The sequence below is a fragment of the Haematobia irritans genome, chromosome 2 (assembly GCF_050003625.1).
Source record: "Haematobia irritans isolate KBUSLIRL chromosome 2, ASM5000362v1, whole genome shotgun sequence".
Classification (NCBI taxonomy): Eukaryota; Metazoa; Arthropoda; class Insecta; order Diptera; family Muscidae; genus Haematobia; species Haematobia irritans.
Genome location: NC_134398.1, coordinates 143,699,837 through 143,760,784, shown reverse-complemented (window position 1 = coordinate 143,760,784; position 60,948 = coordinate 143,699,837). Strand labels below are relative to the sequence as shown.

The following is a 60,948-nucleotide window of genomic DNA, read 5'->3' as shown; positions in this document are numbered from 1 at the left end:
TTACTTTTTCGCGAAGTAATGGACAAATTATAAATCGTTCCGCTAAATTTCCAAAAATGATGGAATACACAACTATAAAAATCGTAGATAGATTCGAAAACTTCCATCAATAACAAATTCATTTATATAGATAAAATTCGTGTACAAAAAAAAAATTAGAGTAATCACTTAAATACAATTTTATTTTATTGCATAAATTATGAATTTATTTTTAGGATGTATACACTTTCTTCTGTGTAGGTTCAATTCTAACTAAAACAGAATAAGTTTTTCGTACAATTCTCAAAAATAGTAAGAATGAAGTACAGCGTGGTTAAAATAGGAATGATCTGGCACCTATGATTTTTTTCTTTATTTTTAGTTCATTTTTGCTTTTCAAGAAAGATGTATTTCGTTAATGGTAGTTAAAAATCCTAAAAATGTCGAAAAATTTTCGTTAATTTATTGAATCTCATAATTTGGAATACAATTTAGTTCAATTTTCGCACGAGATAGTTCATTTTTCCCCATAATGTAGTTTACTTTTACTTTAGTTTTCTGTGTAAAACAGTTCAATATAAAGCAGATAAATTATCTCAATTGATGTGCAGTTTCTTTTTCCTCTAGATTTTGACAAGACTGTCAGGAAATAAATAAATAAATTTAAGAAATAGTAACGGTGAAAATAAAGTGGTTTTTAACTCAAAAATCGAACAAAGTATCCACATTTAGGTGAGAGGGATATATCGTACTCATCCTCCAAACCTCGTGCTGAGCAAATCTCTGGCACCAGCTTCGACAAACATTTATATTATTTTTAGTAATATCAACCCACGCATAGTTTAAATAGGAAACTGCATTCCACAATTTAAAGGATTTTTTCACTTTTGCAATGTTTGCATCATTTTCTTTGAGAATGTAGCTATTTATGTTCTGAATTAAATTCTGATCAATTGGTTGTAGTAATGCTGGGCAATTCGGAGGCATAAATAAGACTCTTTATTTAGGGTATTGACTTCCCTTTCTTTTGGTTCGTTATCCATGACACTGCAATTGTTTTGTCTCTTAAGAGAAAAATTGGAGTCAACATTGTTAAAACGTCTTTGTCACCACTAGAGGGCTGCATCGAATAACTTTTCACTGTATGTATGAAATTCGCTTTCGAGTATAGTATACACTTTGTATACACGAGTATATATGTACACTTTCTCTCAGAGCGCAAATAAGGAAGCCCTGCAAACATTTTCGATCGCAAATGAGTCTTCTTTGAATCATTTTGATGTTCAAAACGATTGCGGAAGAGCGAATCTGAGAGTCATTTATGCGTCCCCAGTAAAAAGTAGTTGTGTCTCAAAATGATTCTTTTCCTTGAGTTATAAATGAGTCTTTCAGATTAGTAAAAAAAAAAAATTTGAAAGAAGTATAATATGATAAATCTACTTACTCATATATGAATCAATCGAATGCTTCATAAATAACCCCTACAAAAGATTAAGAAATAACTCCCCACGTCAGATTAAATATTGAGTCTTTTCAAGAGTTAGAAATTACTCCTTCTAACTAGTATTATATTGTTCCCACGAAATACACTTCTGATTAAAATTTGCATATTTAATTTATGGCTTTATTGTTGATATACAAATTCAGGTACTTAAAGAACTAATTATACTTATCCTTAAATATATAATAAAAAAAACATAAAAACAACAAACCAATTCTAGTTTAATTTACTTATTTTATAAAAATTTTATAAAAATGTATGAAACAAAAACCTAAAAATTAATTCATTAAATCTGCAATAAAGATATAGCAATAGTAATAAAAACACTAAATTAGAATAAAGACAGAAAATCAAAATTGTCACTTTAATTCAATAAAAACCATGTTGCTAGTATTTTATATTTAATAGTAATTAATAACAATATAAGGAACTAAAAATGAATTCATTTCGACTTAATAACGACTAGTTAAATTATTATATAAAAAGGAATCAAAAATATGGGAATAAAATTAGCATATTAAACAAATCAGATTAATTCGACTTTTGGGGTTTTTCTACACGATCTTTAGCGTGTACGATGTACTGCTGCAAAATGGAACTTATTTTACCATCGTCTGAATTTGGGAATTTGCGATGAGTTAAATCTGAAAGGAAATTGTCACTGTATATTTCACTTTCTTCATCATCATCACAATTTTTATTTTGCACTATTTCATATTCAATGTTTTCAAAATTTTGCAAAATATTTGGTACCGTTATCCTCAACGGTTCATATTTTGTCCACTAATATTTTGTTGTTATCTTTGTCTTGTTTACTTATAAAAGCGAAAAGCAAAAAGAGTTATAAATGACTCCCCACATTCGTAATTTAATAGTTATGCCTAGTACTAAGTTCGTTTTTGCGAAAAACGAATATCTTCATTTATCTCCGTAAATAAGGTCTCAAGCCCAGGGATGTTAACTTATTTATGCGAAATAATATACCTGCCTATTTTTTCGTGCGAAAAATCCAGGGTTGTATAAATATGTGTTTGAAAATGTTCAAAACAAAGATTTCGCATTTATTCAGCGCTAACGTTTTTTATATGGAGTATAACAGCTTTTCGTGCAAAAACGTTATCTTAGTACTAGGCTTTAAGTAAAAGAGTTTTATATTACCCCGTAAAATAGTTTAATATTAACAACATAAGAATAGAGTTGTTGAAGCCACTTCAACAACAGATTGATTTTGTTTTATTGTTTACTATTATTAAAAATGAATTTTTCCCTTGAATTGATTACTTGAATTATTATTGAATTAAAGTCTATTTTAGATATAAGATAAATAGTAGTAGTTAAAAGCGGCAACCCTAGATTTACGAAGAGAAAGCTTTCACTCAAATTACATCCTAGAGATATTTGTGTCCCTTTCTATTTATTAAATGAATTGCTGAATTTATAATTGAATTTATTAATATGTCTGACTGTTGTCCGCTGTATTTTGTAAACTTACTTGTGCTGCGACATCGAGCTTGGTAAGCTGCAACCCTCCCAATAAACTCGTCTCACAAACTGTTTAAATCTTGCGTTTTTGTTCTTGTTTTTCTCTTTACTGACTTACATTTCCTGGAGCCTTTTAACTGAAATACAACTACAGTCCATTGCAGAAAAGCCTGCTAGGAAATTGTACAAGAGTAATAAATGGATAATAATCGAATCTTTCTGATGATTTAAATTAAACGGTTATAAATAACCATTGTTTAGACTAATATATGACTAAAATTTGAATCTTCCCCGCGACTAAACATTTTTGAATCTTCCAAAATAGTAAGTTAACACTCTTTTTTGCAAACACTCATTTGGGATGTTTGAAAATGTTTGCAGGGAGTGAAGAAAACACTAGTTTATCAAATACCAACGAGTACTTATACGCAATAATATGTGTTTCGAATAAAAAGAACATCTAAAAAGATAGATACTAAAGAAAGAGTACAACATGCATTTTGTTCATTTCACCTGGTACCTCGAGTATTTCACCATTATATGTAAAGGTAGGTAAAATGTTCGGTTTTCGCGTTGACATTTTCGCGGTTATTTATTAAAACAGTTAAATATGAAGCAGATAAATTAACTCAATTGATGCTCAGTTTCTTTTTCCTCAAGATTTCGACGAGACTTTACAGGAATATGTTTTAATTTATAATTTTGATTATTTAAGGAAAAGTAATCGCGAAAATAAAATGGTGTTCAACTCTAAAACAGAACATAGTACTCACCTTAAAGCAAAACTTTACATGGTTACTAATCAAATATACAGTGCCACACATAAGTATTGGCACAGCACCCTAAACCACATAGTGCTCAAGGTATCTACGAAAAAATGTGCCTACCAGAAATATCGATTTTAAACTCCATAAAATATATACCGATCGACTCAGAATCACCTCCTTAGTCGTCCGCCCGCCTGACCACGTATTTGTTGTTCGCAGTATTCAGGCCACTATTATTAACCGATTTTGATTAAATTTGGTACAGTGTTGATGGAAGAATGGGGGAATATAGGTACAAATAAAACAAAAAATTAGTCCATTCATTATCTAGATTGCTTGACGCTGTTATCAAACAAAAAGGAATGCCCAAAAAGTACTAAATGTACCAATACTTTTGTGCCTCAACAATGTGCCTCTTTTTAATTGTTTATAATTTAAATATTGAAAGAATAAAACTTTTTCTCAAAGAAAAGAGGATCTAGATTCTTAATGCAGTTACAATCCAAATTGAAATATTTTTTAATGTAAAATAGCTTCATATCACTTTTAAAATATGTTTTTTAAACAAATATGTCACTATATGTACAGTATACCAAGAATGACTTTCACATCTTAAATAAATTAATATTTTTAACATCGTCGCCAATAAAAACACATTTGTATTTTTTTAGTTTATTTTTCGTATTTATTATCTACATAAAATTATTAGCTACATAATAACTATAATATGAACAAATAAACTACAAAATATAAATGTCATCATACAAATTTAACATCGCCGTTTTTATTGACGTCAATTATTGTTCTTGAAGAGAAACTGCGATTTTTTACTAACATTCTTATATGCATATTTTTGCTCTTAAATGAAAAGTGCTTATACCCGTTACAGTGGGTAACGGATATAAGAAAGTCAAGAAAACCCGCATTTTTTCTTATATGCGTTTCTTTTCTTATAGCCAATTGTTGCATATAAAAAAAAAGATTCTTATAAATATCTTTGTTATGGTAATATAATTCACAAAAATCTCTTTTAGAAAGAAGAAACATAGGTTAGATTTATAGTTTTAAAATATTTGTATTAAAACAATGAAAAGGAAAATTAAATTATTCCACTCTTTTGGAGTTGCTTAATGTATCTTCATTGGTAATGTATTCTTTTTCAGATTTGCATGCATATTTAATACGTACAATAGTTTCTTATAGGAATTGTTTTTTAATGGGATTTTGTTCGGGGATGATTGCCAAAATGTTCCTTAATCAGTTTTCTTCTTATACACCTTTTTCTTATATAAAATATTTTTCGTACCAAATCACAGTAAAAAGACATAGTGTTTTTGCTACATTTTCTTATATGCTTTTTTTCTTATATGAAATGTTCTGATATCCGTTACCTACTGTACATATAGTAGTTACATACACGTATATGAAAGGCCCACAGCACACATTGAGGGTTAATATACAAATATGTCTAGTTTACAAAATGCTTAGGAATCTTCGAACATACATTGATCGAGTTTGTGATATTGTTTTGGTAATTTTCCGACAATTGCCTAACTGGAATAAACATGAAACATGTGCTTTAACTTTTTGACAATTTCCAGAAACTTCCGTGTTTTGAAATGACCAGAACTTTTACATGGACAGTTAAGAGATATCACACCTAACATTTATTGAAAGGCTAATCAAGTAGGTTATCATAGAAAATAAATTGATTTCTTTTTAATAAAGAACAATATTTTACATATAGGTTATCTTTAGAGTTAAATAAACAAAATAAAAATGCCGAAAACATAACAGAGATAATTTCAATGCAAGCAAAGATAAAGAGACAGGGAGCGAGAGAGAAAGAACGAGTGAGTGCAAAGTAGCAAAATGTTTTGGTTTTGTTATAACAACAAATATAGAAATTTCCAATACCACTTTGGTGATGCATTTGTGTTTGTAGGTAACCTCTCTTGCTCTCTCAGTCATTTAACGTTAACCGTTTGTATATAAAAGAAGGCAACAGCAAAACAAGCTACTTTAATAGTGAGTTAAACACTGTGCTGTAAAGGTCTTGCTTTTGGAAAGACTGCGTTCCATTTACAAAAAAACGTTTTTGGAAGAAAAAAGAAGTGATAAACCCAATTTTGTTTACTTGAAACAACAAAAATAAATAAAAGTGATTAAACAATTGTGTTTTTAAACTTCACGCAAAGAAGCAACAAACCCCTTCATCATGTCTGAGGCATATTTCGATGAATACGACCATTATAACTACGACCAGGATAAATATGTTTTCTCTGGCCATAGTGGCAAAAATCGTTCAAAGCGTGAGGTGCACGAAAACACCAATCACTTTGATCCCAGTGGACATTCGAGAAAGTTGTTAACAAAATTCATGAACACCAACAATAATAAGAAAGTAGTAACGGCAGGAGGCAAAAACTGAGACGCAACAAAGCACCCAATAAGCAGCAATAATACAACAAAGAAGAAAAAGGAAATAAGTAATTGAATATACAACCGTCTTAAAAGAATCATCGAAGCAAAAGCGGAATAAACAAAGGAAAAAAATACACAAAAAAGGGCTAAAAAAAGAAATCGAATATAAGAATAGAGTGTATAAAAAAAGTATATATAAAGAAGAAATATCATTTTAAAGCTATAAATTGTTCTAAAGCAAAAATCCACCCACTCTAATTTCTAGTTGTGCAAGTGTAGAATAGAAATCATAGATATTCTGGTTACTTTTAAGGTTTGACACTGCTTAATGCAGTGTTAAACTTTAACTGTAACCTTTCGTATCTCCAATTTTTTGCTGAGCAAACAAAAAAAATATATATACATATAAAATCTTTACCTAGATTCTCTAAATTCTTGTAACTTTTAAAAGTAGCTTTAGGCATATTATATATTGTTACTATTACTAATTTATAAATAATCTTTGTTTTTTTTCTTACGGGATAAAATTCTTGTGATTTATAATAATTTTTTATTCAATAATTTATCAAATCTCAAGAGTTTTATTCGTTTCTCTTATTCCTAATTATTTTTTTCTTATTACTATTACTATCCCTAACCGTTGAATAAGTTTTTATTATTTTTTATAATTATGCTTAATAAACATATAAATAAATATGAAATTTATTATAAAAATCTTGAATTTCAAAACAAAAAGACTTGTTTGTTTTTTTTCTCTATTTCTGGTATTTTATGACTATCAGGTTTTATTAAAGTTTTCTTTTGCGCCGATGTTTTTATTTTTTTTTTATAGAAATGCATAGGGTATACACAAATAAAATATTTACATATGAACATCTGAGGAATTGCATTAGCACTTTTCGCCCGGGTTTTTGTGTGTATGAGTATGTTAGTACAACTTGGCCTTTGCATTCTCATATCGCTTGCTCTGGGTTTAACAGTTATTGCACTTTTGTTGCATTCAATATCACGAACATACCTACGACGAACGAATGAAGACCATTCGATGTCGTTGTTCAACTTTAGTGTTCATTGTTCGCACTTCAAATCGAGGACTTGTTTTTCTTTCTCTCTTTTGTGTATTATTCCATATGTACATATAAATATATATGAGTTGACATGTATGCACTATGCCATCGATATATTTGCATATAAGCAAAACAACAATGCTATTTATGCCTTGAAAATATTATAATGCACCCAAAGAAATTTTGGTTCAAAATAAAAAGGAAAGAAATTCGGAAATTGAGATATTTTAAGGCCGGCAAAATGTTTGGTTCCATGAATAGGATTCTCGTAACGTTCGCCTTTAATGGATGAAGATATATCGGACCATTACAATAGCATATACAGATGTATCTATGGAATCAAACGTTTCGATAGCTGTTCTAAATTAAAAGTAACTTATATGGCGTTGACTTTTCACAACTCTTAAAAATACGAATCTTAGTATTCGCGTACAAAATAGTTTACACAAAAGAGCCTATATATTTGCACAGCAAATTACGATTCGGAAGAACATACAGAAGGATTTTGATTATACCACAGCAGTACCAGCATTTAGTGCCCGAATGGCATTTCTTCCATACTGCTACCTGTCTTTGGAACTCATTACCTCCATCAATTCATTTCATTGGCGACACTAATATCTTCAAGAAAACCATTTTAAGTATTTTTCAAACTCGTCGTAGCTTTTTATTATCTTCACTGAGTTTTTAAATTTAACTTTTATAAAATTTGTTTTTGCCATTAAATTTTTGTTTTTATTATTATTTAATTTTATTTGTATTTGTTGTTTTAATTAATTATTTATTATTATTTTTTTAATTCAATATTTCCCATCATTTTGTAAGCTAGCAATCAACACGATTCATATACTGTAATTGTATGCACGCAGAGAAGGAATATGATCACCTCAAACATGTTTCAAGAGCAAAATGTTATTTTTGTATGGTGACCATGTAACATGTTTGTCACTAAAATGTTATTTTCTCGTCAAATATAACCTGCTTGCCGAGATCAGATACATGATTTCCGAGAAAATAACATGGTTGCGAAAACCATGTTACATGGTCACCACCCAAAAATAACATTTTGCTCTTAAAACATGTTTGAGGTGATCATATTCCTTCTCTGGGTGTGTGAAACTAAAAAAGTCTATGAATTAAATTTTTGGTTTTTTTTATAAAAAAAATCCATACAATTTTCACACCTATTATTTTATTTTATCGAGATTTTTTGTTTTAATTAATTATTTATTATTATTTTTTTTAATTCATTCTTTATCATCATCTTATTATTATATATATACTGTAATTGTATATGAAACTGGATGAATTAAATTCTTTGTTTTTTATAACATTTTCAACTAAAGTGTTGTTAAGAATATCTAATGTGGACGAACAACACTTAGGTGTTGCCATAGGTGCTAAGCCTAAAAAAACGAATTTTTTGACAGACCATTTTCTGGTAAAAAAGAAAAGTAATATCTCTATGTTTTCTTTGAGTGTACCCGGATTAAATAAGTAATACTATTTAAAATGAATATTACAAATACATATTCATCTAAAAAAAAAACAAATTTCCATTTTCTCTGCGGCTTTTGATATTCGCTCGGAATGAATGTAGTGTACATATACGTAGGTATCAACTTGTGTGCATATAGGAAATGTAACAATTAAAATAAACGATATATAAAATAGGAAAAATTATTATGTAGTGCAGCGTGAATTTCCTTCCGCTGCGCTATGGGCTCTGCAATAAATATATAGAAAAAATCAATTGATCATATGATTGGTAAAAAATGTTTCCCTATACGACGTTTATATGGATGTTATGAACCAAAGATGAGTGTAAAATTCAATGGGCCTAAAACATGAAATTCAATGGGCCTAAAACTGAAAAAAACAAAACTTTGCACTAGAGGCGACCATACGCAGAAAAAAAAAATATTTCCAATTAAAAAGTTTATTGAAGTTGAATTTTTTTTTTCAATTAATAAATTAATTGATTCAATTAACTTTTATTCAAGATAGTAACATTAAGTTAATTAAGTCAATGATTTTTAATTAAAAACTTAATTGATATAATTAACTTCTTAGTCAAACTTGGAAGAATAAGTAGTAAAAAGTGATGGAAACTTTTTTAATTAAAAATTTATTTGAAACGAATAATTTGTAATCAATCTAAATCAATCAAAATCAAATAATAGAACTAAAAAGCCAGTTACGAAAGTAATTGAAAATGTTTACGTTTTTAATTAAAAAATCATTTTTTTTTTTGATTTTAATTAAATTTTGCCTAATATGAGAATTTGTTCAGTATATTAATTATTTTTTGCTTACTTTAGTAACATAAACTAAAATAAAAAATTACACATTTTACTAATGTGAAAATAGTTCAGTTTTCTAAAATGAGCCCATTTTACATAAATTGTGTTCACACTTAACTGTGCCTATCTTAAATTTCGATAGTTCTTAAGACATTTCACCAATTTTTTCCTTCAAAATATGAAATTTTTTAAATAAAAGAAAAAATTTAATTATTTAGTAAATCTTAATTTTTTAATTTAGATTTTTTTTACCATGTTGCAATTTTACTAATTTATTAAAGTAAGCCAAAAATTTTCTAAAATAACCCGGCAAAGTTTATTGAAGTTGAATTTTTTTTTTCAATTAATAAATTAATTGATTCAATTAACTTTTATTCAAGATAGTAACATTAAGTTAATTAAGTCAATGATTTTTAATTAAAAACTTAATTGATATAATTAACTTCTTAGTCAAACTTGGAAGAATAAGTAGTAAAAAGTGATGGAAACTTTTTTAATTAAAAATTTATTTGAAACGAATAATTTGTAATCAATCTAAATCAATCAAAATCAAATAATAGAACTAAAAAGCCAGTTACGAAAGTAATTGAAAATGTTTACGTTTTTAATTAAAAAATCATTTTTTTTTTGATTTTAATTAAATTTTGCCTAATATGAGAATTTGTTCAGTATATTAATTATTTTTTGCTTACTTTAGTAACATAAACTAAAATAAAAAATTACACATTTTACTAATGTGAAAATAGTTCAGTTTTCTAAAATGAGCCCATTTTACATAAATTGTGTTCACACTTAACTGTGCCTATCTTAAATTTCGATAGTTCTTAAGACATTTCACCAATTTTTTCCTTCAAAATATGAAATTTTTTAAATAAAAGAAAAAATTTAATTATTTAGTAAATCTTAATTTTTTAATTTAGATTTTTTTTACCATGTTGCAATTTTACTAATTTATTAAAGTAAGCCAAAAATTTTCTAAAATAACCCGGCAATTTCTTTCATGATGGGTTCACTTTTTGGGCAAGGTTAAATGTATTCTTTTTAGAAAATTAAGAACTATATAAGGAAAATTTTACTGCACCCAACAATTTCTTTGAACTAAAGGCTTTGAATTGCTTTAATAAATGGAAATGAAATAAATAAGCAAAATTATTTTTAATTGAAGGTAGAATTTTTCAAGGCTCAACTGCAGTTTATGGGCCCCTCAACGAATTGCTTAAAATTAATATATGTTGTGTCATTCGGTGAGCTGATTCCAACAAAGTGACCTATACCCGGGGGAAGTACCCGGGTCTTGAGATATAGCCTTCCAAAGGGTCAATAAAAACTTGATATATCTCTTTTGTTTTTTGTCCAATCTAGTATCATATGAAAGCTTATTCAATGCACTTTTATACGCAAAAAATATTTTTTTTAATATTTAATTTAATTTGAGAGATATAAATAAAAAAGAAAAATTTTACCCAAATTTTTTGTTATTTTCGTTATATCTCAAAAAGTCTTATACCCAACATTTTTTACATAGATTGAAAGCCTATATTCTGGCCTTTCGATTGATGTACAACATGTGTTTATAAGTCCACTTTTAGCAAAGTTATGGAGTTTTTATTCTGAGTAGAAAAAAAATGTATTACTAATGTATTATATATCTTCCAAACTAAATTAAATATTAAAAAATATTTTTTACGTATAAAAGTGCATTGAATAAGCTTTCATATGATACCAAACTTGTCTAGATTAGACAAAAAAACAAAAGAGACATATCAAGTTTTTATTGACCCTTTGAAGGGCTATATCTCAAGACCTGGGTATGGGTCACTTTGTTGGAATCAGCTCACCGAATGACACAACATTTATTAAATTTAAGTAATTCGGTGAGGGGCCCATAAACTGCAGGTGCTCCTTTTTCAATTGCCATTTAATTCAAATTAAATTTATTGGTTATAAAATGCCATTTTCATGTTGACCTTTTTTTATTTAAATACTTTTTATTGTGTGTAATTTAAAATATTTTGAAATTATTAAATTGTTAATAATATTCTCTGCGGTAGATTATTTGTGTTAATTTTGGCTCCAAGTGTTTGACCTCCAATAGCTAAATATGTATGTACATACTTAAGAAATTGAAACGACGCACTTTCTTTTAACACGATCAACAATTCTCTATTTATAATTGCGACACAAAAGTGCTCTTATTGTGCTGAGAAACACTAACACTAACATGTGACTCGCACATAACACTTTCCTCAAGAGGTGAGACTATGACAAAGATTTCATGCTTCCCTACATAAGAAAATGCAGTACAATCACTAATATATAGTTCGCTATCATTGGACCGAATGCATATGAAAACAACTTTCATCGGATACGTTGTACTCGAATGACCTATCTCACAATTCTTTCTTTCTTTTTGTATTTTCCACACATCGCCCAAGCACTCAAAATGCCGGTCGAGAACCAAAACATTGCGTAAGTGTCGTATGTAAAAGGGGAAAATTTATATTTTTCTGAATGTAAACAAAATGCAGAAAATTTCTACTACTTAGCATTTAAGGGTTTTCATATTGCCGTACTCGGAAAAAAAACTTAACTGTTTTATGTGCGTAAATTGAATTAAATTATAATCCACGTTTTCAAAAAAAAAAAAAAACAATGAACTAAAAGTAAAAAAAAATCATTGGCGCCAAATCATGGCTATATTTACCGTTTAGTAGTTCATTCTTAATATTATTGGGAATCGTACGAAAATTGTTTTCTGCTTTACTTTATATTGAATTTATTTGTACGGCCATTGAATAATACGGCCAGCCTCACTTAGACTATTCAGTCCATTGTGATAATACAGTGGTGAACTTCTCTCTTATCATTTAGTGCTGCCCGATTCTATGTTTAGCTCAATGACAAGGGACCTCCTTTTTATAGCCGAATCCGAACGGCGTTCCACATTGCAGGGAAACCACATAGAGAAGCTTTGAAACACTCAGAAATGTCACCAGCATTACTGAGGTGGGATAATCCACTGCTGAAAAATTTTTTAGTGTTTGGTGGAAACTGGGTTTGAACCCAAGACCCTGTGTATGCAAGGCGGGCATGCTTACCACTGCACCACGGTGGCTCCCATTGTATACCTACATTTAATTCATAAAATTTTTGAGTCATAGCACTTGGGATAAGGAAAATTACATTGGACTGTGGAAAATTTCAAGAAAATATAATAAAATTTAATACCAAATAATTTTTGTAATAAAAATGTATGGATTTTTTTCTGTGTACATACATCAACTGTAACAACAATAGCCCTGACATGCCATCAAACACAATAGATTAAAGAAATTGTGAAATTGGCTTGCGTCCTATCAATTTTTAATAATTTTTTGTTTGTATTTTTTATGAAAAACTAAATTTTTTAATTAAACAATGTAAACTTATGAGCAATAAGTAAATTGGCTCGTTGTAATTCCCCTAATCCGCCTCTGAAAGGCTTTGAATGGCTTATATAAATGGAAATAGATAAAATATATTATATTTTCTTGTTTTTTTCCAAGTTATTTCCTGACCTTAATTTCTTATTATTTGTTTTTTAATGTTTCGGAATTTTTGTTGTTTATATGCTTTTTCCCTTAGTAAAATAAACGTATGTCTGTTTTATTTTATATGAGATGTTCTTATATTCGTTACCTATTGCAGCGCCGTCAATGGTATCAAGATCCCAGCTGCACATTTCATATTTTCTTCATACTATTTTTGTCATTGGGAATGATAAATAGCAAAATTTAAATAAAAACATCGAAAGTATAGTTATTTGCTTTTAATTTTTGGAACTGAATAGGCTACACTCATAGAAAAAAGTCCGCTAAAAACAGCAGTCGATGTCTGCTGTTATATTTTAGTACTTCAGGGCCTAATGAACAACAATTTATAAAATTTTTAGGTTATAAAATTTTCCCCAAAGCATATTTAAGAACCAAAAGTAGTTTTTGGTATATTTTTGCTCTGTAATATAGTTACAAGCTCCTAAATACGATCAGCAAACATTTTGTTTGCTGTTATGCCTCAATTCGATAAATATTCATATTTTTGGTCAAATACTACAGATGTTTTAGCCAAAATAAAACATGTTTTAGTGTAATCGAGCTTAAAAAATAGCAGGAAATGTTTGCTATTTCAGCAAACAGTGACTGCTGTCCCTTTTTCAGCAGACTTTCTGCTGTTTTAGCAGACTTTTCTGCTGTCCCTACTAACAAATTTCTTTGGGTGTATTAATTTCGATATTAACATATAATTAGAGAGCCAGAATTGAAATATAAGGGTCGCCTTATATAGGGCCTTATATAGCTATATATAATTATGAACCGATATGGACCAATTTTTGTGTGATTGGGTTTATCTGGGGGCTATATATACTATTGCTTCTCCAGAGGCTCCGGAAATCAAATCTGGGGACCGGTTTATATGGGGGCTACATATAATTATGAACCGATATAAACTAATTTTTGCACGGTTATTAGTGTCCATATATTTACACAAAATACAAACTTTCAACTGTATCGGATAAAATTTGCTCCTCAAAGAGGCTACGAAGGTCAAATCTGGGGATCGGTTTATATGGGGGCTATATATAATTATGAACCGATATGGACCAATTTTGGCATGATTGTTAGAAACCATATACTAAAACCACGTGCCAAATTTCAACCGGATCGGATGAATTTTGCTCCTCCAAGAGGCTCCGGACGTCAAATCGGGATCGGTTTATATGGGGGCTATATAAAATTTTGAACAGATATGATCCAATTTTTGCATGGTTGTTAGAGACCATATACTAACACCACATACCAAATTTCAATCGGATCGGATAAATTTTGCTCCTCCAAGGGGCTAGGAGGTCAAATCTGGGGATCGGTTTATATGGGGGCTATACGAAAAAATGGTCCGATATGACCCATTTGCTATACTATACGACCTCCATCCTTATTTCGTTCGGACGGTCGGACGGACGGGGCTAGATCGACTCAGAATTTCACCATGACTCAGAATATATATATCCTTTATGGGGTCTTAGAACAATATTTCGATGTGTTACAAACAGAATGACAAAGTTATATACCCCCATCCTATGGTGAAGGGTACAAAAAGTAAAATCGGTAAAAGATGTTTTTTTTTTTAATTTCTTTATTTAAATGAACTTCCAAGGCACAACTTCTAAAGCAATGCAAAAGATCCAAAGAAGAAGTACTTCCGTCCTATGAGAAACTCATGTAAAATTCATTGGAGATTATCCAAGTTTGCCTTACTTCCGGATCACAATTTGGGATCCAAACATCTTTTTTTTGAAGGCTGGTTTTAATAATTGATGCATTACATTGCTTGGAAATCCTTTTCGTCTTCCAAGAAATAAAATTGCGCAATAATTTTAGGCTAGGTATAGAGGCAGCCCATTATTTTAGGCTCATTTAAAATAATGGGCCATGGTGATACCAAAGGTGATGACCTTGTCACTTATCAATGAGGGCTCTCCGATTCTATTTTTAGCTGAATGACAAGGGACGTAGTTTTTTCACATCGATTACAATACGGCTACGAATATTTCCCATATTTGTTCCAGGCCTTTATTTGTTGTGAAATTGTTGGGTATGTGTATCGAGTTGAAAGTTGAGGATTTTGATATCGACAGTAAAATTTACTTTTCCATTACAAATATCTAAATAATGAAGATTGTTTTTGTAATTTATAATATGTATATTGTTATTCTTGTTTGTTTCTTGCATTTATGATGTACCTGATATAAGAAATCTACCTGATATAAAAAATTATTAAATTGCTTATTGATTACTATAGATAACCTGCATTCTACTAATTTTACTATTTAATAATGCGTCGTAGACATGATTCAAAAGACGAAGAAGAAAGACATATAGTCAGTAGTAGCCCACTATATGCCACCAGGATTAATAAATTATTTACTTTTTTACAATTAAATTAAATTAATTATTACTAATATTAATTGCAAACAAAAGCTGATGAAATAACTAACTTTTTGTTGTTTTTTTTTTGCTGATGTGGGACAAACAAATATTAAAATTAACACTTATTTGTCTTTTGAGAATTAAAAGCAGTCGGCATTTCCTATTATAAGCAGACATTCTATGTGCATACATAAAGGTCATATATTAGATTCCAATTTCGGACGAACGTCAAACTCTCAGCGTTTTTTTATTTCCTCAAAGTAATGCTGCACCCAAAGAAATTTGTTAGTAGGGACAGCTGAAAAGTCTGCTAAAGCAGCAGAAAGTCTGCTGAAAAAGGGACAGCAGTCACTGTTTGCTGAAATAGCAAACATTTCCTGCTATTTTTTAAGCTCGATTACATTAAAACATGTTTTATTTTAGCTAAAACAAATAAAAATGTCAACTTTGGAGCTATTCCAACATTAACACAATATTTTATGAATATTTATAGTATTTGGCCAAAAATATGAAAATTTATCGAATTGAGGCATAACAGCAAGCAAAATGTTTGCTGATCGTATTTAGGAGGTTGTAAGTATATTACAGTGCAAAACATACCAAAAACTACTTTTGGTTTTTAAATATGCTTTGGGGAAAAGTTTATAACCTAAAAATTTTATAAATTGTTGTTCATTTGGCCTTGAAATACGAAAATATAACAGCAGACATCGACTGCTGTTTTAGCAGACTTTTTTCTATGAGTGTGGTGACATTTCTGAGTGGTTCAAAGCTTCTCCAAGTGGTCTCAAATTCAATCAAACTCGACTGCCAAAAAAGAGGTCCCTTCATTGAGCAAAATCAAAATCCGGGCAGAACTCAACCTATTGTCATATGCCTGTACCTGTATATTGCAAACAATGAATAGATGGGAAGGCGGAGGGTCAGCTAGGTATAGCTCATTCTATTGTGTCCTAAGTCTATTGGCAAATAATGGTGGGGTATATTTCCAATATTTCTGGTGGGAATATTTTCAATAAGATCGAATGAATATACTCGCCGTATTACGTTGTAGGGTACACCGATTGCGTCAGAAAGGTGAAGTATTTTTCGAGCACCATATTCTTCAAGGTTTACATATGAATCATATAAAATGGTCGTGGTTTTTAATAATGTGTCACATATTTTCCAAGACTTTTGTATAGGAGTTTTTACTGCGCATTAGATAGAATTCTACTTATTTTCTCTATTTGCCACATTATTGATATTAAAACTTTACTATCTCTCAAATTCCAATAAATTTGCGTTTCGTTCTAAGCGGACGTGTTTTGTTTACAGTTCTGAGAAATAATATTAAATACATTTTTTCGGAGACACGAAGATGACATTGTTAGAATACTTGTCTATTTTTTATAGTTCGATTTTCTACAGAATTATATTCTTATTATGAAAGTTTGAATAAGCAAATCGCAAAGTGGTTCCAAATGTAGAGGTCGCAATGTGTTAAATTACTTGGTGGACAATCGAGACCATATCTTCCAACATAATTTTGTCTTTGTGTGAAAGCTGAGGTGTTTTCCTCTATGTTTGCAAGTTTGTGAGTCTCTAGTGAGTCCACGAGCTGACCTGTAGTCGTCGAAAGTTGGTCATCTCGGGGGTATCAAATTTTGTTTTAGCTGTCATATCCGCAATTATGAACCGAATATATTTTATAGTTTGCGAGATATAGACCCCACAATTTATTTTTTTTTGCAAAATTTTAACAAAGTGGGTTCAGTATTTTGAACCTACAGGGTCTGTTTTTGGGTCGATGTTTTCTTTTATTAACTGCAATCCCTACAAAATTCTAGGAATTTAGGAAGAAAAAATTGCGTACCTATGTGCTTTAGATTAAACTCCACAATTTAGAATTAAAAAAAATACAGAATTTTGACCAATTTTTCCGAAAAGAAACACCTACATACACTCTTTCTGTCGTAACCCAGCTAGCATTTTTGTCGTTTTTTAAGCACATTCGAGTCTTTTTCGAGTCTACTTGGTGATTAAAAAGGCAGAATATGAGCTCATTTTATGAACATAAAATACTCTTTTGTCGGGAGAAAAACGTGACTACCCGCGACTCTTCTTTATAAATCATTTATGGGTCTTCTTCTGTAGTATTTTAGAGACTTTTTCGAATCGGAGATGACTCCGCTAAGCGGATTTTGTAAGATTTTTGTTATTTTTTGAACTCATTTTACGCCCATTAGCGCCAGTCATTTTCGTATCGTATTATAATCACGTAACTGACATAGCAGTTTTTGATCTCCTAAAGTACTCGAATATGACTCATTTAGATGATTTTCGTCAAAACAATCACCCAAATGCTAGCTGGGTTATCGGTTAGATTGGATTGTTTTTCTCCACTATATAGCCGCCACATTTGGCCAATCTGCCAATATTATTTCCTTGGCGCATAAAAGTCACGTTGGTGTTTTATTTGTGATATTGTGCTCATGTATGTGATTGGTTCCATAGTAATAAATTATTAATAATTGACTTTGCAATTTAGTTATAGCCTTAGACGAGAAATTTAAAAAGACTTTTAGAAACCAAACAAAAACGATTTTTATAAATCCAAAATCTGGCATAACCACCAAGTCAATCTCTTGGCCGAGCATGATTTATCAAATCCGCCAGAATTAATTTATATGACTTCTACGTTATTGAGGTGTAATAGCTCTTAACACCCTCCCACAAAGTAATCAAGAGTACCAAACTGCAATGTCTGAGTACGAAACTATCGACGATACTGGTAGAGGGTAAAAACCAAGTCTCAATGGAAAAATAATTTCGAAGCGTATCCCTTAGTGATAGGGAAAATGCAAAAGGGTTAGTAAAGCTGGTTTTTAACAGAAGAGTTGTAAGAGCAGATTGTCTGCATATAGCCACCCAAATTTTGTAAATATGTATAATGGATTCTTTTATATACAAAGGTAATTAGTGTAATAAAATATCGCTTGAATACACTTTACCCAAATAAATCTATATTTGAAGAAATATGTGTGAACAACGTTCCATTAAAACATTTTTATTTCGATTAATGTGCATTTTATATAAAAATATTAATAAATTATTACAGACTGATGATAACTTATCTGCTAAGCCAAATTAAATTTAAATCAAAACAAAATTGTGTGGTTTCAATAAACAAAGAAAAAAATGGTAATACAGTTTCATCGCAGCTATGCTTATATTTTAATTATATTAATATGAATTGTGGCGTGATTTTTCAATTATATTTTTGCTTCATTTAGCTTTGTAGTGAGCTAAATTACGATTTATGTTCTTCGCGGAGAAACAAACAATCCAATAGAGGTGATGGCAATGCACCTTTGCTGATATTCAGATTTCATCATCCAAATTGAAATCTTCCTCTGGAAAATCACCTACTTCAACAGTTAGAGGGGGAACAAAGCCACCATAATTAGGTGGACAAGTAAAGTAACGTTTCCCTTGGACGGATCCATCATTTTTGCCCAATGGTTCATCGTATTTAACACCAATAAATGTACCAGTCTTTCCCTCTAACGGTCCATTATACATTATCGTTCCACGGCGTGTTGGACAACCTTTCACGGTTACTTGACAGCGTGAACCAACTGTACACAATTCAGCCTTTTGCTTCTCCAATGCCTCCTTCTCCAATCGTTTTTCTTCTTCTCTCTTCTGTTCCTCTTCATTGTATTTGCCCATACGATTTCTTTTCAAGAAACTCCGCACTGTATTGTCCCTTTGATCGTATTGATCCTCGGGTAATTCGAATTTTTGAACCTGCTCATCTTGGGCCTCATATAGGAATTCATCGACTACATGGAAACGCATACTGGACTCAATAGGTAATGCACCCAGCATCACAGAATCATCGGATAATGACGTCACCAGCTCATCGCCTTTGTAAAGAGCCACTTGCATGGTGCCGGCATTGCCACCGGTGATAACCTGCAGCTTTTGTTTTAATTCACCAACTGTTATTGATTTAGCAAATTTGATATCGAAGGCAACATGATCTGTTTTTGAGTTTGTAACATTTATTTTTATGAAATCGGAACTGCCAAGGGAGATCATTATATCTAATATATATTAATTCCTTTCAAAATTGTTATTAAATTTAAAACTTCGCCTTGAACCAAGGCTTTTTGTCTATGGACAGAGAAAACTTCAAATTCTAATTGTAATGTTGCCAATGTTCGAAAAAGACAAAACCAAATGACTCAGAAAATCGATGGGGTGCCCATATAATACATTTTTGGCTTCATTGGTGTGGTACTTATTGTGAATGACTCGTACAATTTGAAAAGCTTTCTTTCAACAAAATCACTTTCAAAATCCCCTATACTGCATTTTACAACTGTGCTTTTAGCACTAAAAACGCGATTTTTGCAACCCTGCCCCAACTTTCCTTGTTTACGGGTTGGTGTTTGTATTGATATATCATAGTATTGATAAATCATAGACCAATTAAATTATAGACCAAGGAAATATAAGACATCTCAAGTGAATTCACAGCGCTGTAGTTTGTCTGCACACCATAGAGGGCTCTTAGGTCTGAAATTGAGTGATTTTTTAATTTGGCTTTATTTTTGTTTTCTTTCCTTTGTTATCTTGACGAAACACCAAATATTGTAAAAGCTTATAAAATCCTATTCATCCACACCTTTTTTGTAATGCAAATTGACTGATAATTCTCGTTTTTCAAAAAGAAATTGAGTCACTTGACTGCGCAATTGAGCATAGACCAAGGAAGATATAAACATCTCAAGTGAATTCACAGCGCTGTAGTTTGTCTGCACACCGTAGAGGGCTCTTTTACGTCTGCAATTGAGTGATTTTTAAATTTGGCTTTAATTTGTTTTCTTTCCTTTGTTTTCTTGATGAAACACCAAATATTGTAACAGCATATAAAATTCTATACATCTACACCTTTTTTGTAATGCAAATTGACTGATTTGTACGGTAATTCTCGTTTTCCAAAAAGAAATTGAGTCACTTGACTGCGCAATTGAGTGGAATGACTGCGCACTGCAAATAAACAAAACCATGGTGATTTGTCAAGGTATTTCTCTATTCTAATTGGTCTATGAATTGAGTGGAATGACTGCGCTCTGCAAATAAACAAAACCATGGTGAATTATCAAGGTATGTCTCTATTTTAATTGGTCTATGGTATTGCTCTTAACGTGTGATGAGCCCATTATAAAATACTAGCAGCTGACTTCAATCACAATAGATATCTAGGGGAATTGTCAAAAACAACACGTAGCCCAAAATAACATTTTGAGAAATAAAATACAAAGAAATTGTTTAATTTCTTTGGCATTATGACTGCGCTACGAACATTTCATTTATTAAGACTTTGTTTGTTCCTTTTGGCCACAGTGGCAAATGCTCACGAGGCCAAAGATTTCGATGATACAATTTTATATAAAATTGACTTTGAAATGCCAGATTTCGATGAAAATCCAGTAAGTTTTGGAACTATTTGCATTGAAAAGTGTTTAAAAATCTATCCATTTTAGGATTTGAGAAATCAAGTGCGTTCATTTTATACTCACGAAAAGGAGAAATATGATTGTGTTATACCATCTGTGACGGAAGCAAGAGAAGAAGCCAAATCTGATGAACCGGAACTATGTAAGTAAATTTCGAAGGGAAGGTCAAGAGATAATTGCTTTCGGAAAGACTTGATAGGTTTCTTATAGCATGATTACTACAACATCGTTCCAATAGTCTTATGGATATAGAAATTGAAAATAGACAAACCTTAATGAAGTACAATCTTCATAATGAATATCATTTATTTCCCTTTATATGTACTTAACTAAATTACTTTTAGAAAACACCACAAGTTTTTTTATTTGCTTGTTCTTGAAATAAAATGTTATAAGTAGGGTTTTTCGCGGGATCCCGTTCCCGGAATATTGCCGTATTTTCGCTCCCACTTTCCCGGGAATTATGTGCGGTAATTCCCGGGAATTTTTTTCACAGTATTTTATACGAAGCAGTACCAACTATACTCCAAAAAATTATTTTTATTACCGTTGGGTAAGTAAGTAAGTAAATACTTGCAATTTCTTTCGAAATTATATTTTAATATTTCAATATGTCACTATGCAATAATTTGTCCGACATACCTAGAGTGAGGTCCTAGTCCAAATGCTTTTAAATGAAGATTTATCCTCCTGAGTTATTATAGTGTTATCTCAGTGAATCCGCATTTCGATGGACTTTTGTACTAAGCAAGCCCTTTTAAACAGCACTTGCTTAACAAAATTTCAAAATATTTGAATAATTATTTCAAGGAAGTATTTATGATATATGCAAGGTATATTTAGGAAGGTAGTTTCAAGCTATCAGCGTGTTACCGAAATACCTTTTTTAATATCCAAACAATTTTTTTAATTGTACAAAAAAATGAAACTGACAATGAAACCTCTTCTGAGACTTTCCCAACCATTGTAAAACTTTCTTTTATTACAAAATATTTCTGTTTGGATGATTCATTGACATGTTGTTTTTTTGGTGAGATTTCCTTGCGGATTTAAGATTTTCAAATGAAATAGAATAGAATATACTCCTTCGGCTATTCTTAATTTTTTAAATGTCTAAAATTAATACCATATCAAAAGAAGTTTTTCTTTTAACAGGATACCGGGAAATTTGAAACAAATTTTTGCTTTCCCGGGAATGAAAAAAGTCCGGAAAAAAGAAAACCTTAGTTATAATTTTAATAATTCTATACCGTTCGCAAGTACTGTGACTCATTTGAAAAGTAGGAAACGAAACGAAGACATCTCCATGATTCCATTTGTATGTGACCGTTCATTGTCTATCAATAGTGACTATTAAATGACACAATTTTTAATAACAAAAATCAATTATCTTTTAAGGATGATTTGTACTTACCATTGACGAATGCATAAAATTCTAAAATTCAATTTTAAATAACAAAAATTTATTATTCATTGCATTCGTCAATTAATCATTGACGAATGCATTAAATTCTAAGGCATCAATATCTGCAATTAATAAAAGGCTAAAATTAAAATTATGCTTTTCTTAATTAAATACGTTAATATATTTTTCATTTCATTTTCAGCCCCCTTCACTCTTCTTAAATCCATCTTCAATACTCCCAGTTGTTCATATCGTATTGAAGCATATTGGTCCTATGAAATCTGTCATGGTTTACATGTACGCCAATATCATGAAGAACGTGAGGGTAAAGCAATCAAATTCCAGGAATACTATTTGGGCAAATGGAATGGAGATAAATCGGAAAAATTACAAAAAGAATGGGAAGAAAGTCGCAAGGCTGGCATGAAATATAAAACTACTAAAATCGATAACATTAAATATCCCTATTTTGAAATGGAATTCACTGATGGCACTAAATGTGATATTATCAATGCACCTCGTACAACCACGGTACGTTACGTCTGTTATCCCCATGGCAAAAATGAAATCTATTCCTTCAAAGAAACATCTTCATGTAATTACGAGGCCATAATTCTTACTTCGGCTTTGTGTGTTATACCAGCCTTTCATCCAGAAGAATATAAAGAAACTTCAATTAAATGCTTCAATTCACCCGATGATACCCATAAGCCTTTGAGTATGCTTCGCCAGGAGTTGAATGAAATGCAGTTGTCAATGGATGAATTTCCAGTTTCAAAAGAGGCTAGTGATGCTGCTTCAGAAGGTCGTTTCTCTTATCTCAATCGCATTGGAGATGATGTGGACAGGCTTGTGTTAAGTCTTACCAAAGATGGTGGCCTTACAGCTCATACTCCTGATGCTAGTTCTGAAGAATCGAGTGCATTAAGAACACCTCCAACTACACCAGCTCTACAAGATCTTACTCCGCTAGTGGAATTCGTGAAAGGAAAGAAGTGTTTGACTGGAGTAAGATGAAAAACAAAGAAATAAAATAATCTTCATTATAAAACGCATATTTACTTCTAATTCCAGGGTACAGGCTGGTGGAAATATGAATTTTGTTATGGCAACTATGTCCGTCAATTTCATAAGGATAAAAAGTCCGAAACTGAATTATATTTAGGTCATTTCAGTGCCACCGCCCATCGTCAATGGCTTTTGGCAAATCCCGACAAAAGACCCCAAGCTCAGTCCTCTTCCATATGGCATCATTATGAAATGGGTTCGAAATGTGATAAAACAGGATTACCACGCGAAGTTGATGTTAAGTTAACATGCAGTGGAGGTGGTTTGGGTTCTCTAAATCCCAATGCAGTGTCTATGTATCTATTAGAGCCTAAAACTTGTCAATATATTTTGGTATTTGAGGCACCCATTGTTTGTGCTCTTACCGGTTACACAGATGAATATGGTTTAATAGATGAAGAGAAATTAGCAAAATTAGTACAAGAGAAAGAAAAAGCGGGTACTTCGAAAGCCGACGCTTCCAGTGCTAACTCAATGGACACAACTTCAAAAGAAGAAACACCTATCATTATATTTTAATTAATTTAATTTTTATTGTGATTTTGTAAACTAGTTTTTGTTTATAAGCAAATACATTTTTTAAGACTTAAATATATGTGAAGTGAAACAACTTTAAATAAATTATTATTTCCAAAAAGAGATCATTTAAGACTTCAAAATCCTATACTTTTAATCAGATTCGATAGGCGGTGGCATTTCATCTGGCTTCAGTTCTAATTTTTGCATTTTATTTACCAAAGGTTTATCCGAGTTTATTTCAGCCACAACATCTGTGAATAACTTTTGCCATTCCCAGACTTCATCTGCTTCATCCAACACCTCCTGGGGTTGTAGACACTTGGTCAAAATAGATAAATTTACATCGTCTATCGCAGTAAATGCAGTTTGAGACAATAAATCCGAGTTAAGTTCTTTCAAGGTAACAACACGATTAACTGCAACGCTAACATGTAAAGCAAATTGTTTAGTTCTTCTATTGGGGAAAGTTTGAAGCAGAAAATTTAAAACTTACGATGCAGGTTCAGCGATTTCATTCATTAATATATCATCTTTGATATCATCTATATCGGGTATTATAGGTATGTTATCAATAGGTGAACTGGCAGTAGGTGATTTTAAACCAAAGCGTTCGCTAAAATATTATTTGTATGTATAATTTTAAAACATTTAACATAATTAAAATGCGGAGAAACTTACTCATCAAATGAACCCTTTTTGGACCTGATTTTGGGGAGACAAGATTAAAATGTTTGTAAAGAAAGAAAGAAAAATAAAAAAGGAATTACTAAAAAAATTTAATTTAATGAGAAGACAAATAGTTCGATTTTCATTCACTCATATTCCATCTTGTCGTTGAAGAATTCTAATTTTTTGAAATTAGTCTCTTAAGAAATCAAAGAGTTTGGTTAGAAGAAAAATTCTACAAAATTTACCCTATGCGGGTATGTTAGAATAATAAATTTTCAATTGTTAACAAAAGCGGTAAAAATTAAGGATTGAGTTTTTGTAAAAACTCTGGAAATTCGTGATCTTCTCTATCGACTAATCGATACTCCAACATTGAATAAACATTTAAATTGCCTGAAAGATATCCATAGGGATCCAACGTGGTGCAATGGTTAGCATGCCCACTTTGCATACACAAGGTCGTGGGTTCAAACCTAGTTTCGACCAAACACCATAAAGTTCTTCAGCGGTGGATTATACCGCCTCAGTAATGCTGGTTACATTGATGAGTGTTTCAAAGCTTCTCTAAGTGGTTTCACTGCAATGTGGAACGCCGTTCGGACTCGGCTATAAAAAGGAGGTCCCTTGTCATTGAGCTTAACATATAATCGGGCAACACTCAGTGATAAGCGAGAAGTTCATCACTATGGTATCACAATGGACTGAATAGCCTAAGTGAGCCTGAAATATCAGGCTGCCACTATACCTAACCTAACCTAAGATATCTACATGATCTTTAATATATGGTATAGGTAAACCTTATAGCCCATACACATTAGGCTCACAATCTATTAAAAGTAGATTTGAAATCCCTTTTGTGTAAGTCAAATGACATTTGAAATCTGGGTAAATTGGATTTTTGAAGTATAATGTGAATGAGGTATTAAATGCTTTTCAAAATCCTATTAATCGTGATATTTAAATCGACTAATCAATGTTGTTTTTTTATAAATAAAACGAATTTTTATTGGCCACGTGGGTAATACCCTCCATAATATGTAAAAAATCTCCGTGAAATAGAATTTTGAATGTCGAATCAAATCGATGTTATTGATTTTTAAAACCGAATTAAATCCAATTTAGATGAACTTTCAAATCGACTCTATTTGTTGGCCCAAATCTTTGAAATTTTTGTGGTTTTTGTTAAGGAACACAAAATTAAAACTGATGATCCTTAAATCGAGCAATCGATTTTTTTATAAATAAGCAGGATTTTTTTGAGTCCACTTGACTTTTCGTAAAAAATAATTTCCGTGAAATAGAATTTTTAATATCGAGTCGAATCGATGTTAGTGATGAACTTTCAAAACGACTTTTATTGTTGGTCCTTGAAATTTTTTCTCGATTATATTAAGGAACACAAAATTGGACATCGATAGAGACATCCTTGACTAGAATATGCTAAGATGGGTTTATCCTCAAGAACATATAAATCGACTATAAATGACGTCACAACACATACTTAAGTTTTCCACCACTTGACGAATCAGCCCACCCTCCTGATATACGCCTTAACATGGGTGGACGTTTTGACTCGGCAGTTGATATTAAACTTGAAATATCGGCACCAACACCACCCACAGAAGAGCCAGCCGTAAAGGGAGTGGAGACATTATTACTTGTGGAACTCTGTTGAAGATCCAAATTTAAATCCAAGGATAATTCGGCAGGATTTGCAGAGGTTGTGGAATTTGATGCAACCGTAGATGTTGTTGGCGGTGGTTGGGCATCCTTTAGTACATCACGGCTTTTAGAACGGCGACCTTTACGTGCTGTGGTCTAATTGAATATTATTAATATATAAAATTCTTTTATTTTGGTCAATGAAAGTGCTAACCTTGCGTATAGACATTTTCAATTCTTCTGCCCAATCCATATTTGAAATGTAATGTCTCCTCTCTAATTGCAGATAATTGTAATTGTTTATTTGTTTTTATTGTTCGAAGCTTGTTATTGTACTGTATACATGGTAAACTTGTTTTAGCCCTTTCGATTTGGCTAAAATATCAAACATCTGTTTTATGTTGCCATGGAGAGATTTTACCTGTTGTCATGGTGAGATCAGTACGACCTATGCGGTAATAAAAGGAATGATAGATAAATAGTATAGAGCATGATACAATGATTATAAGGTAGCCTTATTCCGTCAGGTGACTTTGAACGGCTCATCATAATGTCAAAAATATTGTTGACATTTTTAAATTATGTTGTAATTAACGTCTTAAATTTAAATTGTATTTGAAATTCGGAGAAACAAAATTCAACGGAAAATGCGAAAGTGTTGTCTGGATACAGAAATTCCAAAATTATTGCACGCGTTTGAATATTTTCACTCACAATGTATTTCCATACCAAACAAAAAACATTTCTCATGAGCAACACAAAATCAAAACAAACATTTTTGTATTTGTTTATTTACTTTTTACCGACATTCAGTTTGACGTTATGATGAGCTGCTTTTATGGTTTTGTTGTTATTTTTGTTCTACAGAGTCTACCTTACAATCATTGTATCATGGTATAAAGGAGATAACATGACATTGAAAACGATTTGAGTGTAGACATAGTACAAAAATCTACTAAAATGTAAAAAAAATTGCTGAAAAATAAACACAGCGGTGAATTATCCGTGTTCAGGAATGTTGGTGACATATCTGAGTGTTTCCAAGCTTCTTTCAAAACTAAACAATCTTAAATTTTGGAACAGCAGGCATACTGCCTGCAGTAGTTTGCTGAAATTTTCTGCTGACCTGAATAAAATTATAAACATATTTTTTTTTAAATAAGAGGACCATGCGTTTTTTATATACATACTAAATCTCTCTTTAATAGAGGTTTTTGTGATTTTATTATAAATGAAAAATGTAGAAAAAGGAAGAAATAAACAGGTATATTGAAATTTTAGTTTGTTCATAAAAATATCGAATGGAGTCTTCGGTAGTCGCAAATATTGCCGATCTACAAAAGCCTGATTCAATTTCACGTTCGGGAGCCACCGTGGTGCAATGGTTAGCATGCCAGCCGTGCATACACAAGGTCGTGGGTTCGATTCCTGCTACGACCGAACACCAAAAAGTTTTTCAGCGGTGGATTATCCCATCTCAGTAATGCTGGTGACATTTCTGAGGGTTTCAAAGCTTCTCTAAGTGGTTTCACTGCAATGTGGAACGCCGTTCGGACTCGGCTATAAAAAGGAGGTCCCTTGTCATTGAGCTTAACATGGAATCGGGCAGCACTCAGTGTTAAGAGAGAAGTTCACCACTGAGGTATCACAATGGACTGAATAGTCTAAGTGAGCCTGATACATCGGGCTGCCACATAACCTAACCTAACCTAATTTCACGTTCATTCACATGATGACAATGACGGCCACACCTTTGGGCTTTGTTTTTCTAAAGAGTATTTTCGTATTCAAAGAAAAATGTTATTTTTTCGAGATAAATGATCGAATGTTTATTTCATAATAAAGCAGAGGGTATGGCGTTATTAATGAAAACCAATATCAGCCAAATATATTTCATGAAATTTTGCATAACCAAATCGCAATGTAGGACAGCCACTTTTGCTTTTAAATATGATTTGGGGAAAAAGGCATAACCTAAAAATTTTAAAATTTGTTGTTCGTTAGACCCTGAAGTACAAAAATATAACAGCAGACATCGACTGCTGTTTTTAGCAGACTTTTTTTTTCTATGAGTGTGCTTGTGGAAACCTTTTTAGAAGACACGCTTGGTAATTCAGCTGTATTTGGTTGCTACTTCACCAAAGAAAAATCTTTGCCGTTTCAAAAAATGGACGTTTGTTAAACAGCTTTGGTGACTGGTGTAGGGTGAATCTAATTGATTTGAAATTGAGGTCCAGGTCTATTGATATTCGGTATAGTATACGGGGCTCGTTATTGGAAGAGGTTGACTCTTTTGTTGATCTTGGTATTGTTATGGAACGTAAGCTTAATTTTAATGAAGGTATTAATTCGATGGTGAATAAGGCATCTGGGGTTCTGGGATTCATAAAGAGTTCAGCGAAGGAGTTTTCGGACCCTTATGTTACCAAGATGCTTTTTACTTCCCTTGTTGGATCCATCCTGGAGTATGGCTCTATCTCTCCAATAAACACAAACCCTAGGGAACTTATTGAATACGATTCCATTTCATTTCAAATTTTCCAAAGTTGGGAAATTGTTGAGAAATAAGTGATTTTATATGGAAAACGCTAATTTTTGTCTTATTGGGTCTATTCTGTAAATATTTTACAATTGTCATAATTATTCGTCGTATAAAGACACCATAATATTTATGGAGTACTAATAGCTGATGACAAACACAACCCTGTGTCTCTATTGTGAATATTCCATACTGTCAATGCTCTCTCTCTCTATCGTTCATAGTTTTTTCTTATCAGTAGCAGCTAAAAGTATACTTCAAAATTTGTGCAAAGAATATTTCTATTAAATAATATACAACGGTCCTATCGGTTATAAATATTTAAAAAATATTTTAAAATATTCATTGAAAATAATTGCACAAAATGTTAACAGATACAGATGATGATTTCTTTTTTGAAGAGGATAAAATGTAAGTTTAAATTAGTGTTAATTATCTATGCAAAAAAAAGAACCAGAAGGCGGACAACATATGTTGAATGTTCGTATTATTGTATTGTTGTGATTGTTTCTACATTCTTTTGGGGGTTGTTGGTTGGCATCAGCAGTTGTATTATGGTGGGGTCAGGACAGTGTGAGTGGTTTTCTTCGTAACAGTTCTCTTTGTAGGCCACCAACCATCCTTTACACATTCGCTCATTTTCATTCGTTTAATACATGGGTTGCTGTTACTAATCGATAATATCCAAATTCTTTTACCGAAACCGACCAAGTACTAACGCATCCATTTTTGGAAGTTGTATAAAATTTTAAATTTTCTTTTATAAAACAAACATTTTTGGATAAATTTATACACACGCGTAAAATTAAAACAAAGTTCAAACTCTGAAATGGAAGACAATAATACACCTTTATTACCAATAGAGGCCTTATCGTAAGTATTTGTTTTTTTGTTGTATTTTCCTTGAGGCTTTCCTCATTCCGATGTACGGTGCACAATTAAGAAATGTGTGATGAGGAAAAACAACAACAACAACCATAACAACTTAACCTACATTTATGTGTGTTCTTTATCTAAAGCTTTGATATAACACCAATTTCCATGGATCCAAAGGAATCGGTGGTAGCCGAAAAAATACCTACTGGTGAATTAATAGCATTATCATCAGATGAATTGGGTTATGTGGAACCCACAAATACAACCACAACGAATGAATTAATCACACTACCATCAGATGATACAATACCGGTGCCAAAGGATGAACAGCCAGAAACAAATCCTGAAACGGAGGCATCTTGTAATTTGGTTGATGACAATTTACAGTCCACCGATGTAACAGCTACAATTGTATACACTGCAACCTCCTTTGAATCGGATAAGTTTAGCGACACTTTATATAAACAGAAATTCGAATTAGAAAGATTGTAAGTTTTGTAGAATTATGACTGAAAGTGGAATAGCTGTGGAAAAATAGGCTAGATCTAATTATCCACAAAATGTTCACATTAAATACCCTATAGCGATTAGAGAGCTAGTAGTAGGTAGAAAAAATTATTGCTATATTACTCCATATTATTAATTATACTTATTAATTAATTATACTTTGTATAAACAAACAAAAATGTGGGCCACGATTTTATAATCCCAGTAGTAATAAAACGCTTCCTTAAATGTGGCTTAGAGTTAAAATTCCTCTGAATTTTAAAATTTGCGATATTGGTTTTATACCCTAATAAGGGTATAATGACTTTGATCTACCAAAAAAATGTGCCTACCAGAAATGTTGATTTTAGACCCCATAAAATATATACCGATCGACTCAGAATTAGAGGTGTGCACGTGACACGAAATTGTCGTGATGGCAACGTCGTGAGTGTGCGTGATTAACAAACCAAATGTCGTGCGTGAGCGTGCGTCACGAAAATAAATTCTTCGTGAGTGTGCGTTAGTAACGAATTTCGGAAAATACGCTTACGAAAATAATCCCGTCCACGGAAATAAAACGCTTACGAGTTGAATTCATTTACAATTTTAGTGACACCTGGCATGTTAACGAGTTTAATAACGCTTTCGATTTTAATCATGCTCATGTTTTCAGACACATCCCTAATGCGCTTTACAGACTATCAGTTATTCCGGACGACAGTGCTCGTGTCGAACATATCCCATATATTGTGCACATTATAAGTTAAGTCCGAAGGCATAATCGATACTGCTGCATGTTTATGGGATCGATAACACATTTACCGATTATTTAGTCATCGCTGACAAGTCGTATCGATCCGACACACTGTAAGATTCTTTACAAACACCGACATTCCGTCCGGAATAACTGATAGTCTGTAAAGCGCATAAGGTAGATTACTCATAAAAAATATTCGTGAGCCACGATATTTATCGTGAGTCACGATATTTTTCGTCAGTCACGGTATTTTTCGTGAGTCACGAAATATTCGTGCGTGAATACAAATTTTCTTTTCGTGGGTGTGCGTGAATTAGAGGTGTGCACGTGAGTAATAGTTTACTCACGCACACTCACGACTGAAAAATCATAATCACGCACCTTCACGCACGCTCACGCACACTCACGAAAAGAAAATTTGTACTAACGCACGAAAACGTCATGACTCACGAAAAATATTGTGACTCACGAAAAATATCGTGACGTACGAATAATGTATGATTAATTTACCTTACCGAAGTGTCTGAAAACATGAGCATTATTAAAATCGAGAGTAACATTGGCTGATAATTCCCCGGTCTGACACATAGATGGCGTCGCTAGTATTAAATGCTTATTATTTTTATATAGTACCAACCTTCAAATGATTCGTGTCAAAATTTGACGTTTGTAAGTCAATTAGATTGTGAGCTCTGTGAGCGTCTTTTGTGAAGCATCTTTTGTTATTGTGAAAAAAAATGAAAAAAGGAATTTTGTGTTTTGATAAAATACTGTTTTCTGAAGGGAAAAAATACGGTGGAAGCAAAAACTTGGCTTGATAATGAGTTTCCGGACTTTGTCCCAGGGAAATCAACAATAATTGATTGGTATGCAAAATTCAAGCGTGGTGAAATGAGCACGGAGGACGGTGAACGCAGTGGACGCCCGAAAAAAATCCACAAAATGATTTTGAATGGCCGTAAAATTAAGTTGATCGAGATAGCAGATGCCTTAAAGATATCAAAGGAACGTGTTGGTCATATCATTCATCAATATTTGGATATGCGGAAGCTCTGTGCAAAATGGGTGCCGCGCGAGCTCACATTTGACCATAAACAAAAACGTGTTGATGATTCTGAGTGGTGTTTGCAGCTGTTAACTCGTAATACACCCGAGTTCTTCCGTCGATATGTGACAATGGATGAAACATGGCTCCATCACTACACTCCTGAGTCCAATCGACAGTCGGCTGAGTGGACAGCGACCGGTGAAACGTCTCCGAAGCGTGGAAAGACTCAAAAGTCCGCTGGCAAAGTAATGGCCTCTGTTTTTTGGGATGCGCATGGAAAATTTTTTATCGATTATCTTGAGAAGGGAAAAACATCAACAGTGACTATTATATGGCGTCACTGTCGCGACAAAACGGCCCCATATGAAGAAGAAAAAAGTGTTGTTCCACCAAGACAACGCACCGTGCCACAAGTCATTGAGAACGATGGCAAAAATTCATGAATTGGGCTTTGAATTGCTTCCCCACCCACCGTATTCTCCAGATCTGGCCCCCAGCGACTTTTTCTTGTTCTCAGACCTCAAAAGGATGCTCGCAGGGAAAAAATTTGGCTGCAATGAAGTGGTGATCGCCCGAAACTGAGGCCTATTCTGAGGCAAAACCGAAGGAATACTACCAAAATGGTATCAAAAAATTGGAAGGTCGTTATAATCGTTGTATCGCTCTTGAAGGGAACTATGTTGAATAATAAAAACGAATTTTGACAAAAAATGTGTTTTTCTTTGTTAGACCGGGGACTTATCAGCTAACCTGTTATTAAACTCTTAACATCCCAGGTGTCACTAAAATTGTAATTGAATTTAACTCTTAAGCGTTTTATGTTGGTGAGCAGGAATATTTTCGTGAGTGTAATTCGTTACTCACGCACACTTGCGAAGATATTATTTTCGTGACTCACGCTCACGCACGACATTTTGGTTTGGTAATCACGCACACTCACGCTGTTGTCATGAGCGTGACTCACGACTCACGCACGAATCACGAAAATTTTCGTGAGTCACGACAATTTCGTGTCACGTGCACACCTCTAGCGTGAATCCTACTAAATAATATCGTGCATGAGTGTGCGTGAATAAGATTTTTCCGTCGTGAGTAAAATATTACACACGTGCACACCTCGATTTTGGATATCGTATATAACAGTTTTCGAAGTGGTGGGGATTCTGAGAAGTGTCGTCAAATTCAAAAAATATTGGCAGGGGTGTTTCACAATATGTATGTATATATCAAAATGGCTCTTATAACAATAGTGATGGAAAATACTTTTATGTGCACTTTTTGGTACATTTCCTCCATCACAGTTGGCGATTGTTGTAGTGCCACTTAAAGGGGATACGGTCAAAATTTGGTCAAGGAAAACGCGTGTAAATCGGTGAAATCAATTTTTTTTAAAAAATCAAATTAAATTTCTTTTTCAAGTTCAATTAGTATAAAATTCAGGAAAAATATTCAGTTAGGCTTTCGCTTTTCCAAATCCGAATTGGCGGGCCTCACGCTTGACACCTGCCATCAGATTTTGTACAGCCACCTTGTCCACCTTCTTCGCCGCAGAAAGCCATTTTGCCTTGAACTGCTGCTTGTCCTTAGCAGTTTTTTGGTCTTCTTTGGGCGGAGCTCTGGCGTGTTGGGAGGGTTCTTGTCCTTGGGAACCACCTGCACGTTGTTGGCGGCGTACCACTCCATGGCCTTTTTACCGTAATGGCAAGATGCCAAATCCGGCCAAACAGTACGGAACAACTGTTTCTTCAGGAAAGGAAGCAGACGTTTATTCAAACACTCTTTCACGTAAATTTCTTGGTTGACAGTCCCGGAAGCTATGAAAATGCTGCTTTTCAAGCCACAGGTACAGATGGCTTGCCAAACCAGATATTTCTTTGCGAACTTTGACAGTTTTATGTGCTTGAAAATATCTGCTACCTTTCCCCTTCCTTTTGCCGTATAAAACTCCTGTCCCGGAAGCTGCTTGTAGTCGGCTTTGACGTAGGTTTCGTCGTCCATTACCACGCAGTCAAACTTCGTTAGCATCGTCGTGTACAGCCTCCGGGATCGCGCTTTGGCCGTCGTATTTTGTTTATCATCGCGATTTGGAGTCACTACCTTCTTGTAAGTCGATAGTCCGGCTCGTTTTTTGGCTCGATGCACGGTTGTAGACGATACACCCAGCTTATTTGCGGCATCTCGGAGAGAGAGGTTAGGGTTTCGCTTGAAACTACCGGCAACTCTCTTTGTCGTCTCAGCGGCTTCCGGTTTTCGATTTCCCCCCGATCCAGACTTCCTGGCTGTCGACAAACCTTCCCCAAACACTTTAATTTTATTTGTAACGGTTGATTTGGCAACTTTTAGCGATTTTGCCAGCTTTGCGTGCGAGTAGCTCGGATTTTCGCGATGCGCGAGCAAAATTTTGATACGCTGCTCTTCTTGCTTGGACGGCATTTTGACAACTGAAGAGTGAATTCCAAAATCAAAATAGGAGCAACATTCTACACACACACACCTTCAAAATGAGGGGTGTTCAGGTTTTTAAATGCAAAATTGAAAGAAATCCGTCAAGGTTATATTGACCAAATTTTGACCGTATCACCCTTTACGAGTCTATGGTAGCGATGGGGTTAACATGGAACTTTGAGATGCTGACAGGGTATTGTGGTTGCTTTTCAATTTCTTCACCACAGCTGATTAATTTACCAACGAGATGCATTTCAATTGCTTAGTGCCGCGACAACAAATTCGATATTAAATATTTATAAAATAAAAGAAAAATGCAAAAAGCAAAGTTTTTTCTTTTTAGTTTACAAACCACTATTATTATTAACTTTGTCATTCTGTTTGTAAGGCATCGAAATATTGCTCTAAGACCCCATACCCGTGGTGACCCGTGGTGAAATTCTGAGATGATCTAGCCACGTCCGGCCGTCGGTTGAAATCACACTAACTTCCAAACGATACAAGCTATCGACTTGAAACTTGGAACAAGTAGCTGTTATTGATGTAGGTCGGATGGTATTACAAATGGGCCATATCGGACCACCCCCATATAAACCGAACCCAAGATTTGGCTTACGGAGCCTCATAGAGAAGAAAATTTCATCCAGTCCGGTTGAAATTGCATACGCGGTGTTAGTATATGGTGGTGCTACGGTGGCGCAGTGGTAAGCAAGTCCGCCTTGCATACACAGTCCGTGGATTCAAACCCATTTTCGACCAAACACCAAAAAATTTTCAACGGTGGATTATCCCACATCAGTAATGTTGGTGACATTTTTGAGTATTTCAAAGCTCCTCTAAGTGGTTTCAATGCAATGTGGAACGCCGTTCGGACTTGGCTACAAAAAGGAGGTCCCTTGTCATTGAGCTTGCCATCGGGCAGCATTCAGCGATAAAAGAGAATTTTACCACTGTGGTATCATAATGGACTGAATAGTCTAAGTGACGCTGAAATATCGGGCTGCCACTACACTTAACCTAGTAACAACCATGCAAACGTTGGCCTATATCGGTCCATAATTATATATAGCCCCCATACAAACCGATCCCCAGATTTGACCTCCGGAGCCTCTTGCACTCTAATATTCTAGAAATCTAGTAAAACAATATATTTGCCCATTGCCTTAGGCAAATATATTGTTTTACTATTATGCCTTAACTTGTACTATCTGCTGATTTAATATATAAAGGGTGCGTATTTCATATGTATCTTGATCTTTAGTAGTAGGACTCCATTTTTGACTGCGAATCCACACTGCTAATACAATTATTTCCAACAAAGTTAATTTAGTTTACTTTTAATTTGATATTTTTCATATTTATTATGATTATCCGTGCTAGTGTCTAGTTTCTAGAACATATACTTATAAATGTATTCCAGTTGCTCGTCATATTGATGTACTTATGACAATAATTATTCTACTTTTCACATAGGGGCATGACTGTCAGCACAAAATCGGTGGTGGTAATCAAAGATGATACAAATTTAATAGGGATTAGTATTGGTGGCGGAGCGCCTTTATGTCCTTGTCTGTATATTGTCCAGGTAAATTAATATTCTTAAAATACTTTTTTTTAAATTGTAATACTTTTAATCGCCTCGTTCCTCAGGTATTCGATGGTACACCGGCTGCCCGTGAGGGATCCCTGGAGAGTGGCGACGAATTATTGGCCATAAACAGTACCAGTGTTAAGGGAAAAACCAAAGTACAAGTTGCAAAGATGATACAAGCTGCAAGTCAACAGGTCACAATTCATTATAACAAACTCCATGCTGATCCGGAAAGAGGAAAATCATTGGATATTATTTTGAAGAAACTAAAACATCGCATAGTTGATAATATGTCAAGCAATACCGCCGATACCTTAGGATTATCCCGAGCCATTTTATGTAACGACTCATTAGTGAAACGTCTGGAAGAACTGGAGGGTACGGAAATGATGTACAAAGGCTTAGTTGAACATGCCCGACGTATGCTGAAGGCCTACTATGATCTGTTACAAAGCTATCGCTTATTTGGTGATTGCTTTATGCGCATTAGCACAAGAGAACCTCAAATGAGAGCCTCTGAGGCATTTAGAATGTTTGGAGAATTCCATCGTAATTTGGAGAAAGATGGTTTGGTTGTAATCAAACAAATTAAACCAATTCTCGATGATTTGGGAACATATCTGCACAAGGCTATACCCGACACAAAACTGACTGTTAAACGCTACATGGATGCCAAATTTACCTATCTATCGTATTGTCTGAAAGTTAAGGAAATGGATGATGAGGAACATGGTTTCGCCTCCATACAAGAACCCCTCTACCGTGTGGAAACTGGAAATTATGAATATCGTTTGATATTACGATGCCGTCAGGATGCTCGTACGAAATTTGCCAAACTGAGGACGGATGTTTTGGAGAAAATGGAATTGCTGGAATGTAAACATGCCAATGATCTAACCAAGCAATTGCGCAGTCTTCTGGATTGTATGGCTCAATTAAATCAATCCATAGTGGATAGAATGGAAGCATTACCCAATCTATTTCCAATTGAAGTGGATTTCAAAGAAACCGATTTTCAATACAAATCAAAAATTCTGGAACCTCAAAAATTAGATGATGATGAGGAAGAAGAACTTCAACAGCAGCAGCAATACCAAAGACAAGGCATCAGTAAAACATCCAAAAATATGGGAGATGTTGTATGTGGCTTAGAGGCTGTGGAAAAACCAGCTACCATTATAAATGTTCCCGCAGTCAAAGCACAAGAACAGGTTATACTCTCCCTCTTAGACAATCCAAGTGATAATCTTCTAGATGTACCTACCACATCCTCCACCACGACTTCTCTAGTGACCAATGAAAGTGATCAACTTCTAAAAGATCTAGGACTATTGGGTATAGATTTAAATGCATCACCTCTTAATGCAACTGCAACCAATACACAAAATATTGCCGCTTCTTCCAATGGTGCTTACGACTTTGATTTATTCCTTAATCAAAAGACCTCCTCTGCTACTGCTACAAGTCAATTGGAAAAGGATTTAATGGCTTGTAATGCTTTGGAAACTGATTTACTGCTGCAATAAATTAAATGAATACCCGAAGTTGTTACCTTTTGTCATCTATGATGATGCTATAAAAATTCGTCCTAATCTACGGAATATCTATGTAGCTAGCAAAAAACAAAACACCCTAAATTGTACCAGAAAAATTTCCTTCTTTACTTGTTTCCTAAGTGAATTGATTTCGTTTTTTTTTCAGCTTCAAAATCTTTCAGGATTTCTGAATTGTACATATATATATAAATACATCCTTATATAATCAAATATATATTGATACAATTTATAACCAAAATATAATAATTTATGGGTTAATAAAGATACATCATATACATGCATTTTTATTAAGAATCTGTATTTTTTAAAGAAACCTCAAAAAATCAAAAACCAACTTTTCGTGACCATTCCACCAAAAAATTGAAAAATCCACCCAAAACCTAAAAAAACTGAAATTTTTATATGAAAAACTTCTTTTGCCCATATCTCCTAAACTAAGCGTTCTAGAGCGAAAAGGACTTTAATTCGTGACCACCCCAAAAAATTGAAAAATCCACCCAAAACCTAAAAAAATTGAAATTTTTATATGAAAAACTTCTTTTGCCCATATCTCCTAAACTAAGCGTCCTAAAGCGAAAAGGACTTTAATACGTGACCACCCCAAAAAAAATTGAAAAATTCGCCCAAATCCTAAAAAATTGAAATTTTTGTATGAAAAACTTCTTTTGGCCATATCTCCTAAACTAAGCGTCATAGAGCGAAGAGGACTTTAATTCGTGATCACCCCCCAAAAATCAAAATTTTAATGAAAATCCTCAAAAAATCAAATTTTTCATATGAAAAACTTAAATTGGCCATATCTCCTTAAATATACGTCCTAGAGCGAAAAGAAGGTTAATTCGTGATCACCCCCCAAAATTCAAAATTTTGATGAAAATCCTCAAAAAATCAAATTTTTCATATGAAAAACTTAAATGGCCATATCTCCTTAAATATGCGTCCTAGAGCGAAAAGAAGGTTAATTCGTGACCACCCCCAAAAAATCAAAATTTTGATGAAAATCCTCAAAAAATCAAATTTTTTATATGAAAAACTTAAATTGGCCATATCTCCTTAAATATGCGTCCTAGAGCGAAAAGAAGGTTAATTCGTGACCACCCCCCAAAAACCAAAATTTTAATGAAAATCCTCGAAAAATCTAATTTTTCATATGGAAAACTTAAATTGGCCATATCTTCTTAAATATGCGTCTTAGAGCGAAAATAAGGTTAATTCGTGACCATCCCCCAAAAATCAAAATTTCAATGAAAATCCTCGAAAAATCAAATTTTTCATATGAAAAACTTAAATTGGCCATATCTCCTTAAATATGCGTCCTAGAGCGAAAAGAAGGTTAATTCGTGACCACCCCACAAAAATCAAAATTTCAATGAAAATCCTCAAAAAATCAAATTTTTCATATGAAAAACTTAAATTGGCCATATCTCCTTAAATATGCGTCCTAAAGCGAAAAGAAGGTTAACTCGTGACCACCACCCAAAAATCAAAATTTGAATGAAAATCCTCAAAAAAAAATGAAATTTTTCATATGAAAAACTTAAATTGGCCATATCTCCTTAAATATGCGTCCTAGAGCGAAAAGAAGGTTAATTCGTGACCACCCCCAAAATTCAAAATTTTGATTAAAATCCTCGAAAAATCAAATTTTTCATATGAAAAACTTAAATTGGCCATATCTCCTTAAATATGCGTCCTAGAGCGAAAAGAAGGTTAATTCGTGACCGCCCCCCAAAAATCAAAATTTTAATGAAAATCCTCAAAAAAATTAAATTTTTCATATGAAAAACTTAAATTGGCCATATCTCCTTAAATATGCGTCCTAGAGCGAAAAGAAGGTTAATTCGTGACCACCCCCAAAAAATCAAAATTTTGATGAAAATCCTCGAAAAATCAAATTTTTCATATGAAAAACTTAAATTGGCCATATCTCCTTAAATATGCGTCCTAGAGCGAAAAGAAGGTTAATTCGTGACCACCCCCCAAAATTCAAAATTTTGATGAAAATCCTCGAAAAATCAAATTTTTCATATGAAAAACTTAAATTGGCCATATCTCCCTAAATATGCGTCCTAGAGCGAAAAGAAGGTTAATTCGTGACCACCCCCAAAAAATCAAAATTTTGATGAAAATCCTCAAAAAATCTAATTTTTCATATGAAAAACTTAAATTGGCCATATCTCCTTAAATTTGCGTCCTAGAGCGAAAAGAAGGTTAATTCGTGACCACCCCCCAAATTCAAAATTTTGATGAAAATCCTCAAAAAATCTAATTTTTCATATGAAAAACTTAAATTGGCCATATCTCCTTAAATATGCGTCCTAGAGCGAAAAGAAGGTTAATTCGTGACCACCCCCAAAAATTCAAAATTTTGATGAAAATCCTCAAAAAATCAAATTTTTTATATGAAAAACTTAATTTGGCCATATCTCCTTAAATATGCGTCCTAGAGCAAAAAGAAGGTTAATTCGTGACCACCCCCCAAAATTCAAAATTTTGATGAAAATCCTCGAAAAATCAAATTTTTCATATGAAAAACTTCAATTGTTCATATCTCCTTAAATATGCGTCCTAGAGCGAAAAGAAGGTTAATTAGTGACCACCCCCCAAAAATCAAAATTTTAATGAAAATCCTCAAAAAATCAAATTTTTCATATGAAAAACTTGAATTGGCCATATCTCCTTAAATATGCGTCCTAGAGCGAAAAGAATGTTAATTCGTGACCACCCCCAAAAAATCAAAATTTTGGCCATATCTCCTTAAATATGCGTCCTAGAGCGAAAAGAAGGTTAATTCGTGGCCACCCCCCAAAATGCAAAATTTTGATGAAAATCCTCGAAAAATCAAATTTTTCATATGAAAAATTTAAATTGGCCATATCTCCTTAAATATGCGTCCTAGAGCGAAAAGAAGGTTAATTCGTGGCCACCCCCCAAAATGCAAAATTTTGATGAAAATCCTCGAAAAATCAAATTTTTCATATGAAAAATTTAAATTGGCCATATCTCCTTAAATATGCGTCCTAGAGCGAAAAGAAGGTTAATTCGTGACCACCCCCCAAAATTCAAAATTTTGATGAAAATCCTCAAAAAATCAAATTTTTCATATGAAAAACTTAAATTGGCCATATCTCCTTAAATATGCGTCCTAGAGCGAAAAGAAGGTTAACTCGTGACCACCCCTAAAAAATCAAAATTTTGGCCATATCTCCTTAAATATGAATCCTAGAGCGAAAAGAAGGTTAATTCGTGACCACTCCCCAAAATGCAAAATTTTGATGAAAATCCTCGAAAAATCAAATTTTTCATATGAAAAACTTAAATTGGCCATATCTCCTTAAATATGCGTCCTAGAGCGAAAAGAAGGTTAATTCGTGACCACCCCCAAAAAATCAAAATTTTAATGCAAATCCTCGAAAAATCAAATTTTTCATATGAAAACCTTAAATTGTCCATATCTCCTTAAATATGCGTCCTAGAGCGAAAAGGACTTTAATTCGTGACCACCCCCAAAAAATCAAAATTTTGGCCATATCTCCTTAAATATGCGTCCTAGAGCGAAAAGAAGGTTAATTCGTGACCACCCCCCAAAATTCAAAATCTAGATGAAAATCCTCAAAAAATCAAATTTTTCATATGAAAAACTTAAATTGGCCATATCTCCTTAAATATGCGCCCTAGAGCGAAAAGAAGGTTAATTCGTGACCACCCCCAAAATTCAAAATTTTGATTAAAATCCTCGAAAAATCAAATTTTTCATATGAAAAACTTAAATTGGCCATATCTCCTTAAATATGCGTCCTAGAGCGAAAAGAAGGTTAATTCGTGACCGCCCCCCAAAAATCAAAATTTTAATGAAAATCCTCAAAAAAATTAAATTTTTCATATGAAAAACTTAAATTGGCCATATCTCCTTAAATATGCGTCCTAGAGCGAAAAGAAGGTTAATTCGTGACCACCCCCAAAAAATCAAAATTTTGATGAAAATCCTCGAAAAATCAAATTTTTCATATGAAAAACCTAAATTGTTCATATCTCCTTAAATATGCGTCCTAGAGCGAAGAGAAGGTTAATTAGTGACCACCCCCCAAAAATCAAAATTTTAATGAAAATCCTCAAAAAATCAAATTTTTTATATGAAAAACTTAAATTGGCCATATCTCCTTAAATATGCGTCCTAGAGCGAAAAGAAGGTTAATTCGTGGCCACCCCCCAAAATGCAAAATTTTGATGAAAATCCTCAAAAAATCAAATTTTTCATATGAAAAACTTAAATTGGCCATATCTCCTTAAATATGCGTCCTAGAGCGAAAAGAAGGTTAATTCGTGACCACCCCCCAAAAATCAAAATTTCAATGAAAATCCTCGAAAAATCTAATTTTTCATATGAAAAACTTAAATTGGCCATATCTCCTTATATATGCGTCTTAGAGCGAAAAGAAGGTTAATTCGTGACCACCCCCCAAAAATCAAAATTTCAATGAAAATCCTCGAAAAATCAAATTTTTCATATGAAAAACTTAAATTGGCCATATCTCCTTAAATATGCGTCCTAGAGCGAAAAGAAGGTTAATTCGTGACCACCCCCCAAAATTCAAAATCTAGATGAAAATCCTCAAAAAATCAAATTTTTCATATGAAAAACTTAAATTGGCCATATCTCCTTAAATATGCGCCCTAGAGCGAAAAGAAGGTTAATTCGTGACCACCCCCAAAATTCAAAATTTTGATTAAAATCCTCGAAAAATCAAATTTTTCATATGAAAAACTTAAATTGGCCATATCTCCTTAAATATGCGTCCTAGAGCGAAAAGAAGGTTAATTCGTGACCGCCCCCCAAAAATCAAAATTTTAATGAAAATCCTCAAAAAAATTAAATTTTTCATATGAAAAACTTAAATTGGCCATATCTCCTTAAATATGCGTCCTAGAGCGAAAAGAAGGTTAATTCGTGACCACCCCCAAAAAATCAAAATTTTGATGAAAATCCTCGAAAAATCAAATTTTTCATATGAAAAACTTAAATTGGCCATATCTCCTTAAATATGCGTCCTAGAGCGAAAAGAAGGTTAATTCGTGACCACCCCCCAAAATTCAAAATTTTGATGAAAATCCTCGAAAAATCAAATTTTTCATATGAAAAACCTAAATTGTTCATATCTCCTTAAATATGCGTCCTAGAGCGAAGAGAAGGTTAATTAGTGACCACCCCCCAAAAATCAAAATTTTAATGAAAATCCTCAAAAAATCAAATTTTTTATATGAAAAACTTAAATTGGCCATATCTCCTTAAATATGCGTCCTAGAGCGAAAAGAAGGTTAATTCGTGGCCACCCCCCAAAATGCAAAATTTTGATGAAAATCCTCGAAAAATCAAATTTTTCATATGAAAAATTTAAATTGGCCATATCTCCTTAAATATGCATCCTAGAGCGAAAAGAAGGTTAATTCGTGACCACCCCCAAAAAATCAAAATTTTGATGAAAATCCTCAAAAAATCAAATTTTTCATATGAAAAACTTAAATTGGCCATATCTCCTTAAATATGCGTCCTAGAGCGAAAAGAAGGTTAATTCGTGACCACCCCCCAAAAATCAAAATTTCAATGAAAATCCTCGAAAAATCTAATTTTTCATATGAAAACCTTAAATTGGCCATATCTCCTTATATATGCGTCTTAGAGCGAAAAGAAGGTTAATTCGTGACCACCCCCCAAAAATCAAAATTTCAATGAAAATCCTCGAAAAATCAAATTTTTCATATGAAAAACTTAAATTGGCCATATCTCCTTAAATATGCGTCCTAGAGCGAAAAGAAGGTTAATTCGTGACCACCACCCAAAAATCAAAATTTGAATGAAAATCCTCAAAAAAATGAAATTTTTCATATGAAAAACTTAAATTGGCTATATCTCCTTAAATATGCGTCCTAGAGCGAAAAGAAGGTTAATTTGTGACCACCCCCAAAAAATCAAAATATTGATGAAAATCCTCCAAAAATCAAATTTTTTATATGAAAAACTTAAATTGGCCATATCTCCTTAAATATGCGTCCTAGAGCGAAAAGAAGGTTAATTCGTGACCACCCCCCAAAATTCAAAATCTAGATGAAAATCCTCAAAAAATCAAATTTTTCATATGAAAAACTTAAATTGGCCATATCTCCTTAAATATGCGCCCTAGAGCGAAAAGAAGGTTAATTCGTGACCACCCCCAAAATTCAAAATTTTGATTAAAATCCTCGAAAAATCAAATTTTTCATATGAAAAACTTAAATTGGCCATATCTCCTTAAATATGCGTCCTAGAGCGAAAAGAAGGTTAATTCGTGACCGCCCCCCAAAAATCAAAATTTTAATGAAAATCCTCAAAAAAATTAAATTTTTCATATGAAAAACTTAAATTGGCCATATCTCCTTAAATATGCGTCCTAGAGCGAAAAGAAGGTTAATTCGTGACCACCCCCAAAAAATCAAAATTTTGATGAAAATCCTCGAAAAATCAAATTTTTCATATGAAAAACTTAAATTGGCCATATCTCCTTAAATATGCGTCCTAGAGCGAAAAGAAGGTTAATTCGTGACCACCCCCCAAATTCAAAATTTTGATGAAAATCCTCGAAAAATCAAATTTTTCATATGAAAAACTTAAATTGGCCATATCTCCCTAAATATGCGTCCTAGAGCGAAAAGAAGGTTAATTCGTGACCACCCCCCAAATTCAAAATTTTGATGAAAATCCTCAAAAAATCTAATTTTTCATATGAAAAACTTAAATTGGCCATATCTCCTTAAATATGCGTCCTAGAGCGAAAAGAAGGTTAATTCGTGACCACCCCCAAAAATTCAAAATTTTGATGAAAATCCTCAAAAAATCAAATTTTTTATATGAAAAACTTAATTTGGCCATATCTCCTTAAATATGCGTCCTAGAGCGAAAAGAAGGTTAATTCGTGACCACCCCCCAAAATTCAAAATTTTGATGAAAATCCTCGAAAAATCAAATTTTTCATATGAAAAACTTCAATTGTTCATATCTCCTTAAATATGCGTCCTAGAGCGAAAAGAAGGTTAATTAGTGACCACCCCCCAAAAATCAAAATTTTAATGAAAATCCTCAAAAAATCAAATTTTTCATATGAAAAACTTGAATTGGCCATATCTCCTTAAATATGCGTCCTAGAGCGAAAAGAATGTTAATTCGTGACCACCCCCAAAAAATCAAAATTTTGGCCATATCTCCTTAAATATGCGTCCTAGAGCGAAAAGAAGGTTAATTCGTGGCCACCCCCCAAAATGCAAAATTTTGATGAAAATCCTCGAAAAATCAAATTTTTCATATGAAAAATTTAAATTGGCCATATCTCCTTAAATATGCGTCCTAGAGCGAAAAGAAGGTTAATTCGTGGCCACCCCCCAAAATGCAAAATTTTGATGAAAATCCTCGAAAAATCAAATTTTTCATATGAAAAATTTAAATTGGCCATATCTCCTTAAATATGCGTCCTAGAGCGAAAAGAAGGTTAATTCGTGACCACCCCCCAAAATTCAAAATTTTGATGAAAATCCTCAAAAAATCAAATTTTTCATATGAAAAACCCAAAAAATCAAAATTTTGGCCATATCTCCTTAAATATGCGTCCTAGAGCGAAAAGAAGGTTAATTCGTGACCACCACCCAAAAATCAAAATTTGAATGAAAATCCTCAAAAAAATGAAATTTTTCATATGAAAAACTTAAATTGGCTATATCTCCTTAAATATGCGTCCTAGAGCGAAAAGAAGGTTAATTTGTGACCACCCCCAAAAAATCAAAATATTGATGAAAATCCTCCAAAAATCAAATTTTTTATATGAAAAACTTAAATTGGCCATATCTCCTTAAATATGCGTCCTAGAGCGAAAAGAAGGTTAATTCGTGACCACCCCCCAAAAATCAAAACTTTGATGAAAATCCTCAAAAAATCAAATTTTTCATATGAAAAACTTAAATTGGCCATATCTCCTAAATATGCGCCCTAGAGCGAAAAGAAGGTTAATTCGTGACCACCCCCAAAAATCAAAATTTTGATGAAAATCCTCAAAAAATCAAATTTTTTATATGAAAAACTTAAATTGGCCATATCTCCTTAAATATGCGTCCTAGAGCGAAAAGAAGGTTAATTCGTGACCACCCCCCAAAAATCAAAATTTTGATGAAAATCCTCAAAAAATTAAATTTTTTATATGAAAAACTTAAATGGGCCATATCTCCTTAAATATGCGTCCTAGAGCGAAAAGAAGGTTAATTCGTGACCACCCCCAAAATTGAAAATTTTGATGAAAATCCTCAAAAAATCAAATTTGTTATATGAAAAACTTAAATTGGCCATATCTCCTTAAATATGCGTCCTAGAGCGAAAAGAAGGTTAATTCGTGACCACCACCCAAAACTCACAATTTTGATGAAAATCCTCGAAAAATCAAATTTTTCATATGAAAACCTTAAATTGTCCATATCTCCTTAAATATGCGTCCTAGAGCGAAAAGGACTTTAATTCGTGACCACCCCCAAAAAATCAAAATTTTGGCCATATCTCCTTAAATATGCGTCCTAGAGCGAAAAGAATGCTAATTCGTGACCACCCCCCAAAAATTAAAATTTTGATGAAAATCCTCGAAAAATCAAATTTTTCATATGAAAAACCTAAATTGTTCATATCTCCTTAAATATGCGTCCTAGAGCGCAGAGAAGGTTAATTAGTGACCACCCCCCAAAAATCAAAATTTTAATGAAAATCCTCAAAAAATCAAATTTTTTATATGAAAAACTTAAATGGGCCATATCTCCTTAAATATGCGTCCTAGAGCGAAAAGAAGGTTAATTCGTGACCACCCCCAAAAAATCAAAATTTTGATGAAAATCCTCAAAAAAATCAAATTTTTTATATGAAAAACTTAAATTGGCCATATCTCCTTAAATATGCGTCCTAGAGCGAAGAGAAGGTTAATTAGTGACCACCCCCCAAAAATCAAAATTTTAATGAAAATCCTCAAAAAATCAAATTTTTCATATGAAAAATTTAAATTGGCCATATCTCCTTAAATATGCGTCCTAGAGCGAAAAGAAGGTTAATTCGTGACCACCCCCAAAATTGAAAATTTTGATGAAAATCCTCGAAAAATCAAATTTTTCATATGAAAAACTTAAATTGGCCATATCTCCTTAAATATGCGTCCTAGAGCGAAAAGAATGTCAATTTGTGACCACCCCCCAAAAATCAAAATTTCAATGAAAATCCTCGAAAAATCAAATTTTTCATATGAAAAACTTAAATTGGCCATATCTCCTTAAATTTGCGTCTTAGAGCGAAAAGAATGTTAATTCGTGACCACCCCCCAAAAATCAAAATTTTGATGAAAATCCTCAAAAAATCAAATTTTTTATATGAAAAACTTAAATTGGCCATATCTCCTTAAATATGCGTCCTAGAGCGAAAAGAAGGTTAATTCGTGACCACCCCCCAAAAATCAAAATTTTAATGAAAATCCTCGAAAAATCTAATTTTTCATATGAAAAACTTAAATTGGCCATATCTTCTTAAATATGCGTCCTAGAGCGAAAAGAAGGTTAATTCGTGACCACCCCCAAAATTGAAAATTTTGATGAAAATCCTCAAAAAATCAAATTTTTTATATGAAAAACTTAAATTGGCCATATCTCCTTAAATATGCGTCCTAGAGCGAAAAGAAGGTTAATTCGTGACCACCCCCAAAAAATCAAAATTTTGATGAAAATCTTCAAAAAATCAAATTTTTTATATGAAAAACTTAAATTGGCCATATCTCCTTAAATATGCGTCCTAGAGCGAAAAGAAGGTTAATTCGTGACCACCCCCCAAAAATCAAAATTTTGATGAAATCCTCGAAAAATCAAATTTTTCATATGAAAAACTTAAATTGGCCATATCTCCTAAATATGCGTCCTAGAGCGAAAAGAAGGTTAATTCGTGACCACCCCCCCAAAAATCAAAATTTTAATGCAAATCCTCGAAAAATCAAAATTTTCATATGAAAACCTTAAATTGTCCATATCTCCTTAAATATGCGTCCTAGAGCGAAAAGGACTTTAATTCGTGACCACCCCCAAAAAATCAAAATTTTGGCCATATCTCCTTAAATATGCGTCCTAGAGCGAAAAGAATGCTAATTCGTGACCACCCCCCAAAAATCAAAATTTTGATGAAAATCCTCGAAAAATCAAATTTTTCATATGAAAAACCTAAATTGTTCATATCTCCTTAAATATGCGTCCTAGAGCGAAGAGAAGGTTAATTAGTGACCACCCCCCAAAAATCAAAATTTTAATGAAAATCCTCAAAAAATCAAATTTTTCATATGAAAAACCCAAAAAATCAAAATTTTGGCCATATCTCCTTAAATATGCGTCCTAGAGCGAAAAGAATGTTAATTCGTGACCACCCCCCAAAAATCAAAATTTTGATGAAAATCCTCGAAAAATCAAATTTTTCATATGAAAAACCTAAATTGTTCATATCTCCTTAAATATGCGTCCTAGAGCGAAAAGAAGGTTAATTAGTGACCACCCCCCAAAAATCAAAATTTTAATGAAAATCCTCGAAAAATCAAATTTTTCATATGAAAAACCCAAAAAATCAAAATTTTGGCCATATCTCCTTAAATATGCGTCCTAGAGCGAAAAGAATGTTAATTCGTGACCACCCCCCAAAAATCAAAATTTTGATGAAAATCCTCGAAAAATCAAATTTTTCATATGAAAAACTTAAATTGGCCATATCTCCTTAAATATGCGTCCTAGAGCGAAAAGAAGGTTAATTCGTGACCACCCCACAAAAATAAAAATTTTAATGAAAATCCTCAAAAAATCAAATTTTTCATATGAAAAACTTAAATTGGCCATATCTCTTTAAATATGCGTCCTAGAGCGAAAAGAAGGTTAATTCGTGACCACCCCCCAAAAATCAAAATTTTGATGAAAATCCTCAAAAAAATCTAATTTTTCATATGAAAAACTTAAATTTGCCATATCTCCTTAAATATTCGTCCTAGAGCGAAAAGAAGGTTAAGTCGTGACCACCCCCCAAAAATCAAAATTTTGATGAAAATCCTCGAAAAATCTAATTTTTCATATGAAAAACTTAAATTGGCCATATCTCCTTAAATATGCGTCCTAGAGCGAAAAGAAGGTTAATTCGTGACCACCCCCAAAAAATCAAAATTTTGATGAAAATCTTCAAAAAATCAAATTTTTTATATGAAAAACTTAAATTGGCCATATCTCCTTAAATATGCGTCCTAGAGCGAAAAGAAGGTTAATTCGTGACCACCCCCCAAAAATCAAAATTTTGATGAAAATCCTCGAAAAATCAAATTTTTCATATGAAAAACTTAAATTGGCCATATCTCCTAAATATGCGTCCTAGAGCGAAAAGAAGGTTAATTCGTGACCACCCCCCCAAAAATCAAAATTTTAATGCAAATCCTCGAAAAATCAAAATTTTCATATGAAAACCTTAAATTGTCCATATCTCCTTAAATATGCGTCCTAGAGCGAAAAGGACTTTAATTCGTGACCACCCCCAAAAAATCAAAATTTTGGCCATATCTCCTTAAATATGCGTCCTAGAGCGAAAAGAATGCTAATTCCCCCCAAAAATCAAAATTTTGATGAAAATCCTCGAAAAATCAAATTTTTCATATGAAAAACCTAAATTGTTCATATCTCCTTAAATATGCGTCCTAGAGCGAAGAGAAGGTTAATTAGTGACCACCCCCCAAAAATCAAAATTTTAATGAAAATCCTCAAAAAATCAAATTTTTCATATGAAAAACCCAAAAAATCAAAATTTTGGCCATATCTCCTTAAATATGCGTCCTAGAGCGAAAAGAATGTTAATTCGTGACCACCCCCCAAAAATCAAAATTTTGATGAAAATCCTCGAAAAATCAAATTTTTCATATGAAAAACCTAAATTGTTCATATCTCCTTAAATATGCGTCCTAGAGCGAAAAGAAGGTTAATTAGTGACCACCCCCCAAAAATCAAAATTTTAATGAAAATCCTCGAAAAATCAAATTTTTCATATGAAAAACCCAAAAAATCAAAATTTTGGCCATATCTCCTTAAATATGCGTCCTAGAGCGAAAAGAATGTTAATTCGTGACCACCCCCCAAAAATCAAAATTTTGATGAAAATCCTCGAAAAATCAAATTTTTCATATGAAAAACTTAAATTGGCCATATCTCCTTAAATATGCGTCCTAGAGCGAAAAGAAGGTTAATTCGTGACCACCCCACAAAAATAAAAATTTTAATGAAAATCCTCAAAAAATCAAATTTTTTATATGAAAAACTTAAATTGGCCATATCTCTTTAAATATGCGTCCTAGAGCGAAAAGAAGGTTAATTCGTGACCACCCCCCAAAAATCAAAATTTTGATGAAAATCCTCAAAAAAATCTAATTTTTCATATGAAAAACTTAAATTGGCCATATCTCCTTAAATATTCGTCCTAGAGCGAAAAGAAGGTTAAGTCGTGACCACCCCCCAAAAATCAAAATTTTGATGAAAATCCTCGAAAAATCTAATTTTTCATATGAAAAACTTAAATTGGCCATATCTCCTTAAATATGCGTCCTAGAGCGAAAAGAAGGTTAATTCGTGACCACCCCCCAAAAATCAAAATTTTGATGAAAATCCTCAAAAAAATCTAATTTTTCATATGAAAAACTTAAATTGGCCATATCTCCTTAAATATTCGTCCTAGAGCGAAAAGAAGGTTAAGTCGTGACCACCCCCCAAAAATCAAAATTTTGATGAAAATCCTCGAAAAATCTAATTTTTCATATGAAAAACTTAAATTGGCCATATCTCCTTAAATATGCGTCCTAGAGCGAAAAGAAGGTTAAGTCGTGACCACCCCCAAAAAATCAAAATTTTGATGAAAATCCTCGAAAAATCAAATTTTTCATATGAAAAACTTAAATTGGCCATATCTCCTTAAATATGCGTCCTAGAGCGAAAAGAAGGTTAATTCGTGACCACCCCCAAAAAATCAAAATTTTGATGAAAATCCTCAAAAAAATCAAATTTTTTATATGAAAAACTTAAATTGGCCATATCTCCTTAAATATGCGTCCTAGAGCGAAAAGAAGGTTAATTCGTGACCACCCCCCAAAATTCAAAATTTTGATGAAAATCCTCGAAAAATCAAATTTTTCATATGAAAAACTTAAATTGGCCATATCTCCTTAAATATGCGTCCTAGAGCGAAAAGAAGGTTAATTCGTGACCACCCCCCAAAATTCAAAATTTTGATGAAAATCCTCGAAAAATCAAATTTTTCATATGAAAAACTTAAATTGGCCATATCTCCTTAAATATGCGTCCTAGAGCGAAAAGAAGGTTAATTCGTGACCACCCCCCAAAATTCAAAATTTTGATGAAAATCCTCGAAAAATCAAATTTTTCATATGAAAAACTTAAATTGGCCATATCTATTAAAATATGCGTCCTAGAGCGAAAAGAAGGTTAATTCGTGACCACCCCCCAAAATTCAAAATTTTGATGAAAATCCTCGAAAAATCAAATTTTTCATATGAAAAACTTAAATTGGCCATATCTCCTTAAATATGCGTCCTAGAGCGAAAAGAAGGTTAATTCGTGACCACCCCCCAAAATTCAAAATTTTGATGAAAATCCTCGAAAAATCAAATTTTTCATATGAAAAACTTAAATTGGCCATATCTCCTTAAATATGCGTCCTAGATCGAAAAGAAGGTTAATTCGTGACCACCCCCCAAAATTCAAAATTTTGATGAAAATCCTCGAAAAATCAAATTTTTCATATGAAAAACTTAAATTGGCCATATCTCCTTAAATATGCGTCCTAGAGCGAAAAGAAGGTTAATTCGTGACCACCCCCAAAAAATCAAAATTTTGATGAAAATCCTCAAAAAATCAAATTTTTTATATGAAAAACTTAAATTGGCCATATCTCCTTAAATATGCGTCCTAGAGCGAAAAGAAGGTTAATTCGTGACCACCCCCCAAAATTCAAAATTTTAATGAAAATCCTCGAAAAATCAAATTTTTCATATGAAAAACTTAAATTGGCCATATCTCCTTAAATATGCGTCAAAATTTTAACGAAAATCCTCAAAAAAATCTAATTTTTCATATGAAAAACTTAAATTGGCCATATCTCCTTAAATATTCGTCCTAGAGCGAAAAGAAGGTTAAGTCGTGACCACCCCCCAAAAATCAAAATTTTGATGAAAATCCTCGAAAAATCTAATTTTTCATATGAAAAACTTAAATTGGCCATATCTCCTTAAATATGCGTCCTAGAGCGAAAAGAAGGTTAAGTCGTGACCACCCCCAAAAAATCAAAATTTTGATGAAAATCCTCGAAAAATCAAATTTTTCATATGAAAAACTTAAATTGGCCATATCTCCTTAAATATGCGTCCTAGAGCGAAAAGAAGGTTAATTCGTGACCACCCCCAAAAAATCAAAATTTTGATGAAAATCCTCAAAAAAATCAAATTTTTTATATGAAAAACTTAAATTGGCCATATCTCCTTAAATATGCGTCCTAGAGCGAAAAGAAGGTTAATTCGTGACCACCCCCCAAAATTCAAAATTTTGATGAAAATCCTCGAAAAATCAAATTTTTCATATGAAAAACTTAAATTGGCCATATCTCCTTAAATATGCGTCCTAGAGCGAAAAGAAGGTTAATTCGTGACCACCCCCCAAAATTCAAAATTTTGATGAAAATCCTCGAAAAATCAAATTTTTCATATGAAAAACTTAAATTGGCCATATCTCCTTAAATATGCGTCCTAGAGCGAAAAGAAGGTTAATTCGTGACCACCCCCCAAAATTCAAAATTTTGATGAAAATCCTCGAAAAATCAAATTTTTCATATGAAAAACTTAAATTGGCCATATCTATTAAAATATGCGTCCTAGAGCGAAAAGAAGGTTAATTCGTGACCACCCCCCAAAATTCAAAATTTTGATGAAAATCCTCGAAAAATCAAATTTTTCATATGAAAAACTTAAATTGGCCATATCTCCTTAAATATGCGTCCTAGAGCGAAAAGAAGGTTAATTCGTGACCACCCCCCAAAATTCAAAAATTTGATGAAAATCCTCGAAAAATCAAATTTTTCATATGAAAAACTTAAATTGGCCATATCTCCTTAAATATGCGTCCTAGATCGAAAAGAAGGTTAATTCGTGACCACCCCCCAAAATTCAAAATTTTGATGAAAATCCTCGAAAAATCAAATTTTTCATATGAAAAACTTAAATTGGCCATATCTCCTTAAATATGCGTCCTAGAGCGAAAAGAAGGTTAATTCGTGACCACCCCCAAAAAATCAAAATTTTGATGAAAATCCTCAAAAAATCAAATTTTTTATATGAAAAACTTAAATTGGCCATATCTCCTTAAATATGCGTCCTAGAGCGAAAAGAAGGTTAATTCGTGACCACCCCCCAAAATTCAAAATTTTAATGAAAATCCTCGAAAAATCAAATTTTTCATATGAAAAACTTAAATTGGCCATATCTCCTTAAATATGCGTCAAAATTTTAACGAAAATCCTCAAAAAATCAAATTTTTCATATGAAAAACTTAAATTGGCCATATCTCCTTAAATATGCGTCCTAGAGCGAAAAGAAGGTTAATTCGTGACCACCCCCCAAAAATCAAAATTTTGATGAAAATCCTCAAAAAAATCTAATTTTTCATATGAAAAACTTAAATTGGCCATATCTCCTTAAATATTCGTCCTAGAGCGAAAAGAAGGTTAAGTCGTGACCACCCCCCAAAAATCAAAATTTTGATGAAAATCCTCGAAAAATCTAATTTTTCATATGAAAAACTTAAATTGGCCATATCTCCTTAAATATGCGTCCTAGAGCGAAAAGAAGGTTAAGTCGTGACCACCCCCAAAAAATCAAAATTTTGATGAAAATCCTCGAAAAATCAAATTTTTCATATGAAAAACTTAAATTGGCCATATCTCCTTAAATATGCGTCCTAGAGCGAAAAGAAGGTTAATTCGTGACCACCCCCAAAAAATCAAAATTTTGATGAAAATCCTCAAAAAAATCAAATTTTTTATATGAAAAACTTAAATTGGCCATATCTCCTTAAATATGCGTCCTAGAGCGAAAAGAAGGTTAATTCGTGACCACCCCCCAAAATTCAAAATTTTGATGAAAATCCTCGAAAAATCAAATTTTTCATATGAAAAACTTAAATTGGCCATATCTCCTTAAATATGCGTCCTAGAGCGAAAAGAAGGTTAATTCGTGACCACCCCCCAAAATTCAAAATTTTGATGAAAATCCTCGAAAAATCAAATTTTTCATATGAAAAACTTAAATTGGCCATATCTCCTTAAATATGCGTCCTAGAGCGAAAAGAAGGTTAATTCGTGACCACCCCCCAAAATTCAAAATTTTGATGAAAATCCTCGAAAAATCAAATTTTTCATATGAAAAACTTAAATTGGCCATATCTATTAAAATATGCGTCCTAGAGCGAAAAGAAGGTTAATTCGTGACCACCCCCCAAAATTCAAAATTTTGATGAAAATCCTCGAAAAATCAAATTTTTCATATGAAAAACTTAAATTGGCCATATCTCCTTAAATATGCGTCCTAGAGCGAAAAGAAGGTTAATTCGTGACCACCCCCCAAAATTCAAAATTTTGATGAAAATCCTCGAAAAATCAAATTTTTCATATGAAAAACTTAAATTGGCCATATCTCCTTAAATATGCGTCCTAGATCGAAAAGAAGGTTAATTCGTGACCACCCCCCAAAATTCAAAATTTTGATGAAAATCCTCGAAAAATCAAATTTTTCATATGAAAAACTTAAATTGGCCATATCTCCTTAAATATGCGTCCTAGAGCGAAAAGAAGGTTAATTCGTGACCACCCCCAAAAAATCAAAATTTTGATGAAAATCCTCAAAAAATCAAATTTTTTATATGAAAAACTTAAATTGGCCATATCTCCTTAAATATGCGTCCTAGAGCGAAAAGAAGGTTAATTCGTGACCACCCCCCAAAATTCAAAATTTTAATGAAAATCCTCGAAAAATCAAATTTTTCATATGAAAAACTTAAATTGGCCATATCTCCTTAAATATGCGTCAAAATTTTAACGAAAATCCTCAAAAAAATCTAATTTTTCATATGAAAAACTTAAATTGGCCATATCTCCTTAAATATTCGTCCTAGAGCGAAAAGAAGGTTAAGTCGTGACCACCCCCCAAAAATCAAAATTTTGATGAAAATCCTCGAAAAATCTAATTTTTCATATGAAAAACTTAAATTGGCCATATCTCCTTAAATATGCGTCCTAGAGCGAAAAGAAGGTTAAGTCGTGACCACCCCCAAAAAATCAAAATTTTGATGAAAATCCTCGAAAAATCAAATTTTTCATATGAAAAACTTAAATTGGCCATATCTCCTTAAATATGCGTCCTAGAGCGAAAAGAAGGTTAATTCGTGACCACCCCCAAAAAATCAAAATTTTGATGAAAATCCTCAAAAAAATCAAATTTTTTATATGAAAAACTTAAATTGGCCATATCTCCTTAAATATGCGTCCTAGAGCGAAAAGAAGGTTAATTCGTGACCACCCCCCAAAATTCAAAATTTTGATGAAAATCCTCGAAAAATCAAATTTTTCATATGAAAAACTTAAATTGGCCATATCTCCTTAAATATGCGTCCTAGAGCGAAAAGAAGGTTAATTCGTGACCACCCCCCAAAATTCAAAATTTTGATGAAAATCCTCGAAAAATCAAATTTTTCATATGAAAAACTTAAATTGGCCATATCTCCTTAAATATGCGTCCTAGAGCGAAAAGAAGGTTAATTCGTGACCACCCCCCAAAATTCAAAATTTTGATGAAAATCCTCGAAAAATCAAATTTTTCATATGAAAAACTTAAATTGGCCATATCTATTAAAATATGCGTCCTAGAGCGAAAAGAAGGTTAATTCGTGACCACCCCCCAAAATTCAAAATTTTGATGAAAATCCTCGAAAAATCAAATTTTTCATATGAAAAACTTAAATTGGCCATATCTCCTTAAATATGCGTCCTAGAGCGAAAAGAAGGTTAATTCGTGACCACCCCCCAAAATTCAAAAATTTGATGAAAATCCTCGAAAAATCAAATTTTTCATATGAAAAACTTAAATTGGCCATATCTCCTTAAATATGCGTCCTAGATCGAAAAGAAGGTTAATTCGTGACCACCCCCCAAAATTCAAAATTTTGATGAAAATCCTCGAAAAATCAAATTTTTCATATGAAAAACTTAAATTGGCCATATCTCCTTAAATATGCGTCCTAGAGCGAAAAGAAGGTTAATTCGTGACCACCCCCAAAAAATCAAAATTTTGATGAAAATCCTCAAAAAATCAAATTTTTTATATGAAAAACTTAAATTGGCCATATCTCCTTAAATATGCGTCCTAGAGCGAAAAGAAGGTTAATTCGTGACCACCCCCCAAAATTCAAAATTTTAATGAAAATCCTCGAAAAATCAAATTTTTCATATGAAAAACTTAAATTGGCCATATCTCCTTAAATATGCGTCAAAATTTTAACGAAAATCCTCAAAAAATCAAATTTTTCATATGAAAAACTTAAATTGGCCATATCTCCTTAAATATGCGTCCTAGAGCGAAAAGAAGGTTAATTCGTGACCACCCCCCAAAAATCAAAATTTTAATGAAACTCCTCAAAAAATCAAATTTTTCATATGAAAAACTTAAATTGGCCATATCTCCTTAAATATGCGTCCTAGAGCGAAAAGAAGGTTAATTCGTGACCACCCCCCAAAAATCAAAATTTTAATGAAACTCTTCAAAAAATCAAATTTCTCATATGAAAAACTTAAATTGGCCATATCTCCTTAAATATGCGTCCTAGAGCGAAAAGAAGGTTAATTCGTGACCACCCCCCAAATTCAAAATTTTGATGAAAATCCTCAAAAAATCAAATTTTTCATATGAAAAACTTAAATTGGCCATATCTCCTTAAATATGCGTCCTAGAGCGAAAAGAAGGTTAATTCGTGACCACCCCCAAAAAATCAAAATTTTGATGAAAATCCTCAAAAAATCTAATTTTCCATAAGAAAAACTTAAATTGGCCATATCTCCTTAAATATGCGTCCTAGAGCGAAAAGAAGGTTAATTCGTGATCACCCCCCAAAATCAAAATTTTGATGAAAATCCTCGAAAAATCAAATTTTTCATATGAAAAACTTAAATTGGCCATATCTCCTTAAATATGCGTCCTAGAGCGAAAAGAAGGTTAATTCGTGACCACCCCCCCAAAAATCAAAATTTTGATGAAAACCCTCAAAAAATCTAATTTTTCATATGAAAAACTTAAATTGGCCATATCTCCTTAAATATGCGTCCTAGAGCGAAAAGAAGGTTAATTCGTGACCACCCCCCAAAACTCAAAATTTTGATGAAAATCCTCGAAAAATCAAATTTTTCATATGAAAAACTTAAATTGGCCATATCTCCTTAAATATGCGTCCTAGAGCGAAAAGAAGGTTAATTCGTGATCACCCCCCAAAATCAAAATTTTGATGAAAATCCTCGAAAAATCAAATTTTTCATATGAAAAACTTAAATTGGCCATATCTCCTTAAATATGCGTCCTAGAGCGAAAAGAAGGTTAATTCGTGACCACCCCCAAAATATTAAAATTTTGATGAAAATCCTCAAAAAAATCAAATTTTTCATATGAAAAACTTAAATTGGCCATATCTCCTTAAATATGCGTCCTAGATCGAAAAGAAGGTTAATTCGTGACAACCCCCCAAAAATCAAAATTTTAATGAAAATCCTCAAAAAATCAAATTTTTCATATGAAAAACTTAAATTGGCCATATCTCCTTAAATATGCGTCCTAGAGCGAAAAGAAGGTTAATTCGTGACCACCCCCCAAAATTCAAAATTTTGATGAAAATCCTCGAAAAATCAAAATTTTCATATGAAAAACTTCAATTGTTCATATCTCCTTAAATATGCGTCCTAGAGCGAAAAGAAGGTTAATTAGTGACCACCCCCCAAAAATCAAAATTTTAATGAAAATCCTCAAAAAATTAAATTTTTCATATGAAAAACTTGAATTGGCCATATCTCCTTAAATATGCGTCCTAGAGCGAAAAGAATGTTAATTCGTGACCACCCCCCACAATTCAAAATTTTGGCCATATCTCCTTAAATATGCGTCCTAGAGCGAAAAGAAGGTTAATTCGTGGCCACCCCCCAAAATGCAAAATTTTGATGAAAATCCTCGAAAAATCAAATTTTTCATATGAAAAATTTAAATTGGCCATATCTCCTTAAATATGCGTCCTAGAGCGAAAAGAAGGTTAATTCGTGACCACTCCCCAAAATTCAAAATTTTAATGAAAATCCTCGAAAAATCAAATTTTTCATATGAAAAACTTAAATTGGCCATATCTCCTTAAATATGCGTCTTAGAGCGAAAAGAAGGTTAACTCGTGACCACCACCCAAAAATCAAAATTTGAATGAAAATCCTCAAAAAAATGAAATTTTTCATATGAAAAACTTAAATTGGCCATATCTCCTTAAATATGCGTCCTAGAGCGAAAAGAAGGTTAATTCGTGACCACCCCCAAAAAATCAAAATTTTGATGAAAATCCTCAAAAAAATCAAATTTTTCATATGAAAAACTTAAATTGGCCATATCTCCTAAATATGCGTCCTAGAGCGAAAAGAAGGTTAATTCGTGACCACCCCCCAAAAATCAAAATTTTGATGAAAATCCTCAAAAAATCTAATTTTTCATATGAAAAACTTAAATTGGCCATATCTCCTTAAATATGCGTCCTAGAGCGAAAAGAAGGTTAATTCGTGACCAACCCCCAAAACTCAAAATTTTGATGAAAATCCTCGAAAAATCAAATTTTTCATATGAAAAACTTAAATTGGCCATATCTCCTTAAATATGCGTCCTAGAGCGAAAAGAAGGTTAATTCGTGACCACCCCTAAAAAATCAAAATTTTGATGAAAATCCTCGAAAAATCAAATTTTTCATATGAAAAACTTAAATTGGCCATATCTCCTTAAATATGCGTCCTAGAGCGAAAATAAGGTTAATTCGTGACCACCCCCAAAAAATCAAAATTTTGATGAAAATCCTCAAAAAATCAAATTTTTATATGAAAAACTTAAATTGGCCATATATCCTTAAATATGCGTCCTAGAGCGAAAAGAAGGTTAATTCGTGACCACCCCCCAAAAATCAAAATTTTAACGAAAATCCTCAAAAAATCAAATTTTTCATATGAAAAACTTAAATTGGCCATATCTCCTTAAATATGCGTCCTAGAGCGAAAAGAAGGTTAATTCGTGACCACCCCCCAAAAATCAAAATTTTAATGAAACTCCTCAAAAAATCAAATTTTTCATATGAAAAACTTAAATTGGCCATATCTCCTTAAATATGCGTCCTAGAGCGAAAAGAAGGTTAATTCGTGACCACCCCCCAAAAATCAAAATTTTGATGAAAATCCTCAAAAAATCTAATTTTTCATATGAAAAACTTAAATTGGCCATATCTCCTTAAATATGCGTCCTAGAGCGAAAAGAAGGTTAATTCGTGACCACCCCCCAAAAATCAAAATTTTAACGAAAATCCTCAAAAAATCAAATTTTTCATATGAAAAACTTAAATTGGCCATATCTCCTTAAATATGCGTCCTAGAGCGAAAAGAAGGTTAATTCGTGACCACCCCCAAAAAATCAAAATTTTGATGAAAATCCTCAAAAAATCAAATTTTTTATATGAAAAACTTAAATTGGCCATATCTCCTTAAATATGCGTCCTAGAGCGAAAAGAAGGTTAATTCGTGACCACCCCCCAAAATTCAAAATTTTGATGAAAATCCTCGAAAAATCAAATTTTTCATATGAAAAACTTAAATTGGCCATATCTCCTTAAATATGCGTCCTAGAGCGAAAAGAAGGTTAATTCGTGACCACCCCCCAAAATTCAAAATTTTGATGAAAATCCTCGAAAAATCAAATTTTTCATATGAAAAACTTAAATTGGCCATATCTCCTTAAATATGCGTCCTAGAGCGAAAAGAAGGTTAATTTGTGACCACCCCCCAAAATTCAAAATTTTGATGAAAATCCTCGAAAAATCAAATTTTTCATATGAAAAACTTAAATTGGCCATATCTCCTTAAATATGCGTCCTAGAGCGAAAAGAAGGTTAATTCGTGACCACCCCCCAAAATTCAAAATTTTGATGAAAATCCTCGAAAAATCAAATTTTTCATATGAAAAACTTAAATTGGCCATATCTCCTTAAATATGCGTCCTAGAGCGAAAAGAAGGTTAATTCGTGACCACCCCCCAAAATTCAAAATTTTGATGAAAATCCTCGAAAAATCTAATTTTTCATATGAAAAACTTAAATTGGCCATATCTCCTTATCGCGAAAAGAAGGTTAATTCGTGACCACCCCCCAAAAATCAAAATTTTAATGAAACTCCTCAAAAAATCAAATTTTTCATATGAAAAACTTAAATTGGCCATATCTCCTTAAATATGCGTCCTAGAGCGAAAAGAAGGTTAATTCGTGACCACCCCCCAAAAATCAAAATTTTGATGAAAATCCTCAAAAAATCTAATTTTTCATATGAAAAACTTAAATTGGCCATATCTCCTTAAATATGCGTCCTAGAGCGAAAAGAAGGTTAATTCGTGACCACCCCCCAAAAATCAAAATTTTAACGAAAATCCTCAAAAAATCAAATCTTTCATATGAAAAACTTAAATTGGCCATATCTCCTTAAATATGCGTCCTAGAGCGAAAAGAAGGTTAATTCGTGACCACCCCCAAAAAATCAAAAATTTGATGAAAATCCTCAAAAAATCAAATTTTTTATATGAAAAACTTAAATTGGCCATATCTCCTTAAATATGCGTCCTAGAGCGAAAAGAAGGTTAATTCGTGACCACCCCCCAAAATTCAAAATTTTGATGAAAATCCTCGAAAAATCAAATTTTTCATATGAAAAACTTAAATTGGCCATATCTCCTTAAATATGCGTCCTAGAGCGAAAAGAAGGTTAATTCGTGACCACCCCCCAAAATTCAAAATTTTGATGAAAATCCTCGAAAAATCAAATTTTTCATATGAAAAACTTAAATTGGCCATATCTCCTTAAATATGCGTCCTAGAGCGAAATGAAGGTTAATTCGTGAC

At 32.6% G+C, this 60,948-nt stretch overlaps 5 protein-coding genes across 7 annotated transcripts; 3 read left to right on the top strand and 2 right to left on the bottom strand.

Moving 5' to 3' along the window:
* The first annotated feature begins 5,741 nt into the window (after window positions 1-5,741).
* LOC142226417 (nuclear protein 1) lies at window positions 5,742-6,888 on the top strand. Its single transcript, XM_075296426.1, has one exon. It carries the CDS (start codon window positions 5,948-5,950, stop codon window positions 6,158-6,160), a length of 213 nt encoding a protein of 70 aa, XP_075152541.1. The 5' UTR covers window positions 5,742-5,947; the 3' UTR covers window positions 6,161-6,888.
* Window positions 6,889-18,507: 11,619 nt separating this feature from the next.
* Window positions 18,508-19,680, bottom strand: LOC142226416 (tubulin-folding cofactor B-like). The gene has a single exon (XM_075296425.1). The coding sequence runs from the start codon at window positions 19,573-19,575 to the stop codon at window positions 18,853-18,855; it is 723 nt and encodes a 240-aa protein (XP_075152540.1). The 5' UTR covers window positions 19,576-19,680; the 3' UTR covers window positions 18,508-18,852.
* A 1,054-nt stretch (window positions 19,681-20,734) lies between these two features.
* LOC142226414 (endoplasmic reticulum lectin 1) lies at window positions 20,735-24,113 on the top strand. The gene is made up of 4 exons (XM_075296422.1): window positions 20,735-20,972; window positions 21,027-21,141; window positions 22,607-23,412; window positions 23,479-24,113. Exons 1-4 carry the CDS (start codon window positions 20,829-20,831, stop codon window positions 23,989-23,991), a joined length of 1,578 nt encoding a protein of 525 aa, XP_075152537.1. The 5' UTR covers window positions 20,735-20,828; the 3' UTR covers window positions 23,992-24,113.
* Window positions 23,981-26,780, bottom strand: LOC142226415 (intraflagellar transport protein 43 homolog). Its single transcript, XM_075296424.1, has 5 exons — window positions 26,537-26,780; window positions 26,162-26,478; window positions 24,670-24,693; window positions 24,485-24,604; window positions 23,981-24,415 (listed from the first exon to the last, which is right to left on the bottom strand). Exons 1-5 carry the CDS (start codon window positions 26,573-26,575, stop codon window positions 24,142-24,144), a joined length of 774 nt encoding a protein of 257 aa, XP_075152539.1. The 5' UTR covers window positions 26,576-26,780; the 3' UTR covers window positions 23,981-24,141.
* Window positions 26,781-29,111: 2,331 nt separating this feature from the next.
* LOC142226413 (PRKCA-binding protein-like) lies at window positions 29,112-37,917 on the top strand. Of its 3 annotated transcripts, none has more exons than XM_075296419.1 (4): window positions 29,112-29,272; window positions 29,881-30,225; window positions 35,950-36,061; window positions 36,127-37,917. In XM_075296419.1, the coding sequence occupies exons 1-4, from the start codon at window positions 29,226-29,228 to the stop codon at window positions 37,591-37,593; spliced, it is 1,971 nt and encodes a 656-aa protein (XP_075152534.1). In that variant the 5' UTR covers window positions 29,112-29,225; the 3' UTR covers window positions 37,594-37,917. The 3 variants fall into 3 exon arrangements, with proteins under 3 accessions (XP_075152534.1, XP_075152536.1, XP_075152535.1); XM_075296420.1 differs by lacking the exon at window positions 29,112-29,272 and adding an exon at window positions 29,426-29,734; XM_075296421.1 differs by lacking the exon at window positions 29,881-30,225.
* The last annotated feature ends 23,031 nt before the right edge of the window (window positions 37,918-60,948 follow it).

Bases quoted from the DNA above. Each gene is read 5' to 3' on its own strand.
- LOC142226417 (XM_075296426.1), top strand. From the start codon at position 5,948: ATGTCTGAGGCATATTTCGATGAATACGACCATTATAACTACGACCAG.
- LOC142226416 (XM_075296425.1), bottom strand. From the start codon at position 19,575: ATGATCTCCCTTGGCAGTTCCGATTTCATAAAAATAAATGTTACAAAC.
- LOC142226414 (XM_075296422.1), top strand. From the start codon at position 20,829: ATGACTGCGCTACGAACATTTCATTTATTAAGACTTTGTTTGTTCCTT. The intron at 20,973-21,026 runs GTAAGTTTTGGA...TATCCATTTTAG, and splicing joins CAGATTTCGATGAAAATCCA to GATTTGAGAAATCAAGTGCG. The intron at 23,413-23,478 runs GTAAGATGAAAA...TTCTAATTCCAG, and splicing joins GAAAGAAGTGTTTGACTGGA to GGTACAGGCTGGTGGAAATA.
- LOC142226415 (XM_075296424.1), bottom strand. From the start codon at position 26,575: ATGGATTGGGCAGAAGAATTGAAAATGTCTATACGCAAG. The intron at 24,605-24,669 runs GTAAGTTTCTCC...ATAATATTTTAG, and splicing joins AAAAAGGGTTCATTTGATGA to CGAACGCTTTGGTTTAAAAT. The intron at 24,416-24,484 runs GTAAGTTTTAAA...TTTACATGTTAG, and splicing joins GAAATCGCTGAACCTGCATC to CGTTGCAGTTAATCGTGTTG.
- LOC142226413 (XM_075296419.1), top strand. From the start codon at position 29,226: ATGTTAACAGATACAGATGATGATTTCTTTTTTGAAGAGGATAAAAT. The intron at 30,226-35,949 runs GTAAGTTTTGTA...CTTTTCACATAG, and splicing joins AAATTCGAATTAGAAAGATT to GGGCATGACTGTCAGCACAA. The intron at 36,062-36,126 runs GTAAATTAATAT...CTCGTTCCTCAG, and splicing joins CTTGTCTGTATATTGTCCAG to GTATTCGATGGTACACCGGC.